This window comes from Equus przewalskii, chromosome 29 (genome assembly GCF_037783145.1).
Source record: "Equus przewalskii isolate Varuska chromosome 29, EquPr2, whole genome shotgun sequence".
Lineage (NCBI taxonomy): Eukaryota > Metazoa > Chordata > Mammalia > Perissodactyla > Equidae > Equus > Equus przewalskii.
In genome coordinates, this window is record NC_091859.1 from 3,989,665 (window position 1) to 4,050,612 (window position 60,948).

General features: G+C 37.2%; 1 protein-coding gene across 7 annotated transcripts; it reads right to left on the reverse strand.

The window, feature by feature from the left end:
• Positions 1-7,175: 7,175 nt before the first annotated feature.
• CAPS2 (calcyphosine 2) lies at positions 7,176-60,450 on the reverse strand. Of its 7 annotated transcripts, none has more exons than XM_008544405.2 (18): positions 60,127-60,450; positions 56,252-56,358; positions 52,111-52,160; positions 50,369-50,414; positions 50,163-50,282; positions 48,744-48,920; positions 36,888-37,010; positions 34,012-34,079; positions 31,083-31,202; positions 26,593-26,667; positions 25,958-26,053; positions 25,776-25,869; positions 22,904-23,022; positions 21,541-21,617; positions 19,827-19,981; positions 16,619-16,738; positions 14,339-14,435; positions 7,176-10,260 (listed from the first exon to the last, which is right to left on the reverse strand). In XM_008544405.2, exons 2-18 carry the CDS (start codon positions 56,327-56,329, stop codon positions 10,085-10,087), a joined length of 1,791 nt encoding a protein of 596 aa, XP_008542627.1. In that variant the 5' UTR covers positions 56,330-56,358; positions 60,127-60,450; the 3' UTR covers positions 7,176-10,084. The 7 variants fall into 7 exon arrangements, with proteins under 7 accessions (XP_008542627.1, XP_070456075.1, XP_070456069.1 ...); XM_070599974.1 differs by having other exon boundaries at positions 52,111-52,156; positions 60,127-60,365; XM_070599968.1 differs by lacking the exon at positions 50,163-50,282.
• Positions 60,451-60,948: the final 498 nt, after the last annotated feature.

Here is a 60,948-nt window from a genome sequence, read left to right on the forward strand (position 1 = left end):
ATGAAAATTGACCATTCTTTTTCACCATTCACAGAAATGAACTCAAAATGGATCAAAGACCTAAAGGAAAGACCTGAAACCATAAGGCTTCTAGAAGAAAATGTAGGCAGTACATGTTTTGACATCAGTATTAAAAGGATCTTTTAGGACACCATGTCTTCTCAGACAAGGGAAACAATAGAAAGAATAAACAAAAGGGACTTCATCAGACTAAAGAGCTTCTTCAAGGCAAGGAAAAACAGGATTGAAACAAAAAACCCCCACTAATTGGGAAAAAATATTTGCAAGTTATATCCAACAAAGGATTAATCTCCATAATATATAAAGAACTCACACAACTTAACAACAAAAAAATCAAACAACCTGATCAAAAAATGGGCAGGAGACATGAACAGACATTTCTCCAAAGAAAATATATGGATGGCCAATAGGCACATGAAAAGATGCTCATCATCACTGATCATCAGGGAAATGCAAATCAAAACCACACTAAGACATCACCTTACACCCATTAGAACAGCAAAAATAACCAAAACAAAAAGTAACAAATGTTGGAGAGGTTGTGGAGAAAAAGGAACCCTCATACACTGCTGGTGGTAATGCAAACTTGTGCAGCCGCTATGGAAAACAGTATAGAGATTCCTCAAAAAATTAAAAATAGAAATACCATATGATCCAGCTATCCTACTACTGGGTATCTATCCAAGGAACTTGAAATCAGCAATTTCAAAAGTCCCATGCACCCCTATGTTCACTGCAGCATTATTCACAATAGCCAAGATGTATGTGGAAGCAACCCAACTGCCCATCAACTGATGACTGGATAAAGAAGATGTGGTGTATATATATACAATGGAATACTACTCAGCCATAAAAAAGAATAAAATCGTCCCATTCACAACAACATGGATGGACCTTGAGGTTGTTATGTTAGGTGAAATAAGCCAGATAGAGAAGGACAATCTCTGTATGACTCCACTCATATGTGGAAGTTAAACACGTAGATAAAGAGAACAGATTAGCAGCTACCAGGGGAAAGGGGGATGGGGGGTGGGCACAAAGGGTGAAGGGGTGCACCTACAACACAACTGACAAACAATAATGTACAACTGAAATTTCACAAGGTTGTAAACTATCATAAACTCAATAAAAAGTAAAATATATATATAATACACACACACAAAGAAAACACCTGAAAAATAGACGAAAAGTGATTATCAACATTTAATAAAAATTCTGAAATTAAAAATAACAAAGATAAGAAATGGAAACAGAGAACATGTCTGCTATCAAATGAACAAGCAGAAGTCAGTACTGTGATATGTCCTAATAAAAGCCTTAAATTTCAAGAAAAAAAAAAAAGAATTCTCTAAACTTCAAAAGCAGCTGGAAAGTAAACAGATTACTGTCAGGAAACCAAGTTGAAGAGTGCTTCTGACCACCTGACAGTGGAGTGGCATCTCCAGAAGTCGGAAAGAGAAAGCAGTGATCACAGACTGCTGTGCACAATTTGTCCCTGCTGCCTGGTGGCGACAAGAGCTATTAGATGCCAACTCCATCACCTTTCCTCCTCATCTACCTTTCTTCAGAGAACAGTAGAATATGGTACTTAGAACACCAGTAACTAAAGGATTACAGGAAAACACTAAATAAAATCTTCAGATGTCTTGTAAACTCACTACTCACTTTAGTGAGATGTAAATAATGAGAAGATGATAAAAAGAATGGTCATTAGAAAGGGTAGAATACCAGCACTCAGAAGGAGAAGAATTTGGTGTGGATTATAAATAACTTCAATAATTTTTGGCAAAATCATACTTTAAAAAACATCAGTTCTTTGTATAGAAATAGTAAAGAATGTGACAGGATAGAAATAAAAAAGGTCAAAAACACAAAACATCTGATGTAAAATGATCCAAAAGTATTGGGATTGTTGAGGCAGATACAATTTTATGTATTATGTCAGTCAACAAATATTTATTGTGCGTTTATGTCAGACACAAAACCAGGAACTGCGCTAGACAGAGAGAACACAGTGATGAGCAATAAACAAGGCCAGCTGCCTCTCACGGAAGATAATCACCGACACAAATGCAAGTGGCAAAGAGATAGGAAGGATGGAGAGAATGCTACGGAAGGTGGAAGGAGCAGTCCTAGTGTTCCTGGCATTACAGGTGAAACCTGAAAATGTGTTTCAAATTTCAGAAATAGAATAGCTACCTTCTGAATGATATTGGAATAAAAAAGAAAAACAGAAATAGGAAATGCATCAAAATCTGTGCCTCCCTCTGCCTTCCACCCTTCGTTGCACCAGGGAACTCTATTAAAATTTACTCAAACGTCATCTTCCCTGTCTCCTCTCATTTTCATCACATATGTACAAATACACACCCACCCACCCCCGCCCACACACACACACACACACACACGCACTGACCAGGAGTATTATTTCTATGTCTATTCATGCTGCCAACCGCTTATCACACTTCTGACAGTCAATGACTTCTTGGTCTGCAGTGTCCAGAGCCCATGAGGCTCCTTGAGGACGGAAAGCATGTTTTATCAGCTTTGCGCCACTGGGAGCTCCCACACCAGGTCCCTTTCCTTCTGCTCACTAGAAACTCTCAAAGGTTTCCTCTTCTGCTTCGGGTGGACCTATATCCATCATAATCTACTCAAACTCCCTCAGACACACACACACACACAGACACACACACACACGTGCACACCCCCCACTGAAAGGTGGATGAGGGTCAGATCCCGAGTTGAGTTCTTGGCATTTCTGCTTCCAATTCCAGGATACTAAAAGCAGAAGCTTGCCTGTCTTCTTGCAATGGGACTGGAGGGATGTCTTTAATTCTTTTCTGTGTCTTACAGCAATAAGAACCAAACATAAATTATATTCTCTACAAATTATCTTGCCATATGTATTAGAGTCACTGGTGAAACCATTAGATGGAATGGACAAATTTTTTCAGTAATAAAATTATACGATACTTAAGATTGCAATAAATAAACTCGCTAATTGCCAGAACTAATAAAATATAATGAGTAATCGCTGCAGTGGTAAAACACATGTTCCACAACTTTGACTTTACATTAGATGAGCCATTCAATTGGCTTATCTTTAATAAAGTACGACCTTCTGCATTCTGAGTATCATACATGGCATCATAGCACTTTCCTCCAAACAGCTGAGATCTACACTTATCGTACCTATTTCTTCTTTATCTCTCAAAAGACTTTTATAAACTCTGGGCCATATTAATTAAATCGCCTGAATATTTGACAAAGTGTTTTTAACATCCTTGCTTTATTCAAATTCTGATTAAGGGTTTGTTCTACCTACTATTTTTGTATAAAAAATAACCCCCAAATTTAGCAGCTTAAAGCAAGCATTTTCTTTTTCTCACAAAGTTGTGGACCAATTATACCTCAATAAATCTGAAAATTGTTTTAAAAAGAAGACGGAAGGGCTCAGCTGGGTGGTTCCCACATGGGGTGTCATATGACTATAGTGACATGTTGGCCGGGGCTGCAATCAACCTCAGCTGCAACCACTCACGTTGTAGACATCTGATGCTGGCTATCAGCTGGGACCGCAGATCTGCTTGTTGGCCAAGGCATCTGTATGTAGACTCTCCAGCCTAGCAATCCCGGATAGTCTGACTTCTTCCTTAATAGCTGAAACATCCCAACAAACAAGGCAGAAACAATGTAGCTTTCACTTGCCTAGTCTAAGAAGTAGCACAGCATCATTGCAGCCAACATCTATTGTTGCAAACAAGTAACAAGTCACCCAGAGCCAAACAGAGGGAAAACAGACCCCATCTCTGGATGTGAAGTCAAGGTCACAATGTAAGAACACAATAGGGGATGAGAGATACTGTTGTAGCCATCTTTGTAAAACACAATGTCTTACAGGATTCAAGGCAATCAATTGTATTAGTGCCCAAGGATATTAGGAACGTTCCCTAAAGTCTCTACCGATATAAAAATTAGGCTTCCTCATGTAGTATCTTTCAATTAACTTGAAGAACAATAAGTTTTGTTACTAATCACTTTGCTATATGCTTTGAAGGAAAAGAGTTGATAGCCTTAATGCAAGATTTTGTCTTTCCTTTATGGACTCTAACGAAGGAAGAGACTTGATAATAATGAAAAGTTTATAGGTTGGAGGAGGAAATGGTGACATACAAATTATTCCTACCCATAAAAATGTATCTTTTAAAAGAATGATTCTTGTGATGGCCATTTGGGATTAATCAGGGATTAATCAAGAAAACAATAAGGAAAACTTTTCATTAATTTCTTTATTTCAAGGAAGAAAACAAAGGAAATAAATGTATACTGAGTTACATTTGTTTGCTAGACTGTGCTAAGCACTAAATCTAGATATATATCTACATATACATCTCTAAGTATATCCATGTCTCTATTAGATACTCATATCAACCTTCCAATGAAGAAGTAGAGACCTGGTGACATTAGTAGCTTCCCAAAGTCCCACAGCTAATTCGTAGCAGAACTCAAGTTTGACATCAGTATGCAGTGACTTCAAAGCTTGTGTTCTTTCCAGAATATCATTTATTAAAATATTACTATGAGTACATTGGGGCCAGCCAGTGGCGTAGCAGTTAAGTTGCCACGCCCCACTTCAAAGACCTGGGGTTTGCCAGTGTGGATTCCTGGCATGGACCTACGCTTCACCCGTCAAGCCATGCTGCAGCAGGCATCCCACATATAAAATAGAAGAAGACAGGCATGGATGTTCGCTCAGGGCTAATCTTCCTCAAAAAAATTTTTTTTACTATTAGTACACACCTTTTCTTGATGGAGCAGTCATCTGAACACTTCCTCAAAATTACTTTTCTTTGACAACATATATTTTCTGCAAAGTTCTTTGATAAGAATCTCTTCAACTACTGGATAATTGTGCAACTTTTATAAGTGACACAAAATTATTTTCTTGAAGTGCAGTTATTTGTTTCATCTGAAAATCCCAGGAAACTCAACATACAGTTACAAAAAGCAAGAATCTTTTCATTTATACCTAAACTCATTCAGCCATCACACAGAAATCAGAATTCTAACCTGATAAAAAGAATACTTAAACACAACACGGGCCTTGATTGTTTCCTCCTTGCATAAAACTTGTTACCAGTGAGGCAATTTTTAAATTCAAATCCTTCTGGATAACTTTATCTTGCTTGGATATCTAAAAAGTATACAAATCATCTTACACACGTTATTAAAGAGAGAAATTCGAAAATGTGTATCCAGTAATAATTTTCTACACTCTGTACAGTTCAACCTCTGAAATCTTTCCTGTTTCAGTTTTCACACAGAACTGTATAATCACCATCTCAATAATACCTTCACAAAGCAGTGTTTTCAGAGTGGCGAATTCCTCCTCCCCTGGGTGGGCACGACAGTCCTCCCCACTCCACTGCACCTGGTTCACGCCTGTGCTCCCTCAGTCACGGGCAGGGCTGAAATTTTTAACTCTACTACATTAGGCATTGAGCCTGTCATTTGGGCTCAGTGATGCCTCCTGCAGGGTCTGACAGAAAATTGCAGCTATGAACTGACGGGTGAATTAGGAGTAATTTAGTTGTGCACAAGCAATAGGTTTTTATGGTGGTTAACTGGGACCCTCACTAACATCTTTGCAGTAGGTGAGCATTAGCTACTTCTAACCTCACTCCCCAGTTATAGTAAAATAAATTTTCAGACCAAACTCTGCCACATATACAGACATTTACTAAACAAGCACATTTTAGCAGGAGGCACAGAGACTACACAGCTCTTCTGTAAACTCAGTGGATCCCAGCGACCTGTCCTTTCACGAGTTCCCACCCCCAGTGAGCACGAAAGGCTCAGCGGAGGAAGCAGCGGCAACATTCCAGGGCAGGCATCTGTTACAGCTGGGCAACCAGAAGTCATTCTCATCCACAGACGGCCCCCCAGGCCTTTTCGGACTCTAAGGAGACACTGTCTTCATGAATAAAACTCATCGTGCCTAGGAGGCTAATTCTGTAGGCATCAGATCCTGCCTGAGTTCCAGCTAACTGAAGGGAGCACAGCAGCCACTGAGCAGTGAGCCCTCCGTAATAAAAGTGCTAACCGACCCACCTTTCGTCTGTGCATTCTTTATTAGGGGAACTTACTGCCCCTATAATTGACGCTTACACTAAATTGCACATTCATAATATTTACACAGTCTATGCTAAAGTGTTTTAACGAAAAAGTGTTCAAATGTAAGTACCAGAACAATTGCTGCTCAATAAATCATACATTCATCCAGTCAACAGATTTTGATGGAACACCTACCACATGTCAGATGCTGTGCTAGACACCAGGGTCCTAAAGTTAAACAAGATATGATTCTTATCTTCAAAGAGCTTACAATCTAGTGGGAAAAACATAAGCAAGGTAATCAATATAGTATAAAGTGATAAAAGCTGGATTAAGAACACACCCAGGGTGCCAATGGGATCCCAAAGAAGGGCAACTACATCAGACTCAAGAGTTTGTCTGATTTAGCTTTCTAGAAGAGATGGTTCTTGACGTAGTGTTAGAAAACCAGTATGAATTAATTTAGATGCACTACATGGAGGAAATAATTTTAAACAAAGTCGCAGAGCAGTTCTGAAGGCAGAGGTTTGAAACCTCACAATCCATTTTAAAAACGGTAAGTAGTTCAGAGTGGCTGGAGGACATGGAGACAGCGTGGAGGGAGATGAGCTTGGGAGACCAGCTCATTTAGGCTTACGTGTTAAGGTAAGGAGTTTGAAATTTTCTGAAAGATATGGAATACCATGAAAGAACTTGAATCATGCAAGTAATGTAGATTTTAGAAGGATTGTTCCAACAATATGTAGGATGAGTTGAAGTAGGATTGGGGAGGAGGCAGAGTCGATAAGGGGGTAATACACATGACAAGTGGTAAGCGTTTGGGCAAAGGCAGAAGCATACTGAGATATATAGTAAGCATAGCGAGTGCAAGAATAGTGAAAGGGACAGACTCCAAAGTAAGAAACTAAAGGACTCGCGACTGAGTGGATAAACAGAGAATGAGAAAAATCTAGAATGTCTCAGGACCTTGGGCAATTGCACAGATTGTGCTACACAGTAAGTATAAACGACCGAATGAATGAAGTAAAGATCAAATTAACAGTGGCTTCAATATGGTGCATTTATTCTTTATTATATGAAGATATCCAATACATAAGTTTTCCTTAAAAGTCTGTATAACCATAAAATAAAAATGGAAGGCTATATGACAGGAGCTTCTTCTCATTATCAGATACTAATACACCCATGTCAACCCACTGGATTCTCTCTGCTCTTCTCTTACCTGGCTTGTGTTACAGAGGCTCAGTTCCCTCCACTTCTTTAAGCACTTTCACTACAGATGCTTGTCCCTGCTGGTCAACCTGGAAGTGATTTCAATTTATCACAGTATATATCTTATTTATGCAAGCACTGCAAACTATAACCTCACAAATGTATGTTAAATTCTCTGCAGTAAGCATAGCTTATTGTATACAATTCTCTCCTAACATAACTGAAAACAACTTAAACTGAATGGAAATCCAAAGTAATTAATAAGATGTGTTTTAGAACTATCCAATTATGAATTACTCTAAGTGACTCTCCCTGTGCAGTCACTGGTTCACTAAGCACATATGTTCATGTACAATAACCTTTAAAACAGGAACATGTACTTTTGCCTACACAATACTCTAGCTGCTCCATCAGGCAAATATGTATTCTTTCTAATTAAAATATAGCTAAAAATTCCTAAATAATGTCCCTTGTTTTCTAACAAAATCACAAAATCAACACATAGAATTCAATGAACAGTATGGTTATCTGGGAAAGCGATTCTATACAACAAACAAGTGCCTGCTTTTCAAAGATCTTGAGAATGATGAAATACACTTAACTGTAAAATTCATGTAACATCATTACAACATATAATTCAATATTTTAGTCATGAGATATTTTAGAATCTTGAAGACTATCAAGAGTAGAATTTCAAAAGTCAACTATTACACATTGTGGATGTTTGAATGTAACTTCCAGTAAATTGAATACTAAAAAATAGATTTTACTACACCAAAGTCAAAGAAAAATACAGACAATGAGGCAAAATAAAAATGATTTATTGTGCCACCAGTTGTAATTTAACAAAATATAGCAAATAACGTATTGGATATGTATTTTCTAACTCTACATGGAAATAATAGTGTAAAATAATAAATTAACTACAAAAAAGCTACATCTCCTGAAGGGAAAAACTTCTACAAATGACCACACTGAGTATTTAGATGAAGAAGGAAGTTTGTTTCAGAGTGTGCTGTCTTATTAAAATGTTAGATCCCAGAAGAATCTCCCCTTTTTCTACAATATGACAGCCTACGTATTTTCTGATTATATTCACAGGAAAATATGACACAACAATATTGAGAACAGATTTGTTAAGGAGAAGTAAAGAAAAATTTATCAACGGAAAATACTACACGCATGCTGCCCAACCACAGTAGTAGTCATTTTAACATGAGAACCCTCTGTAGGGTTTAAGATGATTACAGTGGGATAAATTTTTCCAAAAAAGAGAACATGACTCAGAAATGGTGTTATAGACTTATTTTTGCCAAAATGTCTTCCAGTTTATTGTTTCAATTACAATAACCTAAACAAAAAAGAAATTCCAAGGTATAAATTTAGCTAGCGAAGACAGCACTGAAATGTTACATATACTTATATATGTTTTCTTTCTGATATTTTAGTAGTGAATTTTAACACCTCCTCAGATCTTGAAAAAGTACTACTTTGAATTTATTGGGTTCACACACATCACATTTCTGATAATATTGCCAAGGGAATAGACAAAAGTCATATTCTACAAAATAGATTTTTCATTTTTGAACCACTTATTTTGCTTGATGCTATTTTTTCTAATTTATGTAATCTTAACATATAAAATTTAAAATTATGAACTTGGAAACAACTCTATAAAGTTCTCTCTTCTCTCTGTATTTCCAAGGACAAGTGAGAAACATAGAATAATTTAGACAAAATGATTCTAACACATCTAACCGTTAAATAATATCTATTTAGAAGAAAATGTTTCAGTTGTTTAATATACCAAAAAGAGATGCTTAGAATAACATACATTAATTGTGGGACAGAAAGTATCTCTTTACATTTTGGATAAGAATTGCTAAATTATCCCTTAGTCCATATATGTGATAATGGATAATGCACGTTTTTAGATCCTTATTTAATAATCTAAGAAAACATTCCCCCTCCCATTTTGTATTGTTTCTAGCTAAATAACAATTCTGTGCAGGTAATAAGATTTGTAGTTAAAAACAGAATAAAAGAACAAACAGAACTAGTCACTAGAATAATTACCTTGTGCTCTACTGAACAAATAGCAGCACATAATTTAGAAGACAAGAATTCACAAGACAAATCAGCGTTTAAATAAGCATTTTAGGGGTAAGCCTCCATCATTCTAAATGCTTGTTACAGAAAACATCTATAATCACGCTGCATGGAAAATTTCTCTTGCATGTACTTTAATTCCTTGAACATTTTCATATGTTTGAAACAAGGTGAACTATTTTAGTCTCACAGGTTTTGGGTCCAATTCCAATCATCAAATTGAGAATGGTGGCAATTATATTTTGGGGAATGGGTAGCAAAAAAACAGTAGACAAGAAATGTGGTTACTGTATAGATGCTGTCATATAGTTTGATACAGATGTAACTTTCTTATGAAAGCTAATTAAAAATTGACCTCTAAAATATATTCAAGATAAGTAATAAATCAAAAAGACAGAGCTTTAACAACTTATACACAAGCGAGCACTTGTACGTGTGCAGGAACTTTCACACACCCAACATCTGTCCTTCTGAATATTCTCTTTCCATACTCAACTTTTCGAGAAAAAAAAATCTGAATAAAGGGAGCTTTAGACAAATATATTCCAGTGTTTGATCATACTTTACATTCAATTCATCTCTCCCTTAAAATGCTTAGTGCGAACGGCATATTCACTTTAAAAAACTAAATTCCCCATGGAATACGTAAGACATTGACAAAATCTTCATCATCGGCTATCCCTATACTTAGACCTTCATAGAAATCCTCAAATTCACCATACGACACTTCATCAGATTTGCTGCAGGCATCTTTCAGGGTTTCTAGAAAAGATGATTTGATTTCTTCTTCTGTAGAATGGCCTGTAAAATAGTGACAATGAAACAATCTCCTTAAAAGTCCAGTAAAATGACTGACGATGATAAAAAAATAATCACCTTAGGAAATTTTTTCAACAATTTGAACTTTTATGTCAAACTGCCCTCCAATTTATTTAAACATCTTCTTACATGAAATAGAATTTAATGGTGATTTTAATACACATTTGAGGCATCTTTTAAGCTTCTGATGGGGCTATCCTATACGGAAAGGCAAAATAATAGTTACTACTATAGATATTCTTATATTTCTTAATGTTTTAGAAGACTTGCCTTCATTCCCATTAGAAATGAGGAAAGAAGAAAACAAGCGAATAATTTCAACGATTGCTAGGCTGTTGACACAGTAACGCACTGTGTGAAAGGCGGCCCTACGCTCAGGCATTGGTTATTTTATGGGTCCGTTACTCATGACTGAGGCTAGAAAATGTCACTGCAAACAGGATTCACAGGCCTTTGAAAACCTTTGCTGGAAGAACTTTCACTTGATTAAATCATTCTATTTTAATCTCTAACTTTCAGTAGGCTATTTCCACTGGATTATATCAAATATGATTAATTTCATCCTATAGAAAGATGCTATTGAAAATCATGTGTAAAAGAAAATTCTAATTCTTTGATCTGTGTCTTAAAGAAAGAACATAACATATCTGATTCATCCTTTTAAAAATTCATTTGATTTTTAATCCACAAAGAGAACAATAAGTTATTTAAATAAGTCGCTTTGATTATATTATGACCAGTTAAAGGGAAGGAGTGATTTCAGCTTAAACACCATTTCCTTAGGAAGCTGTCAGCGACCACCCACATGTAGGCACTCTGTCACAGAACTCATCTCACTAATTTGCGCCCCCATCCCCACCCTCTTTGCAGGGATCTACTCCCAGGATCCTATCATGACACAGGGGAAAAGACATTCATTAATTTTTTAATAAGAAAAGAGGAATTAAAAGATGAAAAGAAGCTTTAAAAAAATGGTCATATAATACTCAAAGAAAATAGAGGCCCATATACAAAGGAAGAAAAAGGGTCAGAAAAATCTATGTGACTCTCTAAATCGTTTTAAAGTCAAGTTGCATTTTAAAATAAAAAAATGGGAATACCACCTTTAATTGTTTCTTACAGGGTGGGCAAAATTATGGTAAGAGTTGGATCTTTTTCAAAAGCCAGAGGTTCTCTAACCGACTTAGATAATAAATCATTGTACAGTGCCTTTCAAACTAAAACAATAAAATCTGCTTTGGATAGCAAGATGTTTGCTGTCTTTTAAAAACACGCGAGAAATAGAGAACAAGTGATTATTTTACTTAAGAAAACAAGTTGAATAAACAAGGACCGAATAATTATGCTATGCAGAGATGGTAATATAAAACAGTAAAGTGAATTTGTGACTGAATGCTAGTCAAGGATAAAAATTAATCGAGATCTAATCTATATAAAAATGTTTACCTGTCAGCAGAAGAGATTTCCCCTTATACCATGCATACTTTTGAACAGATGAGTTTAACACTTAAGAAAAACATGTTTTATCTAAATGTACGTTTCAAATACTCAAGAATTTTATGCCTCCTTTGTATCCCCCACCCAGAAAATACCTACCTTCTCTCATTTGTAACTAAGCTTTCTTTCACTACTCTCAGAGACCAGAAGGTATTTTAATAAATGATGTTAGATTTTTAACACCATTACACAGAAATACATTTGGGAAATCTCATTTCTATTTAAGCTGAAAATGCTTTTTTCTAATAAATTATTTAAGCAAAGTAAAAAGAAAATACTTTCTATGGTTAAATTATATGTGATACAAAAGCCTTAATTTGAAATTAAATATAAATTGTAAACAATCTATATCGCAAAGATGAGTGCGTGAATAGATTATAATTTGTAATGATAGATAACAATAAATGTTTTCTGTCTTTCTTTTTTTAAAAACAGTAACAGGTTTTCCTTTTTTTAAGACTGTTTAGCTTTCTAGCTTATCTTCCTTAATGTGAATGCAAAGAAGAGGTATGGAATTTCTTCAACTAACAAAGGCTTATCCAATAACAACAAAAACAGAACCCTTGCCGATTCAGTGACGCATACTAAAGCTACTTAAGCAACTTAGTTAAGATTACTAGAGAAGACAAAGAGAAAAAAATAAAAAGTTTTGAAATCACCTAATTTTGAAATAGACAAACTATCTTGTTTTTATATTTAGTATGACTAGTTAAAGGAAAAAAGCAGAGAATGGCATGGATTTAAAGGGAAAGATACACTAAGTACAATTAAATAATACTGGAAATTCTCTTACGGCAACTGTAGTTCATTTAAAGTCATTGATAAACAAATGAAACTATGTTGACCTGAAATACATTATGACAAATTGGGAAGCCAATGATGATTAGCTTTAATCTTCATAACAAATTCTGTTGTTTTTTTCACTTCACAATTAAAAGTTATAAATAAACCATTTACAAAGGTTAATGATGATAATAAACCAAAGTAATTACAATGCATCTTCTTTTTCGTTTTTAAAATTTTTTTGTGAGGAAAACTGTCCCTGAGCTAACACCTGTGCCAATCTTCCTCTATTTTATATACGGGACACTGCCACAGCATGGCCTGATAAGTGGTGCGCAAGTCCGCATCCGGGATCCGAACCTGCAAACCCTAGGTGGTTGAAGGGGAGCACATGAACTCAACCACCACGCCACTGGGCCAGCTCCCAGTGCATCTTCTCTTAATATTAAAAAAGGAAAATTCTAGAATAATAGTATTCTATAGTATTTACCAGTATATAATCAAAATTATAAATTAGAAACTATTCACAAAATATAAATTACAAATGGTCAATAAATATACAAAAATATGTTTAACCTTCCTAGTAACTGGAGAAATGCAAATAAAAATAGTTTTTTAGCCTATCAGATTGGCAAAAATCTAAGGCATTGTCAGGTTGTGGGGGAAATGAATTCTCCAGCAATGGCAGGGTAATCTGGCATAGCCATCTTACAACACAAGTTGGGAGGATCAATTAAAATTTGTAATATAGATGTTCTAGGTCTTGATATTACCCCAAGAAAATAATAGAAAATGGGCTTCAGGAGTCATAAATAAGCATATTCATTGCTTCACTAATTGTACATCAATAATTAGAAATTACTCTACCAATAGAAGACTAGCTAAGTAAACCGTAGTATACTGATTTTTAAAAAGATATGCAGCAGATAAAAATAAGGTGCTCAAATCTTTGTCTCCGTGGTGCAATCAGTCAGTGCGTCTGGCTGTTAACAGAAAGCTTGGTGGTTCGAGCCCACCCAGGGACAGCTCCTTTGGTGTGTAAAAAGAAAACTACAGAGCAATACATTTAGTGTGCCTTTCATGTAAAAAAAATCTTCAAAAAACTTAGATATTTATAGTACACATACAGCTATGAAAATTCATACAGTAGGGATGGAAATATATACATATTAAATGGTAATCACCGTCATGTCTACAGAGGGAAACAGTGAACAGAGGAGAGTTACTGTGGCTAAATCGTTCTTCACAATAAGAATTCATTTATAAATCAGTTATGTAAAAGTAAAAGTCAGAAGAAATATAGTAGGTAATGAATCCCTAGAATCACTTCGATATTTTCTATATCCTCAAATTTTGATAGATGTATGTATGTTCATTGTATGTATAGCCCCATCACTAGAGAAAGGCGTTCCCTCATTCTGCCGTCAATCTTCAGGTATAAGCAGATGCTGTAAAACTAACTCGGAGAACCTGCACATGTAATTATCCGTTCTCCCAGTCTATTCTATTCTTTCTAATTCAAGCCCCTCATTATCTCCTCAACAAGAAATAAAAGTTCAATCTCGATTACAAACATAAAAGAAAAAAATAAGTACAGACAATAGACCTAAGAAGTATAAATGAAAAAAGTCAAATAGCTCTCACATTTCTGGTTTAAAAAATAATTATTTATTTCTTCCCTTAATGGCCTCAAGTCCACATTATAAATTAATATGATTTAAAGATATTTTTATTAACTAACATTTTAGAAATCTAATGCAGTCTGACTTATAATAATTACCTGAAATTACTTGAGGATGCTCCTTTGCACAGTAACATTTTCTTATGTCTATAATAGACACGCTGCCTGTTTTATTGAAATCCAGTTTCATAAAGGCCTAAATAAGAGAGAAATGTTATTTTTTTGTATGAAATCATTAGACATGTGAACCTAATCTTCTATTCTACAGTAGGCTATTTTTGAGCTCTAAACAAGACAGTTTAAAAGTATTAAACTGGTGTGTGAAGGAAGCATCATGGACACAGGGAGAAAGATATTAGAGCAAGACATTAGGGGCTGGCCCCATGGCCAAGTGGTTGGGTTCCCATGCTCCGTTTCATTGGCCCAGGGTTTTGCTAGTTCAGATCCTGGGTGCGGACACATGGCACTGCTTATCAAGCCATGCTGAGGCAGCGTCCCACATAGCAGAACTAGAAGGACCTACAACTAGAATATATAACTATGTACTGGAGGGCTTTAGGGGGCAAAAAAGAGAAGATTATCAACAGTTGTTAGCTCAGGTGCCAATCTTTAAAAAAAAAAAAAAGGCACTAGGTAATCTGCACTCAAGTATTAGTTCTACCACCTTCCAGCACCCTGACCTTGAGAAAACCTCAGCCACCCTGGCTTTCCTGCTCTGCACACTGAAGAGCTGGGTAAAAGCTCTCAGGTAGCTTCCGGCCCTAGGATTCACGTGAAACTGATAAATGGCCAAGACAAATTGCCAGGACTATTTTGATTCAAAAAGTGCAAAATCAATGAGAAAGTGAAATACTTTATAAATGGGTTAATCACTCTATCTCCTGAAATTTAACACTACCTTTTGAAATGCTAGCTGTTTCATTGCTCCTCTAATTCAATGCAATTCTGAGTATCATAAAATATAAAATATTTTATTGGGAAGAGAAGTGGATGCACAGAAACACACAACTGACCAAAGCAACATCCCACATTTACAGAAGAGTCAAAACTATAATCAAGTTAGTCTATTCACAATAGTGTGTTCACAGGCATACAGTGCATTTTATGGGCTGAACTGTATCCCCCAAAATTCATATGTTGAAGCTCTAACCCCAGTATCTCAGAATGTGACTGTATTTGGAGATGGAGCCTTTAGGGAGGTAATTAAGATAAAATGGAATCATCAGGGTGGGCCCTAATCCAATCTGACTGGCGTCCTTCGAAGAAGAGGAGGTGAGGACACAGACACACAGACTCAGGGACGACCACGTGAACACACAGGGAGAAGGCAGCCATCTACAAGCCAAGGAGAGAAGCTGAGGGAGAAACCAAACCTGCCGACACCTTGATCTTGGACGTCCAGCCTCCAGAATTGTGAGACAACACATTTCTGTCGTTTAAGGCACCCAGTCTGTGGTATTTGTTAGGGCAGCCCTACTTTATAACTCTATGTGTGTCCTCTATTGCCAGCACCAAGATTTATGAAAGAGACAACCTCCAGTTTCCACTCTGGACACTCAAACCTATTACTAGCACATGCAAAGTACAAATAAATGCAAATTTACGAATATTATGTGGTGAATTTGTTTCACATGGGGTTTTTATTGTGTCTTTTGGCCAGTAAAGATTTTGATATTCTCTATTTGAGACTTACACCTGATGTACTGTTTATACTATTCCATACACAATAGCTTTGTTTCAATATGAGATACATATACATTTTATATCAGGTACATACATGAAAGAAAAGGAAAACTACATTGTTCAAAAGTCTGCTCTAAAAATGGCTACCAGAATCCAAGTGATATGTACTTTCCTAAGAAAATCAGGACTCCTGTTTTTAATTCCAGTTTAAGATGGTAACTTTCATCTTCATTTTAACATTTAGCATGCATATTATAAAAACCAGAGAAACCATCCTAAGATAACATGTATTGAGCCTTGACACTGGGACAGCCACCAATGCTAAGAATTTAACACAAATTATCTTATTCAATCCTTACACTACCTCTATGGGACAAGAAACTGAGGCTCGGAGATATTTAATAACAGATATAGTCATATAGCTAGTAATTTATGGAGCCAACAATTTACAGAACTAGTAATTTGTGAACAAAATTTGATTTCAGATTTTATTTTCCTTTTATAATATTTTCCAAAAACATATGCATAAACTATTTTGCTTTATTCTGGGCTAGTTTGTATGCGTTTGTGTTTTACTAAACCCAAATACATGAGAGCTAAAGGGATTTAAAATATTTTACATGGTAATTCATTTAAAATAATGAACCTAACAACCTATTATAAGTAACTATTTGAAAGATTACTTAAGAAAGTTACCTTCCGAACAAATGATTTCCTGTATTCATTCATTTCACCAATAACGGCACGTTTGAATTCTCCGTAATCAACCTTGCCATTGCCATTGCCATTCAGAATTAGCCATGAAGACTCAAAATCCTGGAAATAATCACAGAGACCACTGTTACACCTTTAAGTTATATATGGCCACAACAATAATCATCATAATAGCATTTTGTTACATCTTTGTAGCCCCAGACAAGGCGGCAGACTTAATAAGAAAATTCCAAAAAGTTAAATAAAAATCCAAGCAAAGGTACTAAGAAAGCTATTTAAAGGAACTCTGTGGTGGACAGTTCTGTAAAGAGCCACTTAGGAATGGCAATAAATCCCAAATCTATCTTTTTAAGTTCAATTCCTTTCTATACACACACACGTAAAAATACTTACCATTTACTTGAATTTGAGCACAATTATTTTTAATGTTTTCTATCTGTGACAATTAAAAAGTCACTCCAGGTTCTGAAATGCCTCCAATAACATTAGGTCCACTGATTGTATTTCTGCTAGTCTTCATGCTTGAAAGTATGGAAGATCTGAATGACTTTAATATGATTCCATAATTTACACTAAAAGGTGTTATTGTGAGTAAACCTCTATGCCAGTTTGTTCATTTACCATCGACTCTGACTTCTTTGGCAAATGCACTATTTAACAGAATGTTCTATTCACAGAGTTCCTAACCCAGCAATCCAGCATGAGAGTTTCTTAAACTCAGGTGAATATCTTTTCAATGTTTCAGTCCAGTTGTTAGCTCTAACTGAGAATGTAAATAAAACATCTAGCAAGGTGACGACAAATAATGGGTACTCAAAAATATTCTCTTCCACTTTCTTCTAATTTTTTTCAATTAAAACTGTAATAAGAAAAACTACATCTTAAGGTGCCCTGCCTCCCCCCAGTTCTCAACAATCCACACTTTTGTTTTGTCTATCCTAAGCCCTGTACATGGTACAGACTATAAGTATCTGTAAAGTGAGCGTTAAGTGTGAAAATGAGCTTGACCTTTAAAATCATAAGTAATAGTGATAGAAGATGAATTTGTTCACCCAACTCATGGAATACTAGAATTAAAAAATACTGCTTGAAGCTTATAAGAAATAGTGTTCAAGAATTGAATAATTTACCAAAAGTGGCGACAAATTTATATAACTCTTCCTTTCAAAGATATGGTACAGAAAGGAAAATAATCATTCAGTTGGGAAAAAACTGAGGTAAATTTATTGATAGTGTCTCTATATAAATTAGGCTATTTAGGGAGCATATCAATGTTTTTTTTTTTATTTCACATCAGGGAGAATGACAATGGCTTCCCAGAAACTAGCTCCACAATTCGTCCAGGCTGGGGATTCTTATGTTCTTGTGTTTGCTTATCTTTGCACGGGCGGTCTCCAGGGACATTACAGGGAAAATAACAGGGGATATCATTTTTTAAGTGAGAAAAAGAGGAAGCTTACTCATATCTTCATAATATATGTTCTCCCTATGTTAGAAGTCTTATATAATTATTTTAGTTTTTATTCCTGAATCCAATCATAAAAATTTAGCAAATCAACAAAAAGAGAAGTATTGTGGTGATGCAGAAAGAGTACTAGCCTGGCCCAGATTATCTGGGTTCTAGTTCTATCTCAGTTAATAATTACCTGTGTGATGGTAGATAAAGACACCAAGGCTTTCTAATTTTCTATTGCTGCTTTTTACTATTATGATTATTTATGAAAGGAAGAGATGAAGTTAGATGGTCCCTGGTGTGTGTCACTAGGTGGGCCACAAGGTTAAACTCAGCAAAAAACACGGAAGACAGATACGTCACAACAATGATAGGCAACACCATATTGGCACAGATTTTATAGTTGATAAGGCATGTTCCCATGTAATTTCCTCCTTTGAGCTTCAAAGCAACTGTGACTATATGCATCATATCTGGATCGCCTAGGCAGAGCCTGTCAATCAGAAAGTCAAAAGACCTATTCAAGATCACACAGTTCAAGTCATAAGGATAGAACTGAACCTATACCTCATAAATTCAATTTCCAGTGTTCCCTCCACAAAACACACTGTATCTTGTGATAAGACCATTTCAAGTAAAAGAGAACAATGCAAGAGAGCGCCTTATCTGAAACCTTTGAGGTAAATGGGTTTCAAATTCATATGCTTTTAGGATAAAATCCAAACTTCTCAGCATGATGTGCAAGGCTTCATTGTCACGGACACCGCTGGGTTTATTTCTCTCCATTCCTCTCTTTACCTTCCTTCCTTCCGTCTATCCCTTTAAACCAATGTGTCATCTGTTGATTCAGCACTTGCTATATGCCAGGTTCTATTCGAGGTGACAGAAATAGAGCAGGAAACCAGAAGCATCCTGGTCCCTGTGCTGATAGGACTCACAATCTACTTGCAGGCAGAGCCAGACGATACTTATAAAGCGACATGAAGAAAATAAAATGGGCTAATGGCGTAGAGAGGACCAGGGATCAGACGGGGTGCTCCCGCAGACAGAGGAGTCAGGGTAGTGCTCTCAGTAGAGAAACATGTGTCCTGAATGACGAGAAATCCCAGCCCTGCAAAGGTCTAGTGAAGATCCCTCAGAGCAGAGGGGACAGTGCTGCGAAGGCTCGGGACGGGGCGTGGCGTGGGGATTTGCAATTCCCGGAAGAGGCCACACTCCTCCCCTCCATGCCTTCACACGTCCTTCTCCTCGGGAAGTATCCTCTGTCTGATCCATGCCCTTCCTCCCCTCTTGTCTGCTCGACTCCTTCTCAGCCTTCAAAACTCCGTGCGGACGATCCTCCTCCAGGAATCCTGTGATCTTCCCTCCTTCGCCATAACCTGGCTTGGAATTTATCCCATGTGTTCTGAAAGCATTCTCCCTTTGACACATATCATATTGTTTTGTAATCTTTTATATCTTTCTTTCCTTTGATTATGAAGACCTTAAGAGTACAGAGTATGCCTTCTCACAGCTTAGAACAATGCCTGGTTATAAGGCTCTTAATAAACATGTGAGGGAGGAGTCAATGTTGGACTTTTAAAAATCAACAGGACTACTTGCCTGATAGCTTAACACTGATAATGAGGCATAAAGAAGAAGGAGACAAAGGAATTACTAAAATTTCAGTAGCAAAGTGAATAATACCATTTAAGAATAATGTGTCATTCACTGCAGAGAATTATCTGTGGTACATACATTTTCAGATACTTCTAAGTGAAATACTTTTAGAGCTTGTTTAAAATCTGCCTTATCTAAAAGTCCATTTCCTTCCTTGTCCAATTGTTGAAGGTATTTTCCCAATCCAGTCAAAATGCGAACACCTCTGTTACGTAGCTGTTCTTTTAGCATATCTGTTTAGGAAGAAGAGAGATAGAAAGTAATTGTTCCTATGCACAAATTTATCAATTGCAAGTGGTTTTCTTGTAAGAAAATTAAAGTCAATGTAACTGATATAACATATGTGAATATACAAACAGATCATACATATGACTGAGAGACTTTGCAAAATAGAAAGCTTTTAGTAAAGGGGGTTATATATAAAATCACAAGTAAATATACCAGAACCATAGCACCACTGTGTGGTGAAAGTGTTATATCTTAAATACAGGAAAATAACAGTTCACTTTATCAGCATGAAAACAATCTAGATGCTACAAATAAAATTTTAGTTTTTATTTTGCAGGTTTCCTCTTCATCCCACATCGTTAATCTCTTTCCTCTTTCTTTGCTGTTACCAACCAAATTACAAAATTGATGCCAGGCAAGTTACTCAAAAACCATCAGTTCAAAATTTCTAAAATAGTTTGAAATCTTCAAATTGTAACTTACATATTAAATAGCATCAAGGCTTTGGGGTGCTATCCTATACCAGTGCATTAAAGTAACCCTTTCTTACAGGAATTCATCAGAAATCATACTCAAGCCCCTAGCACTCTTTGTGTGGCTCAGCGACTTCCTTTAACACAGTTCTGCCATCTTTACTTAAGAAAATCTAGGTAGCTTTACTAAAGCAAGTATTAAATATAATCATCAGAAGAAGGAACAAATGTCACCAGATACAATAGGGACAAATTTTGTGTTGACCATGACAGAATAGAGAAAACGATTTACTAACAGTGGCATCAAGGATATTTGAGAGTTCAAACACCAATTCCAGACAACTTTTAAATCTGTTTCTAGCCTTCTTACCCCATTTCATCTTTAAATGATAAATCAGGATTTATCAAAATTTATAAATTATTTGTTGACTTCTGTGATTACTTGGTTAATGCCCTCCTCCCTTCTTGAATATGAGACTCAGCAAAGAAATTGTCCACTTGAGCCTAGTAAACTGTAGTGGATATAAGATTGGACTCTAAAAACAAAATTTATAAAATGTATTAGTGTCCAAAACCTACATATATTTCATTTATTACCTACAACAACTCTGGAAAGTTAATAAAATAGGTTATTATCCCCATTTTAGAGATAAAGAAAGAGGTGCAAGAGATTTACACAAAGTCATATGTCTAGTGAATGGCAGACCCCAAACATGATACTGACTCCCGGTCCAGCGCTTTTCTCTTCCACCAGGCCACCACAATCTCTCTAGGAGATCATCTAACGCAGAAGACAAGTATTATATTACAAAAATCACTTCCATTGTATTCATTTCATGAATAAAACCCATACTATCTAGTACTTTTTTAAATTCATAATTCATATAAATAGGATCATTAAAGGAGGAGAAATCCTAAAAATATTTTTAAATATCTATCTATATATATATAAACTTATAAAAAGATAAGCAAATAGAAAACATAAATCAAGTGCCATAAAACTAAAAAATATCTGGAAAATACTGTTTTTCTGCTTGCAAAGCAAGTGGCTGAAAATTAAACCTACCTGCGAACATAGCAATGACACGTACCTTGAACAGCCTTGAGCACCAGCTTATCACTGGCTTCTTGACTGGTTATGTCATCCTCACGTTCCACAGAATCAGCTCTGCAATTGCCACGTTCACAGTGAAAAAAATATACTCCATTGTGCAATCTTGAGTATGGAAACTCTAAGTTCTTCTTTGCTTTAGACTCAAAGAAACTCTCAAGCAAAGTAGGAAGGTGGTTTCGAGATTTCTCAAGTCCCGCCTTCACCTGCGGCTTTGGTGTCCAGGGGGGTTAAATATGCTAAACCAAGGCCCAGATCCTTACAGTCTTCCAAGACTACATTTAAAAATTATATTCATGTTTGTAATTATTTCAATGTTCTCTTAATTAATTAAACTACTTAATTATAATTATTAAATTTAAAAGCAGTTTTACCTTGCAAAGTATAAAATGTAAAAAATCTATTTTAAAAAAACAAAAAATTGCATTCATTTTGAGCAATACAGTAAATGACAAAGAAACATACACTCCCTCCAGCCAATATGTGGAATACGGCCTCTAATGCACATATAGTACACCAATTATTGTCATTTTGAATTATATTTAGTACCAAGAAACACTCAGCAAGAATAACACATATATATACTCTGTGATTAAAAACTCAAATTCATTTAAAAATATTTTTTGATTCATAGCATTATTTTTTCATTATGCATATTATCAGTCAATGAATACTATAAGCATGTGGGACGCGAGATGTTTTTTTAATGCTTAATAAAAAAGCATCACACTAAAAACATGGGAAAAGTTCTTATAATATTCTACTATATTCCATCTGTTAAAATTTATTACTTGGTAGCATTTGGTAAAATAAGTGTTAGCACAGGCAAATTAATAAAGTACCTTTAACTAACATAATGGCATATTTTTTATCTTTACTTGATTGTAACTGTTCCCATATATGGAGTATACTTCAGTACAAGACAGCACATAAAATAGACAAATATAGCTATGGTTTGTTTTTAAAAAATATAAACCTTAACTAAAGTAAAAAAGCCTTAGGGGACCCGCCAGGTGGTGCAGCGGTTAAGTGCGCACGTTCCACCTCAGCAGCTGGGGGTTCGCCGGTTCGGATCCTGGGTGTGGACATGGCACTGCTTGGCACGCCATGCTGTGGTAGGCGTCCCACATATAAAATGGAGGAAGATGGGCACGGATGTTAGCTCAGGGCCAGTCTTCCTCAGCAAAAAGAGGAGGATTGGCGGCAGATGTTAGCTCAGGGCTGATCTTCCTCAAAAAAAAAAAAAGAAAAGAAAAGAAAAACCCTTGGGATAGAATCTCATTTTAACAATAAAAATAGTGTTTTTGTTTACTTTCAAAATGACAAATGCATGTTTGACTTACTTGAGAGAATCCAAAGCTATCTGATCAATATTTGTGATTCGAAGTATAAGTAATGTGTTTTCTCTTATGCTCTCTGGAAGTCTGGGATGATCAGAACTCAAAAATGTTAAGTTTCCACCCTAAAGAAATTAATAGATTAATTATTTAAGGCTAGAAAGTATATAAGAAGTAAAAGAAACTAATACTAATTTCAAATATTCAATTTTCATTATATGTGACATGGTATACTGTTATACTGATAAAAAAGTACATTTAGAGAACATTTAGAAAGTACACAGGCCTTCAGCTAATAATATAGGGAAAAAAAGGAACTAATTTCCCAATCAATCTCTCAATTAGAACAATCTTAGATTTAACAATTTACGTGAAAAAATAAGAACTCCAAATTTTTATAAGAATCGGAGGAAGAACGGACAAGTTATTTCAATTGAACTTATGACATCCCTAAATACAGAAACAGAGCTATCGACCCACAGAAAGATGTACTGCAAACGGACTGAACTATCATAGATTCCTCACCCTCTTTCACCTGGTCTTTTAATGACAAACATCACATAAATGTAAAACTAATTTTAACCTAATTAGAGCATCAAGGCTTTGGTGAAAAAATTCCTATCAAAAATCCTTAATCTAAACTTAGAAAATTATTATTTTAATTTCTGAGTTGCTCAAATAAATATGATCAAATACAAATTTAAAATAAGAGGCTTAATTATCTCTCTTGAAAATTAAGGAAGAGATTTCTCTCCCCTCCTTTTTCCTGGAACATTTACTTTAGAAAACCTGTAACTATAAGTACTTCATCCATTCTTTGAAATGTATATAAGTTCTCTTGAAATTATCATATTAAGCAATTAAAGAGAGCATATGATATGCGTAGCAGTGTTATGTATATAAGTATATGTGTGTATGCATACGTGTGTGCATAAAGGTACATCTATGCAGTCTGTGCATTCACACAATATGTATATGCATGCGTATGAGTGAACATATGTGGGTGCACTTCTATGCATGAGTGTCTATGGGCACGTGTGCATATTGCTTATTATCTTAACAGCTGGCACTAAAATTTTTTTAGGGAATGTTTAGAAAAAAACCTTGAAGGGGCATATAGAAATGAAAAGATAAGTTCCAGAGTAACATCTGGACGGCAGAAAAGACCCGCCCCTCCCTCCCAAAAAAGAAGAAGGTCAAATATTTCTGCATAAAGAAATGGAAGAATGTGGGGAGCAGCAAGAGATGGAAGGAGTCAGAAAATGGAGAGGAAGGCTTTTACCATGGGAAATATTCAAGGAACATATTTTTAAGACTACGAATGTCGGATAATAGATAGTAAGTTGCTTGCATTGCTGCAAGATAAATCTCCCTCTAGATCCCTGTCAGAATGTCTACCACACACTCAAAGCATTATATATATGGCTTGTGTATGGTTTCCTCCCTTCCTTCGTTGTTTCTCTCCAGCCCCTGCTTCTTCTCTTTCTTTCTTAGAAATCATAAAAAGGAGCAGAGTTCCACATCTGGCTCAAGTAATATGGAACAGGGATAGCGAGAATAAATCATCAACTATACACACTAAATGACTGGAGACAGCAGCCAGAGCTAGGGGTAACATTTAATCTTGGGATAGGCATTAAACATTCTCTCTGCAGGTTGTGAAATGGGAGTTGGAGCTGATTTTCTCTAGATCTCAAGAGGCAGGCTTGAGTGACATATGTGTAGTGTATTCAATCCGAGTTTAAGATGTGAAGCTTTTCCGCACCCCCAACTCCTCACCTAACCTGTCACTACACCTTATTGATTCTACCTCCTGAAGATTTTTTTTTATTTTTCTAATTAGCATCATAGCCATTGTCACTTGTCTAGTTCAGGTTGCCATAACCTCCTTCCTAGATTAATATAATTCACTCCAATCCGGTTCTTTGTACTAGTCTTCAATCCATTCCCCACATTGTAACCAGAGAGATCTTTCTAAATCACAAACCTGGTAATATCACCTCCCCTCATTCCATCCACCTCTCTCTTTCAATATCTCCTCAGTACATTTTACATAACTCTTTAACATAAGGCTGCTCTTGATAAGCTCTGACTTATCTCTTGCCAACCCCCACCTTGAACTAGAGTTCGGCTATACTGAACTACTTTCAGTTCTCCAAATAAGCCACGTTCTTTCATGCTTTTGCTCTTTGCTGTGTCCTCCACCTGGAAGCCCATCCTGACACCCTTCTGTCTACTTACCCCAGCGCATCTAACTCCTTCCCTACGTCAAGGTTAGATGGCACTTTCTCCAGGAAGCCTCCTTTAACCCCACAAAACTGGGTCATTGACCCTCCTTTCTGGCCCCTCCTATCTGACTGTAGGCTCCACAAAAGCAGGGAATGGATTTTACTTATTCACTGTTCTATCTCCAATGCTTAGCCTAAGAGTATGTATTTGTTACCTGAATGATCACCATAGATATTGCTGCCTGTTGATCATGAGATAACATGATGTAATAACTTAAAATTAAAGAGCAATAATTGTAACATTACCTATGATTGACCCATTCAAGGGAATCCTTGGGATATACCGGATGCCTTTTAGGCCTTTAAAAGTACCGAGAGACAAGCTCTCCTGGGCTTATATTGCAGATTTGGGCAGGGAGAGTGTTACAGGGCATAAACACCATGCTTAGATTCAGACCATGGGGATCTGGACCTGAGAGGCAGAACCTCATGGGGAAACATCAACCATTAGCCATTCACACAAATGCCCCTGCTCAGGAAGGAGGAGAGAAAATAAAGTGAAGGTTAGAAACCCCGCTCCTCCAGCCCACAGGATCCCACAGCACCCAACATCCGCTACTAAAATGTTCGCACGTATGCACACAACTTACAATATAAAAATCACCAAGTTGGTATTGTTTTCCTTTTCTTCGTCCACGCTGATGACTATAAACATTTTTTTGAATGAAAGGAAGCACATTTGTTCTAGAAATTAAAGGACAAAAATGTGAAATTATTCAGCTTCTCTCAGAAATAGTCATCTTGAGAGTTGTAACAATGCTTTATGGCATACCTATTTTTCCCAAATTGCCGATATTCATAAACTGTAAGAGACTGGTCATGAGTGAAAAAGAACCCAATCAGCTCTCTGCAAGCATCATGTCCATTTCTAGAAAAACAGAATGATATCAAAAGATTTTCAAATAGGATAACTTTCAAATTAAATAATCAACCAGAATTGTGTATGTCAAAGACAGCATAAATTCCTTCAAATGTGCACCAATGAGCAAGGGTTACAGGAAGGCACAGGGAAAACATGACAGAGCTTCTTGAAGTGTCAAGTCAAGTAAGATTTGGGTGGAGAAAAAAGCTTTTTCTTACACTGATATGAATATGGATATATTACAATATGGATTACTAATTCAACATAGGCATTTAAGATAAAGCAAAAGAACTTAAAAAAATATTGAGTTTCTTTTTGAAAGACATTTTAAAATCACTTTTAAAGTAATTTCTAATTAAAATGTTTTTCTTGTAGGTTCATACTTCCTATAATTTTTGTAACATACAAACAATACACATGACCTAAAAATGTTTGTTCTAAATTCACATTTTTCACTTAAATTTAATCTCACTATTATTTCTATTTAAAAAGAGAATAGCTTTTCTTAATCACAAGATTAAAAAGTTTAATAAAATCACAATTACCTTGATATGATCCTACCATCAAATTGTACTTTATGAGAAAGCATATTTTCAGTTAATGTAGAATGGGTTCTTATCCTGTTAACAAAAACAATTGTCAGTAATTATTTTAAAGTTCTTCTAAGTAGTTCCTAAGCCTCTTCTCCTTGCCTCCCTCCCACCACAGAATCTGCCTTCTTAGCTGCTTGTGGTTAGAGGTGACTAAGAGACCCAGTTCCGCCAACAAACTTCCGGGAAAGTCCTTCCTTTGTCCCGACGAGAGGGCATGAGAAGCGTTCCCGCCTGTGAATGTGGCAGGAACAGGATGCTAGGAGCCTCTGCAGGCATCAGCCAGCCAGGTCAGGCCAATAAGACCTCAAGGAAGCCAGCCCAGAGCTGGGCCAGGACTGAGCCACTGAACTGAAAGCAACAACTGCCTACTCCAGGCAGCTGGTGATACAAGAAAAATGAATCCTGGCTTTTTAAAGCTACTATCAGTTAGGTTTTCAGTTATGGGGAGCTGAAAATATTCCTTACTTTGGTAAGAATAGAGAAAAGAGTGCTGGATGAGATTCCAGTCTTGACAGAGTTTCAGCTGAGAGCCCTCAGATCAGTGATTGAATCTTTATGGCCTTCAGATAGCACTGAGCAATCTCACAAAGACTGCCAATCCTAAAACTCTGTTTAATAATATGAAGCAAAACCCAAATGCACAATCTTTGGAACCCAAACACTAATAATCTCCTTTATAGAGAGAGATCAGAAGACTCAGTGACGTATCTTTTACTCCCCTTCCTAAATAATTTTATGACATTTCTCTAAAACTGCAGGTATAATGAAACTGCAAGAAGAGTGGGTCATTGGGATCTTGAAAAGGGATACCTCTGTAAAAGCTCAGCCTCTGTGAAAGGTAAGCAGGACACAGCAAACAAGAGCCTGCAGACTAAATGAGAGCTTGTGAACACAGAGTGGAGCCACAAAAGCTTGGTCAACTTGACTCCATTTAATCCATCAGTATTAACAGGTTCATTGAGTGCCAACTAAGTGCCTAAAACAACTCTAAATGCTGAGAAAATAACAGCAATAACAACAGCTACTATTTATTAAAAACTTCCTAGACACTAGCTAGTGTTAAAATCACTTTAATGTGCATTGGTTCATTTAATGCTTGCGATAGGTCTATAAAGTAAGTACTATTATCCTCATTTCACAAATAAACTTTACAAAGCCATACAGTTAGTACATGGAAGAACCAGAAAAAAACCTTGCTCATAGCCATTACATCATACTGATTCTCAAAGGTGAGCAGAACTCAGTTTAACAGTGACAGCTTCAAGAGGTCTAGAGTCTTCTTGAAAAGATAAGTCAATAGGCATTTATATTATAAGTGAGAGGTTCCATGTTGGGGTTTTAGGTAACCAATATGTAGCACCAATACTTCTCTCTACCCAAGTTCTTAACTAATACAGAAATAAAAATCAGGCAGATGAAGACCAAAACATGAATTGTATTATCAATAAAGCTGTTGGAAACCACGGCTTAGGAATGTAACCACAATAATCTAAGTCCTTAACACTAGACTTAGACAGACTAACCCACTCATTCCCACTGGGGAGGGACCCTGTAAAACGTAATGGGTAGGGCAGAATGTGTGCTTCTTCAGGCAGCTGGCTCCCATGGAAGAGACGGGAGGAAGGGCACCACTCCACCTCCTGCTTCCAACTCCAGGGAGCAAAACTCTCTCCTCCTCCTCTGGAAAGAATGATGAGGACGTAAAACCACAAATTCAATAATTCTAATCAATACCCCACAGCATTTTTGATGGAACTAGACTAGCTCAATTGAAAATTTATATTGAAGAGGAAAGGGCCTAGGGTGCCACGACACTATGGAAGGTAAACAAGTAGCAGGCATTTACTCCAATATGAAGCAAGACTAATGAAGACAGGATGATACTGGTACAGGGATACAAGACAGGTAGAGGAGACTGAAGAAAAAGCCTGGGAACCAACCATGCATTTATAACAACTGGATATACCACTATGTGGCATTACAAGTCAAAGGGCCAGTGAGTTTGTGGTAGGCAAAGATTTCTTAAAGAAGGTACAAAGGACACTAGAAATAAACAGAAAGATTGGTACACTGGTCTACATTAAAATTAGGGACTCCTATTCATCAAAAGACATGATCAAAGGAATGAAAAGGTGACCACAGAGTAGGAAAAGATATGTCCAACAAATATAACTGAAAAAGAACTTGTAACTAGAATATATAAATAAGTTCCAAAAATCAATATGAAATAGATAAGCCAACATATTTGAAGGGAAATTTCATATAAAAAGATATCTAGATGACCAACATACATATACAAAAGTACTCAACTTCATTAGTCTCCAGTGAAATGTAAATTAAAATTACCAACACATACCCATAAGAAGAACCGAAATGAAAAATTTAGACCATACCAAGCATTGGCAAAGACAGGGTGCTACCAGCACACTCTTAACTGCCCCTGCTGGTGTGAGTGTAAACTGCAGCAACCACTCTGGAAAATTGTTTGGCAGTATTTTTTTTTTTTTTGAGGAAGATCAGCCCTGAGCTAAGATCTGCCACCAATCCTCCTCTTTTTGCTGAGGAAGACTGGCCCTGAGCTAAAATCCGTGCTCATCTTCCTCTACTTTATATATGGGACGCCTACCACAGCATGGCTTGATGAGCAGTGCCATGTCCGCACCCAGGATCCAAACCGGCGAACCCTGGGTCACCAAAGCAGAATGTGTGAACTGAACTACTGTGCCAATGGGCTGGCCCCTATTTGGCAGTGTTTTTTAAAGCTGAACATATGCATACAAAATGGTCCAGCAATCCCACTTCTAAGCATGTGCTGAGCAGAAATGAGCAAACATGTTCACCAAAATGCATGCACAGAAGTTCATGGGAACACTATCCATAAATAGCCAAATATCTACCATGGAGTCCATCATCTCGGACTAAACAAATTGTGGCACATTCATACAATGAAATACTGTACACAATGAGAATCAAGGACAACTACAAATAACAATATGGGTAAAATTCACACATATTATGTTGAGTGACAAAGGCCAGATACAGAATCCAACTTTTGTGATTTCATATAGATTTATAACCAGGCTGCTATAATCCAGGAGAGTAGGATAGAGAGGTTAACCCGGTAGGGCAGAGGAAGTGGGCAGTAACTGGAAGCAGCACAGGTGGGCTCCTGGGGTACTGGTAAGGTCCTATTTCTCAATCTAGGAACTTGGTACATGAGTATTGTTCAGTTCGTGAACATTCCTATGCTGTACACTTAAAGTGTGTACACTTTGTGAATGCATATTTTATTTCAATAAAAGCTGACTTCAAAAAAGAGAAGTTTAGATATATGGTAGCTGAATGATGGCCCCCCAAAGATGTTCATCTCCTAATCCTCAGAACATGGAAATACGTTAATTTACATGCTATGATAAAAGAGATTTTGCATATGTGATTAACTTAAGGATCTTGAGATGAGAAGATTACCCAAGATTATCCACATAGGTTCAATGCAATCAGTGTCTTTATAAGAGGAAAGCAGAGGGATATGTGACAACAGAAGAGGAGTGTCAGAATGATGTGCCATGAGCCCTTGCTGGCGCTGAAGATGGAGGAGGGGGCCATGAGCCAGGGAACAAAGGCAGCTTCTAGAAGCTGAGAACAGCAAGGAAACTGATTCTCCCCTGAAGCTTCCAGAAGGAGTGCAGCCCTGTCAGCACCTTCATTTTAGGCTTCTGGCCTCCAGAACTGTAAGACAATAAATTGGTGTTGTTTTAAAATTTGCATTGTTTGTGGTAATTTGTTACAGCAGCAATAAGAAATTAATATGTGATAAGTTCAAATATTTAAAGGCATAGAAACAAAGGCTTTCAGAAAATAAGAATGAGACAAAAAGACAGACGTTATAAGAAAGCACCATCTAACGATTACAGCTATCTGAAAACATAAAATCTGCCACAGGGACTGGCGGGTTTCCTCTATCTATTAAAGCTGAGGCTAGATGTCAACTGTCAGCGAAGGCGTTGGGAAATTTAAGTGGACTGCACCAGAGGACTGTCAAAGTCCATACAGACCCAAAGACTTTATAAGCTACAAAGTAAAATGCAAAAAATAACAATAAATTTTAAACAATACTAATTTTGAACATATTATATCAATGAGATTCTGCCAACATAAAAGTGCACATACAAATGTCTCAGTTACTATATGTTTTCACATATATTATCACCTAACTGTGGCTATTATTCCTAAATGACAAATAGAAAATCTAGAGGGCAAAGTTTACCCCAATATCTTAAAGTGGCAGAACTGGGATCTGAACTCCAAAAATTCCACTTCCCTTTATATAGAAAAAAAGCAAAAAGAAGCAGAAAAACTTTCAGTTACACACAAAAGTACATTTTAAAAAATACATTTATAACACACTACACCCTCATTTTACATAAGTAAAACCTTCTTACTTTGTTTCATGCAACGCTCTTCTCCTAAATCGAAGAGGGGCTCTCCTGGCATCTGGAAGGACGGAAGCACTTTCCTCTTTCTCAATGGTTACATTTTGCTCCGGATCACTGATCACAGCCCTACACAGGAAAATGCAAAGTCTGACGAAGGCCACAATGCACCGCTCTGGCACTCATTTATAAACAGCTGGAAAAGCTCATACACAAATGCAAATTTACGCTACTGTCAGAATTATATATTTGTCAGGTAGTGAATGAATAAATTTAATAAGTACAAAATACTAGCCATAAAAACGTGAATATTCCTGTCTCTTTTTCCGTAAGTGTTAAATAAAAATAAACTGAAATTTTTGAGAGAACTCAGAGCTTCATGTCTTTCTCTCTCTTACTGTTCTTCAAACAAACAGACACTGTGCTGGTAACTTCTGAATAAAGACATGAAGCAAAGTAAGCAAGCAGCCATACGGATTTCTGGGGGAAAAGCATCCCAAGCAGAGGAAAAAATAAATGCAAAGTACCTCAGACAGGAGTGAACCTAGTATGTTTCAGAACAGGGAGAAGCCAAATGAGGGAGCAGAGTAGACAAGACAGAGAGAAATAGGAAAAGGGGTCCAAGGTCTAATGGTGCATGGATCATGTAGGGCTTGGGTGGACTGTATTATTGACTCCAGTTTTTCAGCACTCCTGATCCACATCCTCGCCACAACATCATCATAGTTGTAGTGTACCTTCTCACCCTTTGGCTTTGAGCTTAGCCATTTGACTTGCTTTGGCCAATTACATACAGCTGGATGGCTCTGCTGATCTCAGTTGAACTAACTCATGTAAGTGTGGGTTGGCTGGGGATCTGCTCATCTAGGATAATCTTGGCTAAATGGCTCAGGTGCATTTGTAGAGGCATCTTCTTGAGGCCAGTGTGTTGGCCAACCTGTGTTCCGTTTCAAAGATGGCAGAAGCACAAAACGGCAAATTGAAACACACGAAGTTTCTTAAGGCCTAAGCTCAGAACTAAGACCATTGTTTTTGATCATATATAACTGGCCAAAGTAAGTAGAAAGTATATCCACTTAGCCAAGCCTAGCCTGGACGGGTGATCTGAAGATATATGAGCTATAATTAATGATTGTTGTTTTAAGCTACTAAGTTTTGTGGTGAAACATAACCAATACCAAAGTCTTTTAGGTTTTACTCTGATTGAAATGGGGAATTACTGGAGGGTTTGATCTTACTTGCTTTTTTGTTTTTTTTCTCCCCAAAGCCCCAGTGCACAGTTGTATATCTTCACTGTAAGTCATTCTAGCTCCTCTATGTGGGATGCCACTACAGAATGGCTTATGAGTGGTGTGTAGGTCCACGCCCAGGATCTGAACCAATGAACCCCAGGCTGCCGAAGCAGAGCACACAAACTTAACCACTCAGCCATGGGGCTGGCCCCTTGCCTGCCTTTTAATAGACTCACTCTGGCTGCTGGGTTGAGAATAGACCAATGAGGGGCAAATGCAGACACAATAAGTCCAGTTAGAAAGTGACTGAAATAATCCAGGAGACAGAACATGACAGTCTGAACAGAGACGGTGGTAGCAGAGGGAGCAAATTTATTTTGATGGCAAGAGTGTTTCCTGACAAACTAGATACAGGATTTGAGAGAAAGAGCGGGATCAAAGGCATCACCAAGATTTTAGGTCTAAATAACTTGAAGAATGGGGTTGCCATAGAGGAAAACTAAAGAGGATTTGGTTCTGGGGAGAGGGAATGGAAACAACTTTCAGGAACTCAGACTAGAAAATGTGACGCTGGAATCTTCGATCAGGAAAGCATGAGCATATAGCCGGATTTTAAAGGTATGGTGCTGGATGAGATCACCTAGGAAGTAAATGTACAAGTCTGAGAACAAGCCCTCATGTACACTCATGTGTAAAGACTGGTGAGGAGATGAGGAAGCAGGAGAAGAGACTGAAAGGAGCAGAAGGCAGAAGGAAAACCAGCCAAGTGTGGTGTACAGAGAGCCAAGCGGGAAAGAGGAAAGTGTTTCAAAGGAAGAAAGTCTTCAACTGAGACAGATGCTGATGGGTCAAGTAAATGATGGCTGAGAAATCACCATAGTCTGGTAAAATGGATGTCACTAGTTTTCTTAGGAAAAGATGCCTAGGGGGGTGGGGGGTGGAAACATAAACGCAGTGAGTTCATGAGATACTGGAAGGAGACACATTGAAGACTTTAAGTATAATTATTTCAAAGAATTTACTGAAAAACATGCATGTAGAATAGCTTTTTTTCTAACTGCCACCTAACTAAACAGTAATTTTTTAAAGCTAAATTTAGTCTCACTTCTTCCTGGAAGACCTCCTAGACCATTCCAGCCTCTTCTGAAACCCTACAATATTTACATGTTGTCATGCAATTTAGCACAGCAGGTATTAAAGCTTTATATAGCTTTCCAAGCACTATGAAACTTTAGATTAGCTTTTAAAATTCTTGACAATTAGTCCCACAGTTCCCAAACCACCTACCGAGTCACTCTGGGGGGGCCACAGGGAACTCACAAGGACACTGCAGGATATTTTTAATTTTTGAGGGAAACAGTGATACCCAATATTTGTAGGATACCACACAAAATAACATAAAAGTAAAATATTTTTCTTTCAATTTATGTGTATTTTTTCAAATTGTCATTAAGTTGTTAGGAAGTAAATACTTATTGAGTTGTTTACACAAAAATATTTAATAAATATAACTACTAGGTATTTCTATTGGCCTAGGAGTGCCATGAAAAAATTACTAAAACACTACACGTTCAGTGAACACAGCAAGTTTGGGACCCTCTGAGTTAGCCACTTGTTGATTGACCAAGGATATGTGTGTAATGTATAAAAAAGAAATTTAATGAAAACTTTCTGAATGGATTTGCATTCCCAGTTACCAGTCTCACCTGGATAAGTGGTCTATCATCACTTGCTCTGCAACAGTCTGTTTCTTCTTCTCTGCAGCCACAATTTCCTAAGAAGAGAAAATATAGAAGATGTCATTGTCCCCAAAGCAGAACAATACAATAGTTAACACAAGAGCCCTAAAATATAAATTAAACATTTCATACTTGCTTCTTAAATATAGATTACTATACACATGATTAATAAGTTCAAATTCCAATTATTTAATCTAAAAGTACTATTTATTTCCTAAAACGTAATGCACTTAAATTTAGGTGAAATCTTCAGAGATTTCCACAAACTACATTTGCATTTTACAGAACCAGAATAAAGGAGGAGGAGACTATGACCTCCCTCCCCTCGAGAGATGCCCTGCGAAAGTCATCTTAGCCTGCTCCAGAAAGAATCCCACTGCTGACACAGATAACTCGGTCTAAAACCATGCATATTAGGTGATGCTGAAACTGAATCCAAATCATTCAAACATACAGAACAAACCTAAAAAAAACAAACAAAAAGGCCTCCCACCATTAAAAGGATAATAATCTTTTCTGTGTACATAATTCATTAACAATACTTGATCAACTTTTCTCAATTACTGGTTTGATTAAACTGTCTTCATACTATTTTTTGCTTTTCCAACTCATCCAAAAGTATCTTTACTACATTTTAGGTCATATCAATTGGAAGATTTGTAATCATTCAATTCCAATTAGGTTATCATCCAACTATAATCACTAAAATGTTACTTTTGAAGGATAATAAAACGTTTAAAAAATTAAGAAATCAAAATGAAGCTGTTCTAGTTTTAGAATGTAAATCACTGTCATCCCCATTGATCACTCTAATGAATGAAATCAAGTAAGATGATATTGCTCAAGATAAAGGCTTTGTAGCCTTAGGAAGAATGCTGTATTTGAAACTGACACGAAATTCAAATAAGAATGACTAAAACAATAGAAAGAAAAGGTAGAAACTCCTAAGAAACCTGGACACGTTGGGCACAATGATTTAAATGTTAACCTATAATTGAATTTAGTTTTATTGTTTGGTAGAAACTTAAGATGTATAGCTACATATTCAAATATGCCCATATGAAGTTCATATTTAATACATAACTATATTAAACTGCATCTTGTGTTCTCTAAGCTAGTGACACTTTATAAGGATTGTTGGTTGGTAGTAAATTAAAACAGCAATTAAAAAGTTAGAAAAATTGTGTAACTTGCAGGTCAAGTAAGTATATTTGAGACCTAAGGGTGATTCAGAAAGTGGACACTGATTAATACACGAAATTCTAAAGAGAAAATATCCACATCAGCCAGAACACCAATGTAAACCCCAGAAGCAAGGAAGAGAGGTAAGATGAATGAAGACCCCGAGCCCAGGCAGAGAGCCCACCTTGAGGGTGGTATTTATGGTGGCTTACAGTCTGGAGGGAGGGTTAGAACCACCCTCCGGCTCACTGACTTAGAGGTCTGTGTAAACACAAGCAGAATAGAAGCAGAAGTCACACTGACGTGAAGGATCTGATAATACTGAAAAATTACAAGCAAACTAGAAAAGATGGATATAAAAACCACAGTTTCACTGGTTCTGCTGTTCACTTAAGCAGCCAAAAATTAAACTAAAAAGCTTCCACTTATATTAAAAAAATAAATGGGTACTAATTTCAGATGCAAAGTTTACTCACATAACCATTTCCTTGAAAAAAACAGATGAGTGCTCCCACAATAAAGTAACATGCACTTGACAGTGAGTTTAGACACACTGACACAATAAGTAATTGTGAGGAAAAGAAACCCACTAACACCCAGGTGGCTTTGGATTGTACCAAGAACAATACCCTATGGGCCTTAAATAAGACACAATTTTGCTTTATAAAGTAGCTTTTTTTACTTTTAGAATAATCCTGGTAATAGTCCTTATTCAATTAAGCATAAATATCTATATAATAATAGGCATAGAAAATAATGTGTATGTGGTTTTAGTAAAAGAACTATAGCAACTTGAGACATCCACAGAAAATCAGTCCACCTGACCCAGAGATTAATTACAGACTGCTATCAATTCAGAATGTATTGATGCTGGATGATCCTTATCCAAATAAAACATATACTGAATTTCTATTCAGTAATAGCAATAATGTAACTAGCTAAATCCAGACTGCTTTATTATTATTTAGGCCATATAAACCAGAGTTTTCCCAACTTTTGAGCCACCACACACTGCTATTCCATCAATCCATTACAGGTGTGTCTAAGATATGACTCACTTTGGGGTGTCTGGGTGGCCAGTGGACTGCAACTTCAAGCAGCTTGGTCTGCCTATCCCAGGACATCACAGAAATTATAATTATATTATAATTACCTATTTGTACCAGAAGTAGCCTAAGCAATAGTCATCAAATAATCTGATTTTGTAAAATATACAATTTAAAGTTAATACTGAGAGTCTAGATCTTTGCTTCCCTTTTCCTAAAGAAAAATTACTTTATGCCTACCCTTTTCCTTAAGTGGCCTGAATTTCTCTAGTTTTAGTAGCTTATGACTTTCAAAAAAAATAACCAGCCTACTTCTTTGGGGTGGAGAGTGACGATGCCAAATAACTCCACTGATATAAACAGCAGCCAATTAACATTTTCAACAATGTAAACTACATTTTTAACAACTCCTAAAGATTCAAGACAATTTTCCACAGTAAATACATCAAACACCAATGGGTTGTAAAAGTGAGGACTCAGTTTGCACATTAATGGATAGTCACCTTAGTCCAAATTCAATTATTGCAATTATTAATTCATTTGTTGGTCTGTAAAATCTTGGAGAGAAAATTATCTCAATGGCTTATCAAATAAGTAAAATCACTAACAACTTACAGCATCAGATTTTCTTGTGCTCCGTTGTGCACTGTACCTGTTGTCTGCATAACCCTGCTGGAGAAGGGCCTTCCTATCCAGAGTTGTGAGGTCACCCATGATGACTTCTTCACCTTGGACACACTGTATGTGAAAACAACTAGTGAACTCTCATACATATATTTAGAATATTTGTTTTTAACAAACTGAAGTATTAAATAACCACTGACACGTGGGGATTAAGAGTACAGGCTTTAACAATCAGTTTGCCTGTTTGAATCCAGCTCTTCCACTTTCTAGGTAGATGCCTCTCTGGGCTTCAGTTTACTCATAGATAAAATGGAAATTAATAATAGCAACTACTTCACACACAAGAAATGATTAAATGAGATGATACATGTCCAACACTTATAAAAGTACCTGACATACAGTAAGCATTAAATAAAAGGTAGCAACTATTATAACTATTATTGTCCTTTCGAGTCTTTGTAAAGTTAATTAATGTGGGTTTGTCACTCCTTTATAAAAATAAATTCAGAAGTAAAGTACTAATAGACGGGGTGTATCCTTTGAGGTTGTTAAATCAAACACAAACAGCGACACTGAAATTCCCTGAGCAGACAAAACCAGTTTAGTCACACAGCAAAGCTTCATTCAGCTTGTTTTGCAAGACTAACTTGACCTGGGTCACTTCTTGTTTATGCCTCAGAAATCAGAAGCGAAACTTAAACTGTTCCCCCAAATTGATGAGATAAACACTAACCAATTCCACATTGTTTAAGAAAATTCTAATAGTATAATCAATCACTGGGAAGAACGAATAGTCTCTGCCTCCTCACTAGATAAGCTGCTTTATAACAATATCCTCCGACCTCCTTCCATGCTTGGTTTGAGTGCTCCTGCTTCGTGATCTTTTGGTGTGTGTACAATAAGGTTTTACTAATTACTATTTTGGTGATTCACTGGTTTTACTTCTGCTATTTCTGAACTTTTGAGAAGGTAAAGGATCCTTTGGGATCATAAAGAAATAAACACTAAATTTTTCTCTGAATATAAGATGTACCTTAACAAAAAATAATGCTCCAATAGGACAGCAACTTATCAAAAATTTAACAGGTAGTTGGTGTCAAGATGGCAGGATAGGTAGACTGTGAACTCCTCTCCTCCCATGAACACAACCAACTTACAACTTTTCTAGGAACAACTGCCACTGAGACACAATTGAAAACTAGATATAAAAAGAATGCCCACAACAAAGGACAGTCCTAACTGAGGCGGAAGAGGCAGAAATTCCTGTCTGGAGAGAAAAAAGCCACCTTCATGAGCTGTGGACCTTTACGGCAAGGCAGGAGCAACCCTAAGGTATGCAGCCTTCCCTCGAGGAGCAGGGGACCTGAACAGGGATGCGTTACAGCATAAGCATCCTTCAGGCTCAGCACAACTGAGACAAGTCTCATAATATCTGGCTTTGCTGGCTGTTAACAACAATGGGGAATAGCCCAAGAAAAGCTATTGGACATAAGAATAAAGTCAGCTCTAAAGGGCCTATACACAAATTTACCCATTTTGGAAAACAACCTAAAATCACCAGAAAGAAAGGTGCACGGTCCTTTGGTGAAAAGAGATTCACTGAATAGGCTCTGGGTGCCTCTTGGTGAGATGTGAGAAGTGTCAAGGGACTGAAACATTGGCAGCTGCCATTTTGTGACCTAGTACAGGTGTGCTAACACAGATGCTGGCAGATGCCATTGGAGTTCTTCCCCTGGCCTGTTAGCCCAGGGTCTGCCACACCCACTAGTGCACAGATTTAATCCAGCTCAGCCAGGGCAGGCATCCTGCCCTAGGGACAGACCCCACAAAACAGCAAGCCCTCAGGCAACTCTTTGATCTCCATAGACTGGGTGTCTGGATCCTCTGCAGGCAGGTGAGTGGGTCTGCCCCTGTGGGGCAGGGTGGAGGGTATGGGGCAACTGGGTCCACTCCAAGGGGTTGGGAAGCGTACACAGGCCAAGACTGTGTCAAAGGTGTGTGTGGACCTGTAGGCCATGGGGCTTATCAGCAGCAGAAGACCTGTGTTTCTCAAACAGCCACAGAGGGAATTGGGCCCACATTCCAAAGCCTGAAACAATTGGGTCCTCCCATGCCTGGGGCCAGCCCCACTCACCTGCAATACTGAGGGAGCTGACATTAGCCTTGCAGGCCAGAGGCCTACAGCAATTGTAAGACCCTGAAGCTAGCAACCAGACATGCTGAGGGCCTACTCACTTAACAGAAAAACTGCAACAGGAACGTACTATTAGACCTTGCACCCAACTGTGCTGGGGCTCCCCACACCTGATAAAGTGACTGAAAAGACCATAGCAGCCACACACAGCTGAGCATTACAACCAGTGGGCCGGGGGACAGCCTAGCCTGCCTAGCCTCCCTAGCCACCTGCAGCAATAGCAGCCCTGCCACAAGAGAAGGACACATGGAGCCCACACAGGGGACACTCCTAGAACAGTTGGAAGGGTGACAGGAGGGAAACACACAGCTGGGCCTCAAAAGGCAAGGCATCTCTTACATAAGGCCACTTCTCCAAGATAAGGAGACACAGCTGACTCACCTACTACATAGATATAAGCACAGAGAAAGAGACAAAATGAAGAGGCAAAGGAATACATTCCATGCAAGGGAACAGGACAAAACCCTAGAAAAAGAACTAAATGAAACAGAAATAAGCAATCTACCTGACAAAGAGTCCAAACAAAAAGTCATAAGGATGCTCACTGATCTTGGGAGAAGAATGGATGACAAAGTGAGTATGTCAACAAAGAATTGGAACATATAAAAGAACCAGTCAGAAATGAAGAATACAATACTGGAAATGAAAAACTCACTAGAGGGACTCAATAGCAGAGTAAATGATACAGAAGAACAGATCAACAAGCTGGATGAAAGACTAGAGGAAATCACCCAAGCTGAACAGATAAAAGAAAAAAGATTAAAAAGAACAAGAACAGTCCAAGGGAAATCTGGGACAACATCAAGTGCACTAACATTTGTATTATAGGTGTCCCAGAAGGAGAAGAGGGAGACAAAGAGGCAGAGAATCTATTTGAAGAAATAACAGCTGAAAACTTTCCTAACCTAAGGAAGGAAACAGACACCCAGGTACAGGAAGCACAGAGATAAACCTAAAGAGGCCTACACCAAGACACATTATAATTAAAACGTCCAAAATTAAAGATAAAGAGAGAATCCTAAAATCCAGGAGAGTAGGGTAACAAGTGACATACAAAAGAAACCTTATAAGGCTATCAGTGGACTTCTGGCAAAAACCCTACTTGCTAGAAGGGAGTGGCATGATATACTTAAAGAGTTAAAAGGACAAAACCTACAGCCAAGAATACTCTACCTGGAAAGGTTATCACTCAGAAGGGAAGGAGAGATAAAGAGTTTCCCAGACAAGCAAAAACTAAAGGAGTTTATAACCAAGAAATCAGCCTTATAAGAAATGCCAAAGGGACTTAAGTGGGAAAGAGAAAACCACAAATAGGAATTAAAAAAAATTATCCAATAAAAAGGCAATAAAATCACTGTTAAAGGTAAAAATACAGTAAAGGTAGCAGATCAACCACCTATGAAGACAACATAAAGGTCAAAAGACAAAAGTATGAAAATCACCTATTTTAATGAAAAGAGGGTAATGGATACACACACAAAAAATAAAAGGTTAGATATGGTATCAAAAACATAAAATGTTGGAGGAGGGGAGTAAAAGAGCAGAGCTTTTAGAAAGAGGTCAAACTAAAGACAGCTTCAACTCAATCTAGATTGCTATATACGCAGATTATTATACATGAACCTCATGGTAATCAAAAATGAGAAGCCTATAATAAATACAGAAATAATTAAGAGAAAGGAACCCAAACATAACACTGAAGAAAGCCATAAGCCAGAAGGGAAGAGAGCAAGAGAAAAAGAAAGGAACAGAGAAGAACTACTAAAACACCCAGGAAAAAAGTAAGAAAACGGCAATAAGTACATATTTATCAATAGCTACTTTAAACATCAATGGACTAAATGTTCCAATCAAAAAGCATAGGCTGGCTGATTGGATAAAAAAAACATATATATATATATGCTGTATACAAGGACACACTTCAGACCTAAAGACACTCACAAACTGAAAGTGAAAGGATGGAAAAAGATACTCCATACAAATTGCAAAGAAAATAAAGCTGGGGTAGTAATACTTATATGAGACAAAATAGACTTTGAAACAAAAACTGTAACAACAGACACGAGCACTACATAATGATAAAGGGAAGATTCCAACAGGAGGATATAACACTTGTAAATATCTATGCACCCAACATAGGAGAACTTAATACATAAAACAATTATTAACAGACATAAAAGGAGAAATAGACAGTAACACAATAATAGTAGGGGACTTTAACACTCCATTTACACTAATGGATAGATATCCAACAGAAGATCAATAAGGAAACATTGGGTTTAAATGACATACTAGACCAGATGGACTTGGTAGATATATATAGAACATTAAATCCAAAAACAATACACATTCTTTTTTAATGCACATGGAACATTCTCCAGGATTGATCACATATTAGGCCACAAAACAAATCTCAATAAATTTAAGAAGATTGAAATAATACCATGAATCTTTTCTGACCACAAAAGTATGAAACTAGAAATCAACTACAGGAAGAAAACTGGAAAAGCCACAAAAATGTGGAGATCAAACAAAATGGTACTGAACAACAATTGGGTCAATGAAGAAATCAAAGAATAAATCAAAAAATACCTGGAGACAAATGAAAATGAAAATATGACATGCCAAAATCTATGGGATACAGCAAAAGTGGTTCTAAGAGGGAAGTTTATAGCAATTCAGGCCTATCTCAACAAACAAGAAAAATCCCAAATAATCTAACAGTGCACCTAAAGGAACTGGAAAAAGAAGAACAAAGCCCAAAATAAGTAGAAGGAAAGAAATAATAAAAATCAGAGCAGAAATAAACGAAATGGAGACTAAAAATACAATAGAAAAAATTAATGAAACCAAGAGCTGGTTCTCTGAAAAGATAAACAAAATTGACAAACCTTTAGATAGAGTCCCCAAGGAAAAGGAGAGATGGCTCAAATAAACAAAATCAGAAATGAAAGAGGAGAAATTACAATGGACACCTCAGAAATACAAATGATCATATCAGAATACTATCAAAAGCTATATTCCAAAAAATTGGATAATCTAGAAGAAATGGATAAATTCTTAGAAACATACAACCTGCCAAAACTGAATCAAGAAGAAATAGAGAATTTGAATAGACCAATCACCAGTAAGGAGATCAAAACAGTAATCAAAAATCTCCCAAAAACTAAAAGTCCAGGACCAGACAGCTTCCCTGGTGAATTCTACCAAACATTCAAAGAAGACTTAATACCTATCCTTCTCAATCTGTTGCAAAAAAATTGAAGAGGAGGGAAGCTTCCTAACTCCTTCTATGAAGCCAACAGTACCCTGATACCAAAACCAGACAAGGATAACGCAACAAAAGAAAATTACAGGCCAATATCACTGATGAACATCAATGCAAAAATCCTCCACAAAATACTAGCAAACCAAATACAACAATACATTAAAAAGCTCATACACCATGATCAAGTGGGATTTATTCCAGGGATGCAGGGATGGTTCAACATCCACAAATCAATGTGATACACCACATTAACAAAATGAAGAATAAAAATCACATGATCATCTCAATAGACACAGAAAAAGCATTTGACAAGATACAGCATCCATTTATGATAAAAACTCTGAATAAAATAGGAATAAAAGGAAAGTACCTCAACATAATAAAGGCCACATGTGACAAACCCATTGCAAATATCATTCTCAATGGAGAAAAACTGAAAGTTATCCCTCTAAGAACAGGAACCAGATAAGGATGCCCACTTTCACCACTCTTATTTAACATAGTATTGGAAGTCTTAGCCAAAGCAATCAGGCAAGGAAAAGAAATAAAAGGGATCCAAATTGGAAAGGAAGAAGTGAAACTGTCAATATTTGCAGATGACATGATTTTATATATAGAAAACCCTAAAGAATCCACTAAAAATCTTTTAAAAATAATAAATGAATATGGTCAAGTTGCAGGACACAAAATCAACATACAAAATTCAGTTGTGTTTCTATACACTAACAAAGTAGCAGAAAGAGAAATTAAGAATAAAATCCCACTTACAATTGCAACAAAAAGAACAAAATACCTAGGAATAAGATTAACCAAAGAGGTGAAAGATCTGCACACTGAAAACTATAAAACACTGTTAAAAGAAATTGAAGAAGACACAAAGAAATGGAAAGATATTCCATGCTTTTGGATTTAACATAGTTAAAATGTCCACACTTCCTAAGACAATCTACAGATTCATTGCAATCTCTATCAAAGTTTCAACAACATTTTTCACAGAAATAGAACAAAGAATCCTAAAATTTATATGGAACAACAAAAGACCCTGAATAGCTAATGGAATCCTGAGAAAAAAGAACAAAGCTAGAGGTATCACACTACCTGCTCTCAAAATCTACTACAAAGCCATAGTAACCAAAACAGCATAGCACTGGCACAAAAACAGACTTACAGATCAATGGAACAGAATCAAGAGCCCAGAAATAAACCCACACATCTATGTCCAGCTAATTTTTGACAAGGGAGCTGAAAAGATACAATGGAGAAAGGAAAGTCTCTTCAATAAATGGTGTTGAGAGAACTGGACAGCCACATGCAAAACAATGAAAGTAGACCACTATCTTACACCACACACAAAAATCAACTCCAAATGGATTAAAGACTTGAATGTAAGACCCAGAACCATTAAACTTCTAGAAGAAAAGATAGGCAGTACACTCTTCGACATCGGTCTTTGCAGCATATTTTCAAGTACCATGTCTGGCTGGGCAAGGGAAACAATAGAAAAAATAAACAAATGGGACTACATCAAACTAAAAAACTTCTGCACAGCAAAGAAAACCATCAACAAAACGAAAAGATAACCGAACAATTTGGAGAAGATATTTGCAAACCATATATCTGATAAGGGGTTACTATCCAAAATATACAAAGAACTCATACATCTCAAGAAGAAAAAAAACTAATAACCCCATTAAAAAAATGGACAAAAGATCTCAATAGACATTTCTCCAAAGAAGATATACAGATGGCCAACAGGCACATGAAAAGATGCTCAACTCATTAACTATCAGAGAAATGCAAATCAAAACTACAATGAGATATCACCTCACTCCTATCAGAATGGCTATAATTAACAAGACAGGAAACAATAAGTGTTGGAGAGGATGTAGAGAGAACCCTCATACACTGCTGGTGGGAGTGCAAACTGGGACAGCCACCATGGAAAACCTTATGGAGATTCCTCAAAGAATTAAGAATAAATCTAGCATATAATCCAGCTATTCCACTGCTGGATATTTAGTCAAAGAACATGAAAACACGAATGCATAAAGATACATGCACCCCTATGTTCATCGTAGCATTATTGACAGTAGCTAAGACTTGGCAGCAACCTAGGTGCCCATCATGGACAAATGGATAAAGAAGATGTGGTATATATACACAATAGAATACTACTCAGCCAAAAGAAATGATGAAATCTGGCCATTTACGACAATATGGATGAACCTTGAGAGTACTATGCTAAGTTAAATGTCAGAGGGAGAAAGTCAAATTCCATATCATCTCACTCATAAACAGAAGATAAAAACAACAAACAAACAAACACAGGGAAACAGAGACTGGACTGGTAGTTACCAGAGGGGTAGGGGGAGGGAAGAGGGAGAAAGGGTGATTAGGCACACGTTTGTGGTGATGGATTGCAATTAGTCTTTGGGTGGTGAACATGATGTAACCTACACAGAAAACAAAATATGTAATGATGTACACCTGAAATTTACATAATGTTATAAATCAATGTTATCAAATAAATAAATAAATAAATTTAATAGGTTTCAATAGCTTTTTTCCCAAAGGCTTGTTCTTACATCAGATCTTCCTTAAAAGGTCACACTCCATCTTCATACTCTGCTCTGTCTTCACGACTTTTGAATTTCTACATGAATTTTATTATACATATGTTTAAGATGTGTTGCCTGGCTTCCTGCTATAAGTTCCATGAGGGCAGGAACCTTGTCTGACATTTATATTGCAGTATCCCTGGTGCCAGAACAAGACCATGCATCGTGAGCACTTGATAAATATTTACTCAGCAAATCAACAGTGAATCTTAAGTACACGTTTACTACTGGGAAATGAATTTATGAAGATACTTTATAATTTTATTTACCCACTAATATATTTGTTTTCCCTAAATAGTGATCTAACAAGCACCAAAAAGATATTTAGCATTATATAAGGTATGTTAAACAGATTGATATGTTTAAGTATAAGCCTTATGCATCTGTTGTTAATGTTGTCAGTGGATTCTGACTCCTAGCAACCCTGGACAGCAGAGTGGAACCCTGCCTGGTCCTCTCATCTTTCAGGGCTCTATCAGACAACACTGCGCTGCTATTCATGGGCTTTATGGCCAATTTTTTTGGAAGTGGGTGGCCATGTCCTTCTTCTTGGTCTATCTTAGTCTGGAAGCGCTGCTGAAACCTGTCGACTATGGGTGACCTTGCCAGTATTTGAAATCCTGGTGGCAGAACTTTCAGCATCACAGTAACACAGCCGCCACAATACAACAACCCGACAGATGGGTTGTGCGATTCCCTGAATGGGACACGAACCCAGGCCGCAGCGGTAAGAGCGCCAGGTCTTAACCACTGAACAACCAGGGCTGGCTATATTATGCTGTAGGTTGGAAGAAACTTTCAAAAGCATTTTATTTTGTTTTGGCTTGTTTCTAATCTTTTACAAAAAGGGAAACAGTGACATTCCCACTGGTATTTCCAATTTAAACTCCCCAAACCAGACTTCCTTGTGGTCTTCCCCACTCCAGTTAACGGCAAGACCACCCTTTCAATTGCTCAGGCCAACAGCTTTAGAGGCATTCTTCATCTTCCCTTTCTCCCACGCCTACAACCAATCCATTAGCAAACATTCTCAGCGCCACCTTCAGAATCTATCCAGAACGTGGCTTCTCATCATGACCACTTCTTATCCAAGTGTGCTGTTACCACCTGGGTCCAAGCCAGCGTCCTCATCTCTTCCCTAGATTGCATACTGTGAGAGCCCCCTCAAAGGGCTTCCTGCCTCCCGCGTTACCCTTTTCTCAACAGAACAAAGTAGCTTTCTGCCTCAGAATAAAAGGCAAAGGCCTGCCGTGGTTTATAAGGCCTCCCTGTTCTGTTTCCCAGCCTCCCTTTTCCTCTCTGCCCAATCTCTTCTCATCTCTCCCTTGCTCTCCCTCCTCCCACCACGCTGTTCTCCTTGATATTTCTTAAATACTTCATGCCTACTCCTGCTTCACGACAGAGTTTTTCCTGACTGGCTAGCTTCTCCCCGCTTTCAGATGTGCTCTAAAACACTACCTAATGGAAAAGATCTTCCCCAGGGACCCCATACACACTGCTGCCCACCCTCCAGCCCTTCCCAGTTCCCTTCAATCTACACCATTAGTCAAACCAGACGAGTTAATTGATCGATTGATTGACTTTTTGTTTTCCTTGCTAACTCCTTTAGGATAAATGTTCTGTAAGGGTATAAATTTTTGTGTTTTATTCACTGACTTATCATCAGTACCTGGAAGAAAACCTTGCATATAGTTAAACATTCAGTACCTATTTGTTTGAAAGAATAAACAATGAGCAAATAAATTTAGGGTGATAATTTCTAAAACCAAAAGGTATTTTGTCTTTTTATAGAATTGGTGAAAAAGAATATATCTGGAATGATTAATAATAAGTACAATTAAGGAATTCATATTTCCTGTAAAACCGAAGTTTAATGATTTTCATGTTTTATTTACAAATGTTTCATTATTTAAATACATATACACACACACAAATAAGGTTAACTTTTAGGTACTAAAACAATTTGCCAAGAGATCCATCATCTCTCTATACTAAACAGAAGGAAATTCAACAAAGAAAATTTGCCATTAGAATCAAGCAGATGCCACTTTTATTTTCGTATTTGACATTATCAGTTGACTGATGTATCAGCCCAATTAACTAGCAACTATGGCTTTTAGTTATTGTCCTGGATCCTAAATATATTTAACTGTAGCTTTTATCAGTAAATAGAATCAAGGTGCATGTTGCTCCCTGCTTTGCATTTCTAGTATCAGGGACCTCTTCTCCTTCCAGAGGTTCCTATTCCAGTGTTAACTGATGTGACAGTAATAGGATTTCTAACGGCAGCGTTGTTTCTCATAATGGTATACATCTAAAAAGTCAGCAAATAAGTTGCTCAAACCCCTTAAGCACAAGATTATTATATAGAGACTATATACAAACCAGGGCTTTTTGCAAGACTATCAAGAGCATATTAAAATTTTAATATGTAGGTTAAAAAAATCAAAGAAGGAAAACAGGATCTTTTCCAGAAGAAAATACACACATATTGGCTTCTATTTATAAAATTCTTTATTGATACTTTGTAAATATTTACAATCATATGGGAAGATTTTCAAACAAGATTTGTTCCTCTCTTAAACCAAAAGTAAACAAATGTCCTCATTTGAACTTGTGTTTTAGGAAATCAAAGTTTTACTTTAAAAATATTTTGAATGATTTTGCCACAGCAAATAAAGCATGTGCTTTCAGAAACCCTCATTCTATTTTCCTGACATTATTGCAATGATCTAAATATCACATGGTAGGTCCTGCAGATAATACACGGCCAGATGCTGCAGGGCTGTGAAAGTACCCTGCCTAGCTTTAATCAAAGATACTAGAATATTACATTTGTGTGCATCCATTTGGATCTGGGAAATCTGTTTGATGATAAGAGACCAAATAATCCCATAGCTTTTGTTACTCTTTCAGCTAAACACCATGTGACTCAGTTATTTCTAGACAGTTCCCACAGGGATAGGAAAAGCAGCGATGTGCCACATCTACTTTTCTCTCTGTTTTTTTCCCTACAGGAAAATGCTAAGCAAATACAACCGTCAAACTTACCTGAAAACACATTATTCTTACTAAAAGTTAACTGACTTAAGAATTGCATCCAAGTGCTCTCTTCTTTACAGCCAGAAGTATCACAAACTGTTTTCAAACCTTTCAAAAGTTTCCAAAATTCAAGATTGGCCTTTCCTGTATGCTTATGGAAAGCCATTAAATTTACTATGTTTTCTTTGCTCTTATATTCATGAATAGCGAATTTACATGTAATTAATATTAAATAAAAGCATAACAATTTTATAATTCATGATGTTAAAAAAACATCTAAAATGAGGCAGAAGACAATCATGGAGTGATGACAGTTTTAGAATAAAACAGGGTCACTATAAAGTCTGAAATCACTTTTGAACTTTAAAAATTAGACCATGAGAGCAACAGAGTTCAAGACAGTTACATCAAAAACAGATATATAGCACTGTCTTATTTCCAATCCCAGGGCAAGTGCACAACTTCTAACAGAGAAAAGCTGGCCAGGTCACGTGGCTAGTTTTCACATCTGAAAATGGTGATAATAACCCTTTAGGGTTGTGGTGAAGAAAAACTAGTCAATATAAGTAAAATACTTAAAACCGTCCCTGGCACACAGACAGAAACGTCAGCTATTACGCTTACTCTGACCCATAGCAAGCCATATCAGACAAAAAGACGTTTCTATAACACACGCCCTATTTGCTTTCAACTTTATCAGAACTCTGTGAAGCCTCATACATCACCTCGTCATTGATCCTCTTCCTTGGAGACTGCTGATGTGTGACATTTGATTTTGCCTTTTCTGCTTTTCTCTGACTATACTGTTTATATGCCTCTTTCATTTCAGTTTCGTATTGCTGATATTTTAGTTTATATTTGTCTGTCGGGGCTGGCAAGTTTTCAGGAATTACGTCCTGCTCCTGGAAGTAAAAAGAAAAAGTATGCTATCCACCAGAAAAAAACAAAATTATTATTAACTTTCTTTATTAACATTATCAGACTTATCATTTACCTTAGCATTACTATGCCCAAGGAAGAGACTGTTATTACCTATGTTCTAAACAGAGGTGATATTTAAAACATTTAGCTGGTACAACATCTCTGAGCAATCAGAGCTCACAGAACCGCTCAGAATGGTTACCGGCCTTCAAGACCAGTGAGTCTGTCTCTTGTTCTCAGCTGAAAGTCAGTCCTGGTTCTAAAACAAATTGAAAGGAGAAAAAATGGCTTTTCTTTCTTCTTAGGAATTTTAGATAGGCTTTTTTTTTTTCCTGCTCCAGAAAAACTCCACTGTCAACCATTTCTTCTATAATAGTCATAGGAATTGAAGAGACTAATACTGAGAAGCACTCGTTGCCATTTCTAGAATATTGGGATATTCTACCTTGTGGTTTTATTTGGTCCCCTGCCACATTTCCTTGGGACAAGAGATAACACAGCCAGTGGATAAGAGAAACCTAACCAGCACAGTAAGCAAACACATGCACCAGAGAGAGACAGGTGCTCCAAAAGGAGTACAGCACAGTCTGTATCCAGAGGGAAGGGCGATGCAAAGCTTCAGGGTGAAAACTGCAGCACGGTCCAGACCGGGGTCCTATTCCCGCAATTTACCCAAAATGAGACTGAGGAGACCGGGCACATGGCCCGCTACAGGACAAAGACTAACAAAGACAGAAAAGCAAGCGCTGCTCACAGGATACTGGTTAGAACTTGTATTTATAATGTGGAATAAGACACTGAGTATCGTTTGAGGTATAAATATGTCCCGAGGAGGCATCTTGGAATAAGAATGGTTACTTACTTCTCCACAGCATCCTACTAGCCTAAATTATGAGTCAGTTTCCAAGAGACCAATTTTATATGGCTAAGCCAGCAAGATCTTATCTAATATTCTGCCATAATTTTTAATCCCTGGACTGCCTATTAGTATAAACCTGTACTTGACCAATTTTATAAGATATTTTAAAAATACCATTCTTACATGAGGAAAAACGTAAAACAAAGTAAAATTATTCCACCAATATTATTGTTTGTGATGTTAATATATAAAATACTTACACTGGATAAAGCATAGACTGAACATAATGACATTTCTGGATTAAGTACAGCGCTAAAATACATACTATAATCCTGAAAGTTGGTAAGGAGAAATAAATACTAACCAGTTCACCTAGACGCTGAGTATATGGAATGCGACATGGTGTGACCCAACCAAAAGCAGATGAATTTGGTGGGTTAAAATAAATATGTGCTGTACTAAGTGGAACATATGAAAAATCATCCTGAAAATAAAATTAAATGACAATTATATGCTGTCTGTAATGTTGTGTTCAAATGTTTATCATATTAAATACCAAGTAAAAATTACCTCATCAGCAGAGTCAATAAGGCTTGCCAAATCAAGTCGTGGGACCCTGAAAGAAATAATCTATGCATCCCATAACTTTTAAAAATAAGACTTTAAAAGTTGCAAACCATATACACTCCATCTTATATAAACAGGTACACTGAAGCCATTGGTGAGCTGGCTCCCAGCAGCTGTGACAGGCTTTTCTTAAATGTTCAGTAATTTTTTGAGCTGGTTGTTACCAAAGAATTATTAAAAATAAAATTATATAAACACAATTAAGTACATTATATTAAAAACAAAGGTAATAAATACTGAAAAGTCATCACTTCTTAATGGTTTTACTATGCTTCGCTGTCACCTGTGTTCTGGAGGTTCCTTCTATCTACCGTAGCATGGGGTAACACAAGGGTGCACATCCCTCTCCAACTCGGGGCTCTGAGACCACATGGAGAGCCTGAAATCACCACAGCGGGCCCTTCGCACAGGAATGAACCAGTGCTATGAGGCAGGACTTGATATGTTACTCTGTTGATTGCTGAGACTTGAAAGAATGGCGGAGCAAACGTTAATATGCCTATGAAACTTAAAGTGCATCATGTCTCTAAGTGGCACATTGTGCATGACAAACACTGAGGAAATATTGTTTCACTATTCAAAACTATTACATGATTCAGCAAAGAAATCACTTCACTCTACAACAACATTCATCTTGGTTGATATTTTCACGTAAAATTTATAATCAAGTTAAAATATACCTAATTTTATTTATAATTCCCAAGTAAAATTTATTAAACATCCATCAGCACCCAACTGACTGTCCTCACACCCTAAGTACCTTGTACACAGCATGTGTACCTAGCTTGATTCTTTGTCTAGAGGAGCAAGCAGGGGTCTCTTATGTGGAACCATAGGAAATTGCTGCCATTTGCCCATTTTCAATCTGTAAAAATGTCGACTTTATACAGTTCAGCCTTATAAATTATAGTTTTTAATTTCTATTTTCCAGAAATCTTGTAAGTCTAACATACTTAAAACAATATAAAAATCATATCCTTCCAAATTTTAAAAGGCAAAAATGTAAAATATAAAACATAAATTAATATATTCTAGTCCCAAAATAAAATCCTTTTAGTAAGATTGATAAAATTGTCATATTCCTCAAGATAAGATCAAAGCACAGATATACCCCCATTAAGTTCATTTTGACTATCCCAATTATAAAATGCAAGATTTCATATATTTGTTTAATAAATGCATGTAGCTGAATTTTCTAAATAAAACAACATTTTAACTCTTTCAAGATAATATAAAAATAATATTAAAGAAAATTAAAAAACAAGAGACACGGGCCGGCTCCGTGGCCGAGTGGTTAAGTTCACGTGCTCTGCTGCGGCGGCCCAGGGTTCGGATCCTGGGCGCGGACATGGCACCACTCGTCAGGCCACGTTGTGGCGGCGTCCCACATCCCACAACTAGAAGGACCTGCAACTAAGATATACAACTGTGTACGGGGGCGGTTTGAGGAGATAAAACAGAAAAAAAAAAAACAACAAGAGACATATTTCCCTTAGTCCGACCATCCTATCACAAGAGCAGCTTTAATTTTAGCAGGGTCATTTGCAGGCCATCCACACGCATAAAATTTTTTCTGTGGTTCACAATCATAGCTACAGATATCATTTTGCTTTCTTTTCATGCTTCTCAATGTATTATAAATATTTGCCCATTATACTGCTCAAAGGTGAAGAAATGTGACTTACACAGGTAGGCAAGGATTCTGGATTGCCCACGATCTCGAAGTCCATCCTTGCTTTAATTAAAAAAAAAAAGAATCAGTGTGCATATATCCCTTATTATCCCGTATTTATACCTTAAAAGACAAGCAGTGTGTCAATGCAATAAGGCTAATTACAATTTTTCTCAGTACACTTTATATAAGAAGTATTTATTAAGCCCTCCTTACTGTGCCTGAGACACGAGACAGGATGATTAGCAACAGAGGTAATTCTTGCCCTCAGAGCGCTCTGTCTGCTGGGGAAGACATTCCTGCAAATACTAATGCAGAAAACACGTGCCGTGACAGAGCAGCTGCACAGAGCATGTACCCAACCTAGTCTAGGAAATTGAGGAGGTTTTTCAAAACGAAAAAGTAACCTTTAAATGAAGCTCTGAAGGATGAGTAGGAGTTAGCCAGATCAAGAGAGAAGGGAGAAAATCGCTTCAGCCAGGAGGAACAATTTGTGCAGCACAGACAAACAGACAAGAGTCAGCTGTCGGAAAGGGCTGAAATCCTGAGTGTGAGGAGGTAGAGGTCAGAGCTGTTACACTATAACACAGGTTGAGGAACCTGGACTTTGCCCTAAAGGTAATGGGAGGGCAGGTGGTGCAGGATTTCAGCAAGGAAGCGACAAATATATACACGTATATGTTTGTAAATGTTCAATCTTATTGCCAAAAAATTGTGCAAAGACTTGAAAATTACAGTGAGCTTAGTCACCATGGAATGAGAAATATGTATGAATCTTAGGGAAAGTTCAAATAAATAAAAGCAGGAAATAACTCACTCATCAGCACTTACAGCTTACTTCTGAAATGTTATCTAACTGGTCATTTTTGTGATACCGACAGCAAGTACAGAAATTATATTCAAGACTGAGCTTCATCACTCTGACCATAAGAGTAAGAGAAAACAAACTCAGCTCAGAATCAAATTTAATATGGCATTGTTTTAGATACTATCCTAATAAATAATTAAAATATAGCAATGTAAAATCCAAGATGATCATTTAAATTTTAAAAATATATATTATATATAATAAAATAAAAATAAATATAATTTATTAATTATATTAAATTGATAAAATAAAATATAATTTTTTATGTTTGTGTGTGTGTGTGTGTGTGTATATATATATAAAATGTAGCCTAATATAGCAGCATACTTCCATTATCCATCAAAGATTTTCTTAATTGCTTTTGGGGAACATTATGACCTCATCTAACTTTAGGGAGAAAACCTAAATAGAATATACTTGTAGTTGTCATAGTCATCATGATCATCATCATTATTATTCCCCAGAAAGTGTTTTAATAGACCTATAGACTGTCTTCTGAAGTCATAGGCATAAATATTTTAGAATGGCATTTACTTTTCTTGTCTAATTCCAACAAAACTGTGTTAGCCAATCCAGAATAGACAAATTAGTTTACAAATCCCTAGGCTGGGGGTCAGCAAACTATGACCCAGCTCTGTTTTTGCAAATAAAGTTTTATTGGAACATAGCCATATTCATCTGTTTTACAAACTGTCTATATGTTCTCACTACAACAGCAGAGTTGAGTGGTTGGAACAGAGACCACACAGCCCATGAAGCCAAAAATATTTACTACCTGGCCCTTTATTTAAAAAGTTAGATATTTCCGTATCCTCTCATTTAAAAAAAAATAGACTTTAGGGGTCAGCCCCATGGCCTAGTGGTTAAGTTTGGTGTGCTCCACTTTTGGCAGTCCAGGTTTGGCTCCTGGACATGGACCTACACCACTGGTTGGTGGCCATGCTGTGGTGGTGACCCACATACAAAATAGAGGAAGACTGGCACAGATTTTAGCTCAGGGTGAATCTCCCTCAGCAAAAAAAAAAAAAAAAAAAAAAAAAAGACTTTATTTAAAATACACCTTTTAAAATAGACTTTATTTTTTAGAACAGTTTTAGGTTCACAGCAAAACTGAGTGGAAGGCACAAAGATTTCCCATACAGCCCCTGATCCCACACATGCATAGCCTCCCCCATTATCAAAATCCCCCACAAGAGTGATACATTTGTTAGAACTGATGAATCTACACTGTACATCATTATCATCCAAAATCCATAGATTATGTTAGGGTTCACTCTTGGTGTTGTACATTTTATAAGTTTAGACAAATTTATACTGACATATATACTGTCTTTTTCACCTTTTATTATAAGCTATTTCTATGCTACTCCTTAAAATCATCTTTTTTATTTTTTTACTTTTTTGGTGAGGAAGATTGTCGCTGAGCTAACATCTATGGTAATTTTCCTCTATTTTGTATGTGGGACACTGCCACAGAATGGCACGACCAGTGGTACATAGGTCCACATCTGGGATCCAGGCCTGTGACCCCATGGGCCACCAAATTGGAGCATGCAAATTTAACCACTACACCACCTGGCCAGCCCCTAAAATCATCATTTTTATGTCTACATAATATTCCATCTAAAAGTTGTACGTTAATTTATCTAATATTTCTCAATTGCTACATATTTTTCAATATATTTTGCACTATTAAAAAACACACTTCAAAAAATATCTTTCTTTTCATTTGGCATTTTCTATATTTTGAATTGTTTCCTTAGGACATATTACCAGGTATGAAATTTTTTGCATCAAATAATTTGAACACTTTTGTAGCTCAATACACACTGCCAATCTCGTTTCCAAAAATGTGGTACCAATTTACAATGCACCAACTCTAGTTCTGAATACTCTCAATATTACATTTTTCCCCTAATTTAATAGACACATAAAAGAATATCATTATGTTAATTTTCATCCCCTTATCAGTGGAACTGAAGAACTTTTTATATTCTTATCTCCCACATGTATTTATCGTTGTTGGTGTTTATAATGATATTTAAAGCATTAAGTATCGTTTTTTAAAAAGTTTACATATTATTTCTCACTTTTAATTCTAGCTTTTAGAAGACTCCAGAAATGGCAGCTGATAGCTATGATATCAATACTTTGCTGACAAACTCTAAGAGATGATAACCTGATATCTGGGATTATTGTTTTCTTAAGAAACAAGGGTTCTAAGATAAACATAAACTTTTTCCCTAACTCTACCACTAGCTGGACCTTCCTAATACAGAGACGAAGGCATTAAGACCTAAATAAAGATATGATTTTGGCAGAAAAAGGTAATTTTAGAAATCATTTTTTTAAGGACTTAAACCTTGAGCTTTTCCTAACAACCAGGAAAAAAGCTGAAGCATCCACAACATGATAACCAAACAATCAGCGGGAAAGGCGATAACACTGTCCTTGACATTCTGACCAGCAGGAAGGGCTGCTTTGATTCAAATCACCAAATAGTCCGGATTTAACCCATAACACTGCGACCAGGAACCCCAAGGCACTAACTGATCCATACAAAGGGAGACGGTTGAAGACAGAGTAAGGCGCACAGATCTTGAAGTCAGAACCAGAGTTCAAAATCCTGACAAGTCACTGAATCTCTAGTTCTTCCCTATCTTAAAGCAGGGTAATAAGAATACCCACCTCAAAGGTTTGTTGTAAGAATTAAGTGATACGAATTATTGAAACACATATCATGGTCACTGATAAGCAATAGGCATTCAATATTTGAAATAATAAGAATAGCAAGGAAATACACATCATTTTTATGTTTCTAAACTAAATTTTGTATTTACCCAATCCTGTGGTGGATACAGGAACAACGTAGCTTTAAACTTGCACTTAATTATCAATGATATACACAACAGTGACATTATGAAGGCTGAGAAGAATAAAAGTCCTAATAATAGAAGCCCAGATTCTCTTCCTATCTAGCTAACACAAAATGCATACTGATATTTTCTTCTTCTATTTTTCTTTTTTATATTTTCTGCCGACATACAGATGTTTTTTAATAATAAGAAGAAACAATAAGCTTCATTTAAAAAAATAAAGCTAATTCAAGTAGTGACCAATTTTTAAGTAATAATTATCTTCAATTTTGGTGCTTCAATTATTCAAGTCTAGGAAATATTGATCCTAAATATTTGGGAGTATAAGTAGCCATAAAAACACGAAGAAAGGAATCAGAAAATTATTTAACGAATTATCCTACAAGGGGAAAATCATATAGCATACATACTCGTAGTGGCTTCTTTCTTCCAGAGAATGGCTGAGTTTGACTTGGAGAAGCAGCAATTCCTTTAACCTCTAACTCCATTAAAGTTCACGTATTTATCATGCAGGATACTGTGAAAAAGGTAAAATAAACATAAAATGAAAATTATTACTCTAATTTTAAATAAGCTATGCAAATTACATAATAATACTACATGGAAAGAAATGAGGTGGTTAATCACTTGTACTTCTTTCAACAAAATCAACTTTCTGTGAGGCAATTACATTACGTGAGGCAACAGTTGTGGGGCAGATACTGGTGGGAAGGACGGCCCCCCAAAGATGTCCATGTTGTAATTACCAGGCCCTGTGAATATGCTGCCTTACATGGCAAAAAGGACTTTTCAGACATGATTAAGATAAGGATCTTAGGGGCCAGCTCCGTGGCCGAGTGGTTAAGTTTGCGCACTCCGCTGCGGCGGCCCAGGGTTCGGATCCTGGGCACGGACATGGCACTGCTCATCAGGCCACATTGAGGCAGCATCCCACATCCCACAACTAGAAGGACCGGCAACTAAGATATACAACTGTGTACCCGGGGGGAGGGTTTGGGAAATAAAGCAGGAAAAAAAAAAATTGGCAACAGTTGTTAGCCCAGGTGGTCAATCTTTAAAAAAAATAAAATAAAATAAAAAGATAAGGATTTTCAAATGTGGACATTATCCTGGAGTATCTGGTGGCCCAATGAATCCCCCGGGTCCTTATAAAAGGGAGGCAGGACAGTCAGACTGAGAAAGAGAAGACATAAGGATGGAGGACAGGTCAGAGAGGAGAGAAGATGCTATGGAGCTGGCTCTGCAAACGCAGGGAGAGGTCACTAACAGTCTCCGGAAGCTGGAAGAGGCCAGGAAGGGACTCTCCCCCGGAGTCTGCAAAGACACCAGCCCTGCGGACATCTTGATTCTAAGCCCTGCAGGCCTCATTTGTACTTCTGGCTTCCAGAACCATAAAATAATGAATTTGTTTTAAACCACTAAGTTTGTGGTAATTGTTTACAGCAGCAAAAGGAAACTCATGCACGTACCTCATCTCCACCACAAAGCAATACAAATTTACTTTCTTTACTCTTTTCCTAAAATTTTATGAGTTTTGATTTTTGCCAGAGTAGGCTGATGAAAATATTTTTAGCAAACAGAATCTGTATCTAATGCAAAGAATAAAGTGGAGTGAATGGTCCAATTAGTAATTATGAAGTGATAGGTAAAAATGCTTGCAAGAAAATATGCAACTTGCAAATATGTACAAAACAAAAATCACATGACTATCTCAGTCATCCAAATTTTGTGTGTATATATATATATTTCTTTTTGGTGAGGAAGGCTGTCCCTGAGCTAACATGTGTGCCAATCTTCCTCAGTTTTGTATGTGGGATGCCACCACAGTGTGGCTGACAAGTGGCGTAGGTACGCGCCCAGGATCCGAACCTGTGAACCCAGGCTCCTGAGGCGAAGCGTGCAACTAACCACTATGCCACTGGGCCAGCCTCCCAAATTTTGTATATTTTATTTTATACTTCGACCTTATGTTCCCAAGGATATATTTGTGCCTAATGATTCATTCATACCTTCTTTTTCTATTGTTAGACTTGGATTTATTCGAATAGTAATTTTTTTTTTTAAGGAAAGATAGCACAGCATAGCGTCAGCTTGGAGTCAGATAGACTGACATTAAAATTCTCATTTCTGACACTTTCCCATAGTGTAAGCTTGGATAAGAACTTTAATCTTTCTGAGCCAATATTTCTAAAATGAGTTTAATGTTAGCACCTTTCTAATCCTCCTCTACCCTGTGGAACAGGGTTAACATTCAATACATGGCAGCCATCATCATTATCATAAAAACGTAGTTTTATTTTATACTCAATGAAGTAAGGAACGATAACTCAGTTCCTTACTAACTTATCTATATAGTTCCCTTCGCCCTATTTCCACAGCCCCTCCCCTACAAACTCCTTGCTCTAAGCTGGAATTCTACTATAAGAGCAAAGTCAAGATGACTTACCGACCAACAGTAGCCATGTTCTGAAAACATCACAAATCATCAGATTTGAAAATAGTCCTATAGCAGTAGCCAGCCTATGGCTTTCTTTTCAGGGATATCTTTCACAAAGAAGCCAGTATTTAAACTTGTTTTTGGTTTGGATGGGGGAGGGAGTAGTTGTTTACATTTAACCACATCAAAAGAGCTGTTCTATTTGTCATGAGGGTTAGTGGCCAACAACCCAAGCTGAGACACGGATGCTCAGCAAACAGCTAAGGGATTTTCTCCACACGTCAGTGTCACAATTATTTATACCTTAGTAACATTACAGCCATTTAAAATCACTAGAGGTCACTTTAAATCATTATAATGCATTTGGAAATAATAAAAACAACAAAATTTAAACCCTCAAATGTCCAGGTCATCCTAGTCCCTGGACTTCCTCCGGCACGACAGTCATCACGCTTCACTGTAATTAGTTCTTTTCATCTCCTAATAATGTTGGTATCTCGTGCTATATTAATAGCAGGTACTTAATAAATATTTACTTAGTCAATCAATAAATTAATGCATAGTCTCAATAAATTAATGCGTAGTATGTGTAATAGCTGTACACATTTTAAACATATTCTTATATCAGTTTCACTTCTCTGCACTTATAATTATGACATGATCACAATGCCCACATATAAATTGTCTTCAAACAATTAGATAACATGTTTGTAGCATGAGCAGTAACTATTTTTCTTCACCACTATACTGTAAGCCTCATAAAGGAAGGACTACCATTTTGTTCACCCTATATCTCAGCACTTAGCAGAAAGCCTAGAAAATAGTAGGAACTTAAATATTTGTTAAATAAGTGAATTCAGTCAATTCGGATATGAGTTATTTCAAAACTACAATTACTAGCATACAAATGGTTCATTCAGATATGGGAGCCTTCAAAGGGCCCGTCATCATATAGGGGGCCTCCAGAACCCACAGCACAGAGCACTCAGCTCAGCGATACCCTGTGTCAGAGAGAGAAAGCTCAACCTTCGGATTTCCACACTGAGGAATCTGAGACCCAGAAAAGTGAATTTTACTTTGCCAAATTATTTGCCAGTTATTACAGACCCTGTATTCACACGTTTCAGCCCCCTTTCCAGTTCTGCACCCCTCCTGGTACAGGTGATAGTCAGAAGAAGGGGAGGGGAATTAGCCGCAGAGACTAAAGAACACCGGAAACCTAAACTTGGTGGCAAAAGAATCAGCATTTCAAACAAATGGGCTGTGAGCCCATCTTTGGAATGGATGCCAAGGGTTGTCTTTGTCCTAAAACACTGACCATCCAGCTGGGGTGTGTTGAGGGTGGGGGAGGATGGGGGGATAAGGAGGGAAGAGCACTTCCGAATGGTTTGTCTCTGCCCAAACTGCTGCCAAGACGCGAGATGTTACTCCTAACATGAAATGAATGTTGCTGACTAACAGATCCACAACTTACCATATTATCTTTAGAGCTACCAAAAAGAACTGAACTCGCCTACCCCTTCCCTCATTTTTTAAGGATGATTATTTCCAATTCTAATTACCATCACTTCTCTCTTGGCTAGTGACATTAGTGACTATAATGTTGCTTTTACCAAATCAGAAGATAGTAGAAAGCAAAGAATAAATTGATCAAAACCAGTCCATAATCAAGGAGAGGAAAGAGATTTGTAAATACAATTTAATATCTAAGCCCCCCGCAGGAGACCAAGTGATTACAAACCCAAGTATTTGAATTGAACCTGGCATCATTCCTAATTTCAAACACAGCAGAGTAATTGCCCCCGCCCCCATGACTCCCCGAAAAGTTGAGATTATACTTAAGAGTACCTGCAATGTACCAAGAGGAATGCTCCACCTTGTTCCTGTCTGGAATTCACGGACTGGGATGGGACACCAGAGGCAACCAACCTCACTTGACCAACAATTTGGGTAAAGAGCAAGTCCGGAGTGGGAGGGCTGGGAAAGCTACAAACCAGGGCGGCTCCCCGAGAACCCTCCTGAGACAGCTTCAGACACACAGTCTTCAGCGAGGCTCGGGCCGCGCAGGCCGGCGTCCTCGGTTGCCCGGCAACAGGCGCCTCCCCGGGGGCCTCCAGTCCCTCTCTCGCTTCCTGGGAAAAGAAGTCCACCGGCTGCCACCGCCTCCCCCTCGCCGTCCCTCTCGCCGCCCCGCCCCAGAGTCCCGCGCCCCGCGGAGCCGAGCCCGCGCGCGCCCCTCCGACCCCGGCGCCCCGCGGAGGAAGCCCGCGCGCGCTCCCCCGACCCCGCCGGGCACGGGGCCGCTCGCTGGCAGGCGCGGTCGCAGCTCGAAGGGCAAAGCCCGGGCGTGCGCGCTGGCGTAGTATGTAATTCTTCATTTCAGGGAATTCTGCTTAATGTGTTTTATACAGCATTACTTTAAATATGCATGCACATATACATATATGATCACATATGTAATTATGGATATAATTACAAATGAAAATACTTATATAATGGAAAAGGAACGGACCAAGGAATCAGGAAACTTCCGTTGTATTCTTTGCTCTGCACACCATGTCTTTGGGTGTCAGCTCCTGATCAATCAAAGGAATAGTCTGGTTTGAGAGGTTTCTGAGGTTCCACTCCCCTCTAATATGCGTCACTTTCCTGAATTACACAGTCAAGCGT

Coding starts and splice junctions, on each gene's coding strand:
- CAPS2 (XM_008544405.2), bottom strand. CDS start 56,329: ATGGAGTTAGAGGTTAAAGGAATTGCTGCTTCTCCAAGTCAAACTCAG. Junction 52,161..56,251: donor GAAGAAAGAAGCCACTACGA/GTATGTATGCTA, acceptor TTTTAATTAAAG/CAAGGATGGACTTCGAGATC. Junction 48,921..50,162: donor CTCAGCGTCTAGGTGAACTG/GTTAGTATTTAT, acceptor TTTTACTTCCAG/GAGCAGGACGTAATTCCTGA.